At 45.0% G+C, this 72,089-nt stretch overlaps 1 protein-coding gene across 2 annotated transcripts; it reads right to left on the bottom strand.

The window, feature by feature from the left end:
* Positions 1-13,107: 13,107 nt before the first annotated feature.
* SAMTOR (S-adenosylmethionine sensor upstream of mTORC1) lies at positions 13,108-51,258 on the bottom strand. Of its 2 annotated transcripts, none has more exons than XM_088456349.1 (5): positions 50,810-51,258; positions 26,111-26,252; positions 25,220-25,372; positions 17,922-18,033; positions 13,108-14,455 (listed from the first exon to the last, which is right to left on the bottom strand). In XM_088456349.1, the coding sequence occupies exons 1-5, from the start codon at positions 51,063-51,065 to the stop codon at positions 13,829-13,831; spliced, it is 1,290 nt and encodes a 429-aa protein (XP_088312475.1). In that variant the 5' UTR covers positions 51,066-51,258; the 3' UTR covers positions 13,108-13,828. The 2 variants fall into 2 exon arrangements, with proteins under 2 accessions (XP_088312475.1, XP_088312479.1); XM_088456353.1 differs by having other exon boundaries at positions 50,888-51,160.
* Positions 51,259-72,089: the final 20,831 nt, after the last annotated feature.

Raw genomic sequence — 72,089 nt, 5'->3', positions numbered from 1 at the left:
AAGCCATAGGCCGGAGGAGGAGAAGGAAGAGAGAGAAAAAAAGATCTGGACACATACAAGAATCACATTCTCACCAGAGGGAGACGGAAAACCGGTGACCAGAGCAAAGCCCATCTGCAGCACAGGTGCGACAGGGCGGGAGTCCTGTGGAACCCTATGGACTTCGTAGAAATAGAGATAACAAGGGTAAGTTCTTACCATATCTCATATTTTCTACTTCAGGGTCCATAGGGTATCCACAGGATACCTTGGGGATGTCCCAAAGCAGTATCCTTTAAGGGTGGGGACGCTCCTGTGCAGAAAGGAGAATCCGCCGCCCGAAGGAAGCATCCTGAGAGGCGAAGGTGTCAAACCTGTAATACCTCACGAAGGTATGGACAGAGGGCCACGTAGCAGCCTTGCAGATCTGAACTGCCGAGGCACCACGTCGAGCTGCCCACGAAGGACCCACAGACCTAGTGGAATGAGCCTTCAGAGAAGGAGGGACCGGTAGGCCTTCATGAAGATAAGCTTCAGAAATAGCCATACGGATCCAGGCTGCCAAGGTTTGCTTTGAAGCAGGCCAACCCTTTTACGGAAGCCATAGAGGACAAACAAAGCGTCCGACTTCCTCAACGAAGAAGTGCGGTCAACATAAGTCCTTAAGGCCCGCACAACATCCAAAAAGAGGCCTCACCCACGGAAAGACCCGGTGAGTTAAAGGCCGGAACAACGATTTCCTCGTTAACATGAAACTGGGAAACAACCTTGGGAAGAAACTCGGGCCGAGTGCGGAGCACTGCCCTGTTCCCATGAAAAACCAAGAAAGGGGGTCTACAAGAAAGAGCCCCTAACTCAGAAACACGTCTGGCCGAAGCAATGGCCAGAAGGAAAACAGTCTTAGCTGTTAGCCATTTAAGATCCACTGAGCCCAGTGGTTCAAACGGTGGTCCTTGGAGAGCCCTCAGGACCACAGCCAAATCCCAAGGCGCCACAGGTGGAACAAAGGGCGGCTGAATGCGGAGAACACCTTGCATAAAGGTGCACACATCCGGAATTGTAGCAATCCTACGGTGAAACCAGACAGATAGGGCCGAAACCTGTACCTTCAAAGAAGCAAGGCGAAGCCCATGATCTAGTCCCGCTTGCAGGAAGGCGAGAATCCGAGACAGACGAAACTCCCGCGGTGCATAACCTCTCGGTCGACACCACTGGAAGAACGTATGCCACATGCGATGGTATATCCTCGCGGAAGACGGTTTCCGAGCTCGTAACATGGTACACACCACAGAGCTGGAAAACCCCCGGGACCTCAGCATGGCCGTCTCAACAGCCACGCCGTCAAAGACAGCCGAGTCAGGTCCGGGTGAAGATAAGGACCCTGAGACAGAAGGTCCGGTCGTAGCGGCAACCGCAGAGGACTGTCTACGGACAGACCCTGACCCTGAGAACCAGTGCCGTCTGGGCCACGCGGGAGCTAACAACAGGAGCGTCCCTCCTTCCTGTTTGAATTTCCGGATTACCCGTGGAAGAAGGGAGACCGGAGGGAACATGTATGCCAACCGGAACGTCCACCGGACGGACAGAGCATCCACCAGAGACGCCCCCTTCGTGTCTTGTGCGAGACCCGTACACCGGCAACTTGTTGTTGTGCTGGGACGCCATGAGGTCGATCTCTGGAAGACCCCACCTGTCCACCAGCAGTTGAAAAACGTCCGGGTGCAGGGACCATTCCCCCGGATGAACGTCCTGGCGACTTAGAAAGTCCGCCTCCCAATTTAGCACTCCCGGGATGAAGACCGCTGATATGGCTGGAAGATTGCGCTCCGCCCAAACCAGGATCCGAGAGACCTCTACGAGAGATGCCCGACTGCGAGTTCCTCCTTGCCTGTTTATGTAGGCCACGGTGGTAGCGTTGTCCGACTGGACCTGCACCGGGTGACCCTGGAGAAACAGATGTGCCTGCTGGAGAGCATTGAAGACCGCACAGAGTTCCAAGATATTTTTTGGAAGCTCCGCTTCTGTCGGCGTCCACCTGCCCTGGAACAAGTGTGGACCCGAAGCTGCTCCCCAGCCCCGAAGACTGGCGTCCGTTGTCAACAGGACTCAATTTGGAACCCAGAACGGACGTCCCTTGTTGAGGTGGGTCGTCTGTAACCACCACGCAAGGGACAGGCGAACCTCCGGGGTGATCACAATCATCTGGGACTTCAGAGACTGAGGCAGCCCGTTCCACTGGGACAGGATCAGGTGCTGCAGAGGTCTGGAGTGAAACTGGGCGTATTCCACCATGTCGAACACCGACACCATGGAGCCCAGTAACCTCATCGCCGAGTGTAGGGACACCCGGCGGCTGTGCAGACAACTGCGCACCCTTGACTGTAAAGCAGAGATCTTGTCCTCCGTCACGAAGATCCTTTGCTGTCCCGAGTCCAATAAGGCTCCAAGATGCAGAATCCTCAGAGACGGGATTAGAGTGGACTTCTGCCAGTTGATTAGCCAGCCGTGCCGTTGCAGCAGTGCAATGGTCAGGTCCAAGTGGCGTAACAGGAGCTCTGGAGATCCTGCCACCAATAACAGGTCGTCCAAGTACGGCAACATGCGGACTCCCTGCAGCCGCAGAGAAGCCGCCATGACCGCCATCACCTTGGTGAGAACACGTGGTGCTGTCGCCAGGCCAAAAGGTAACGCCTGAAACTGGAAGTGGTCGCTGCGGATTGCAAACCTGAGGAACTGTTGATGGCGCAAAAGAATAGGGACATGCAGGTAAGCGTCCTGTATGTCCAATGACCCCATGTAGTCCCCAGGTTCCAGCGCCAGAATGATGGACCGTAGGGTCTCCATCCGAAACTTCGGGACCCGCAAAGACTTGTTGAGTGCTTTGAGGTTGAGAATCGGACGATACGACCCATTGGGTTTCTGTACCAAAAATAGATTTGAATAGAAACCCTAGCCCTTCTGGGAAAATGGAACAGGCACTATAACTCCAGCCTGGAGCATAGTGTGCAATACCTTCCGCAGCTCCGAAGCCTTGTTCCGGTCTGATGGTAGACCCGTGGTGAAGAATCGAGCCGGGGGTCTGTGCCGGAAGGAGAGGGCGTATCCGTGGGAAACCACCTCCAGAACCCAAGTGTCTGTCGTAGTGGCCGACCAACACTGGGCGAACTGCAGCAGGCGGCCTCCCACCCTGGGATCCCCCAAAGGGAGGCCCGGACCGTCAGGCCGCAGGCTTGTCACCTGGCTTGGGGGCCGGACGTCTGGTACTCCATGCCTGCTTCCAGGACTTGGCCGATTTCTTAGGACCAGCCTGTCGAGGAAACGACTGTGGTTTGGGCCTTCCCTGGGCCCTAGATGACCGAAAGAACGATGGTCCAGAACCAGAAGGAGCAGCGGCCGACGGGAGACAAGCCGATTTGGCTGCCGCCAGCGCGGCCACAATCTTATCCAGATCCGGACCGAAGAGAACTTCTCCGGTAAACGGCAACGCCTCCAGACCCTTTTTGGAATCTGCGTCCGCCTTCCAGGATCGCAGCCACAAGGTGCGACGAGCAGCCACCGCTGCTGAAGAAATTCTAGACACCAGAGTACTAATGTCTAGGGCCGCCTCGTTGATATAAGTGGCCGAATCACGGAGATTACCAATCAACTCCGCCTGTTCGGCCGGACAGTCGGAATCAAAAGAAGCCTGTAATGAATCCGCCCAGCGCTCCATCGCTCTGGCAACCCAGCAAATGGCCATAGCCGGTCGTGCTGCCCCCCCCCCCGCAAGGGAATAAGCGGACTTCAGGCAGATCTCCACCTTGCGGTCCGTAGCATCCTTAAGGGAGGACATAGATGGCATCGGCAATGTGGCACTACGGACAAGACGGGTCACGTGAGAATCCACCTGTGGAGGGGATTCCCACTTTGCAAAATAATTATCCGCGAACGGATAAGCCACCGCCAGGCGTCTCTGCGGCTGGTATCTTTTGCCAGGTTGTTTCCACGCCTCCTCTAAATGGTCCACCAACTGACCCGAAAGAGGAAAGACTGTGGCATCGCCCTTCACATCTTTGAAAAAGGCATACTTAGATTTAGCCGCTGGGGGAACTTCGTCCTCAATCACCAAGGCTGTGCGGACCGCCCGAATAAGTCCAGGAATATATACTTTGGACTTAGCATCAGCGTCCTTAGTATGGAGAGGTTCCTGATCCTAAGGATCCAGAATCTCCCCATCATCAGACGTCCCCTCGTCATCCTCATAAGGAGCCGACAGAGACGCCACTGGCCGTTTATGCGGCCGCATCACAGACTCCCCTTGCAACACATCCGACAAGTGCTGTACAGAACTCGTCAGGGAGTTAACCCACGCTGGCTCCTGAGAAACCGGGAGCGGGGAAATAGGGAGACTGTGGGGTACCACCAATTGTCGAGGGAATCCCTGCATGGGTGACGACACCACTGACTGCTGGGATAAACCCATCGGTGTAAACGCGGGCTGCGGAGCTAACTGGCCCACTAAGGCTGTAAGCGCCTGAGCAAAACAAGCCCAGGGCGGCTCCTGTACCGGTGCTGTAACCGTAAGAGGACGCACCAGGGACAAACACTGCCGGCAAAGGCCCTCCGCGCTACACTCCCCCTCCGCTAACGGTACTTTACACGTAGTACACTGTAGCCGGAGGGGAAAATCACTTTCGGACATGATGGCACCACGTATGTGACCTCTCTCACCTATTATAACTTAAATAGGCGAGAGACCACCCTGCAGCACCGCACCGCAAGGGCTTAGCAGAAAGAACAGGGACAGTAATAAAGCTGACAGTTTAGAGAAAAGTTACAGGCAGCAGCGCTAGCACAGTCACATACAATGCAAAGAAAATCAATTCCTGCACTAACAGCGCTGATCACTCAACTACGCAGACACAGGGCCTGGTAGGACACAGCACTGCATACACAGACCTGACCACAGCGGAGGAGAGGTATGCGGGGGGACCCAGACCACGATGCTTCCGTCCAGCGCTTCCAGCAGCGTTCACCATGCGTTCTGGAGAAGATGGCCGCCGAGGAGCAGAGAGGAGGCTGGCCTGGGGGAGGAGCGCTGCCACAGGACCAGTCGGCAGCGTGCAGAGAGGGCTGTGTGCAGCGGGGGAGGCGCCGGCTGTGAGACAGGGAAAGCGCGCTCCCCTGGCATGCATTTAACCCCTGGGACGCCGCAGCGCTACCGCTCTGCTGCGGTCCGCTGTCCCAGGGGGTTGTGGAAAGCGCAGGTTGGTCGCCTGGCTCCACGCTGCAGCCAGTCCCCAGGGAGCCCCCTGCCTGGGGACTTAGGACCATGTGACCAGCGGGGACCCACCGCGGGACCCCGCTGCTTACCTTTGTCCCTCTTGGATCCGGCCATGGTCCGGAACATCTGGGGTCACCGCTGTGACCCCAGATGCTCACCAGCATCCCCGGATCAGTACCGGCGTTCTGGTACCGGCGGGGGTGTAGGGAAGACAGCATGGACGTCAGGACTGACTGTCCATGCTGTACATCCAGATGTGCAGCCACAGCTGCACTGAAGAAAGCTTCAGGGGCTCTTCTAGCCCCCACTCCGACAGGTGCACCCGACTCCGGCCGGGCACCAAACTAAACTGAGGTGCCTTGGCTCGGGGGCGGGGTATAGGAGGGGGGACCCTAGTGCATCCTGGGAGGCTGAAAAGCTTAACTCTATGGTGCCCAGCGACTGACGTCACACCTATACCCCAAGGTATCCTGTGGATACCCTATGGACCCTGAAGTAGAAAGAGCTGTTCTTCGTACCAGGGTTGGTTACCTTCCTAAAGTAGTATCCAGTTTTCATGTAAATGAAGAAATTGTGGTTCCATCCTTCAGACCTCTCTGTAGGTGAAGCTTCTCTGGGTGTTGTACACGCCATCCATATCTATGTGGATCGTACCAACTCCTTTAGGAAATTGGACTCTCTTTTTGTGTTGTTTGGCTTTCACAAGCGAGGCTGGCCAACTAACAGACTCCGGCTAGATGGCTTCGTATGACCGACTATTTCTCAGGCTTACACACAAGCTGATCGCCCTGTTCCAGACACAGTGACAGCACATTCTACTCAATCTGTGGGACCATCGTGGGCATTTCGACATGGTGTCTCTACTGAACAATTGTACAAGGCTGCCACGTGATCTTCTGTCCACACTTTTCTGAAGTTTTATGCCTTTGATACTTTTGCCTCTCAAGATGCTTCCTATGGGCTCCGTATTGTCCTTTCTGGTCAGGAGCGTCCCCCCCCTTAAGGGAACTTCTTTGGGACATCCCCAAGGTAATACCTTTGGACCCTATGGAGCCTGAAGTAGAAAATAAAGAGTTATGGTATAACATACCTTTTGTTAACTCTTTTTCTTCGAGGTCCATAGGGTCCACAGGGCACCCACCTGAAGGTACCTGGTTGTTAGGTAATCTTTTTTCTTATGCATTTCAATGATTCCCTCATCCTAGAGAGTGTTCCTGGTGTACATTGTCCTTCCTTATCCTGCCTTGGTTACAAACAAAGTGCCTGTAGCCAGGGTATATATGGAGGAGGACCCAGTGCAGCCTGGGAGCTAAAGTTTGTAACTGTTTGGTGCCTGGATCACTCCAACCACATACCCCAAGGTAATTCCTATGGACTCTATGAACCTCGAAGAAAAATAAAGAGTTAAGAGTTATGGTATAACATACCATGTTATTTTTTTGGAGAGTACCTATATAAACCACAAAATCAAGCTGCTATCATATGGTAATTTAAGGAAACTACAAACCTTATATGATATTGCTTAAATATTTTGGGGGGAGATGTACTAAGCTCTGAAAAATTATAAAGTGTAGAGTGATAAACTGCCAGCCACTCAGCTGCCAATTGTCATGCCACTGGCTGTGTTTGAAAAAAGACAGTTAGCAACCGTTTGGCTGGTCGTTTATCACTCTCCAATTTATCACTTTTCAGAGCTTAGTACATCTGGCCCTTTATCAGATAAATTCCTCATTATACATAGAACGCCGTTATTATTCTCCCTACTATAGCTTAAGGTTGAATATACAAGGACTAATATACAGTAAGTGTTTTTATTTTACCAAAGGTACAATTGCTTACACAGAAAAATATAATACTAAAACTGCTGACTTAAAAATTAGACAAAACATGCAAATGCAATTTTAAAATAAAAGGAATAAAGCTGAATGATCACCTTTGTTCTAGATATTTACCTGCTGCCTGGGACTGTTAGAAAGCGTGTGGAGCATTCAGCAAAATGGGGTTTAATATTTGCATCTCAAAAAATGAACACTGAAATTTTGGCTCCACATCCTTTTAAAGGATCTGATCTTTCTCTCACCTTTTCTGGGCAGCTAACAGCTGATTGGTCAGGTCATCTATTGACATATAATATGCCACAAATCATAAAAGGAAAATAAGTTTCCAGGCTTGTGGGGTACCCACATAAATCTATGATATTTTTTCCCAGCATGGATTTGTCTATATGGGGGTACCAAAAAGCATTAATGTCTTAGAAACCCTAGTTAAGCAAGTCCTTCCCCCCTTATATGTGTTAGGGTGCTCTGATAGAAATATGCAGTTTCAAATTTGTGGTTCCTAGCTGCATTGTAATGTGATTTTTAGGGCAGAAATACATTTTGTTATGAATTTATTTTACAATTCAGATGGTGCTAGGAACATATGGTACCTCAATACTAGGTTTGCAGACATCCTGACTGAACTGAAGCAGGAACTATTCTTATCTGGGTTTAAGGTAGATATGACCCTTTCAGGGCCAGGAGAGCTCTTGGTAATATATAATATTTATTATTTACACACGTAACCATGTTCTCAACAACCAAGAACAAAATCTGAGGATTTGATAAACATCCTGTAGATTTAGAAGGTAAGGAAGGATCCCATATATACTGTACTTCATTGAGATTAGGTTCCATGTGGAAATACCTTGCGCAAATTGAATTGCTGAACTTCAAAATGATTCTAAAATCAAGGTCCTAACAGATTTTACTTCTGCTTTCAGTCAAGTCTGTAGGCTTAACCAGAGCCACCATCAGGAAGGTATAGCCAGTAATCTCACCTGTCAACTGCTTCTTATTCACAGGCAGATATGGGCATGTAAGAAGAAGTTAGCTATCAGAATCATCGGCACGCTGCGGGTCTGTGTCCAATGTTCTCCTGTTATATGGAAGGAGGGACAGAGACAGGCTCCTGTGCGTACAGTAGAATATGTGCACATTCAGTTACATCCTGCATTACTTAACACACATTGCTCAGTAAAGTCGACTTGAACCCATGCCCTAACACACTGCAGTCAAGCATTTTACACATGAAGCTAGATGCATAGGAAGTCTGGTAATTCTAACTATATGAAGCTACTTGACCATTACCAAGCTGCAAATAGCTCTAGAACACCCACTGGCATTTGACTTTGTACCCCATTGAAGAGGACTATATGAATTGAAAATATTTGAGTGGTGAGCAGTCAGACACATAGGGCCAAATGTAATAGGTAGTCAGTTTTAGTAACAGTACAAACTCGCACTTTCTCGCACTTTTAAAAAGTGCGAGTTTGTACCGAAACTCGCAAATTCAATAGCCTGCGAACTTTTCAGCTCGAGGCTACTGCATTTGCGAGTGCAGGCGAGTTTAGGACAATGTAAACTGACACCTTTTAATGCGAGTAGCATTAAAAGGTGCGAGTTTTAGAGAAGCCATCACAGATCAGTGAGATCCGTGATGGCTTCTGTGTGTGTTAAAAAAAAAAAAACGTGCACCCCCTCCCCAAAAGCATAACCAGCCCCGGGCTTTATAAAGCCTGTTCTGGTTCTAAAAATACAGGGTCCAAAATGCGTAGGGGGCCCCTGTATATTAAGAACCAGCACAGGGCTTTGTTGAGCTGGTCCTGGTTCTGGAAAATCAGGGGACAAAACGAGTAGGGGTCCCCTGAAAATTCCTGAACTAGCACCGAACTCTTTCTAGCAGGGGGATAATGCCACAGCCAGGGAAAACCTTTCACCGGTTTCCCCGGCCAAAGCATTATCCCTGACTGCTAGTCAGTCCAGGCCGGGGATCCCTGGGGAGTTGGGTACCCCCCCCAATAAAGGGGTACCCCTCTCCAGGGCACCCCAGGGCATGTCCAAGTCGCGACATTGTATCATTGATGTAAACCACAAGATTAACATCAATTAATCTTGCGGTTACTATGTAGCGGCTCTCACCATAGACGGGCTATGGGGATTTCTCACCATAGACGTCTAAGGGAGACAGAGGCTGGCCGCATTCAGCTAATCAGGGAGCTGCTCCGACGGAGATGCTCCCTGATTGGCTGGCGGCCCCTGCACTGACGGTGCACACGTGTGCCCCGGTCATTTACGCGGAGCAAAGGTATGTGTACACACATATGTTTGCTCAGTCCGCATGGATCGTTTTTTTTTTTGTTTTTTTATTTTAACCCCTGGATTGCCTACTTGGAGAAGAGGACGTGATCTACGCATAGGAGAGGTGAGTATGGATTTTTTTTTTCAGGTACACCCCTATGGATTACTTCGGATAATAGGTGAGTATGTGTGAGTGTGCATGTATGTTTTATTAAAATTATACTTTCACGGTGTAAGTTTGTTTTTTTACGTATTTCTTTAGTTGTGGAACTACAAGTGCCAGCAGGCCCATAATGCCCCGCATGCTGGTATTTGTGGTTCTCCAAATACCAGTATGCAGGGGAGGCTTGCTGGTACTTGTGGTTCTACAAATAAAGACAATATGGTAAATTTAATTTTACACTTTCACTTTACACTATCAACCCGGCACCCACCGCCCTAGGGTGCCGGGGATAGCCCCGGGCTATCAGTCTAGGCCTGGGGTGCCCTGGAGAGGGGTACCCCTTTATTGGGGGGGTACCCAACTGCCCAGGGATCCCCGGCCTGGACTGACTAGCGGTCAGGGATAATGCTTTGGCCGGGGAAACCGGTGAAAGGTTTACCCTGGCTGTGGCATTATCCCCCCGCTAGAAAGAGTTCGGTGCTGGTTCAGGAATTTTCAGGGGACCCCTACTCGTTTTGTCCCCTGATTTTCCAGAACCAGCTCAACAAAGCCCTGTGCTGGTTCTTAATATACAGGGGCCCCCTACGCATTTGGCCCCTGTATTTTTAGAACCAGAACAGGCTTTATAAAGCCCGGGGCTGGTTATGCTTTTGGTGGGGGGGGTGCACGTCATTTTTTTTTAATTTAAACACATTTTACATAAGTACACACAGAAACATGTACATATCTCATGGATATGTGCATGTTTCTGTGTTAATCTGACCTGCTCAGGATGTACTCGCTAGCCTGAAGCAGGTCTATTATTTGGGGACTTTTGGTAATCTTTTTTTTGCGAGTCTGAAATAGACACTCTATTACATTGGGCGAGTTGATTGTTTTCAATGTGAAAACATCTGGATGCGAGTTTGAGAATGGAGAGTTTTAGTAACTCTGAAAAATGCGAGTTTTAGTGAACAGACACCCTATTACATTGGAGAGTAGTGAAAAATTGCGAGTTTAGCACCAAACTTGCCATTTACCAAAACAGACTACCTATTACATTTGGCCCATAGAATTTTAGATCCTACCACTCATGAGGGAAGTGGCCATTAAGGGTCTTCCTGCCATAGCTTCTCTGTCCTGTCCAAAAAAGCCATTTAGAAATACACATATGGTCTAGAATACTGCTCCCTGACCAACAGCTCCTTGCTTTCATGAAGTGCTGTCAGAAGGAAGCATGGACAAATGAATATGTCATTGTAGACCTGCCACTCATGAGTGCAGCCAGAAAGCTATTCTGGTAACCATGGTGGAAAATACACTTCTTAAAAAGAAAAAAAAAACAATAAACCCACACACAATCAACCTACTTTGTCCCTAGCGGTTCTCATGACAAATGTGTTGCCGCATGGTTATTCTCCAGTGTGTGGAATGTATGCCCAAACATTCATCTACAACACCAGAACAGCGAGCTCCCTAAGTGGCTATATAGTGTCTACATCATCATCACATGGTTTTCTCCACTCCTACATCAGCTCCATAAGGACACAGAATAAATTATGCTAAACAACTTGTCTGGAATTGTGCTAATACTATAGGTATATATACTATATACTAATACTTAAATCTTGTTAGTTTTGACAAAATAAATGTTATTTAGATTTATATTTCACATGATCTATTTTTGTGCAGATAAAAATAAAATATTTGCAGTTAGTAGAATGTTAGCCTATTGTCAGTATCAATTTAGAACAAATCTGTAATGTTAAATATATGTTAAATAATAAGCTAGGATTGAATTCAGCAATCAGCAGCTGGACACCCAGTGACTGCATAAAGGTGCATATCCACTACACGAGTGCATAACGACTGTACGATTACAACATCGTAATCGTTCATCATCCTGTGCAGTGGATAATGTTCCCACACTGACCGATATGTCGTTCAGTGCAGACACCCTCCCTCATCCCCGAATATGTACAACCTGACGATCTTGTCAGGTTGGCCTGCATGCTCAGACGATGACAGATGCAGCCAACGACTAGCGGGAGAGCGCATCGCTGGTCGTTGCGGGCATAATTACTGCACGATTAATGAACAATATCGTTCAATTGGTGATTTTAATCGTGTAGTGGATATGCGCCTTAAGACTTCAGCCGAATCCCCAATCCAAGTCTGCTCTCCCTAGTATCATAAAAGAAATATAATTCTGCCATCTTATTCTGCTTTGTACATGAGTCGTGACATCCATTTTTTTCAGATCAGATCAAAATACACACTTAAAAAATTATTTTTCCATTTTGGACAATCACTTAATAAATCCTTCACAGTTATTATAGCAGATGAGGAGCCCTTCCATTACCTAAATTGGGGAGCCAACTCAAAGTGCTGGAAATCTATTTAATCACTATGGACAGCTTGCAGTGGGCTTGTTTTAACTGCAGCATCAAGGGGACCCATTTGCTATGCATGAGGAAGAATTACTTCTAAATAGAGTAATTACTAATGAAGGGTGGCAGGTAGACAGCTGTGGTAGTGAGAGTCAGGGATCCTGTATTGAGTCATGGAATATATCCAGTATGTTAGCTACATATTCAGTTTTTAGGAAAATCCATGAAATCCAGGGTCTATTAGATTTTCAGGAAACTTCATTAAAATCTAATAGACACTTTTGTAAACCCATTTTGAAAATGGACAGTGATTTGTCTGGAAATAAGTTTTTTTCTTTGTGAAATTTATTTAAAAGTGTAAACTAAAAATGTGTTTTCCCCAAAATAAGGCAAACTAATACTGCTACCAAAAATATACCCAGAAATGTAACTGCAAATCACAAATCCCTGCCTCTACTGCATTGTGACAAACATAAAAAATACTGCTGGCAACAAATATGGGTGTTTCCTTCTTATGCTGGGCATACACGGCCAGATAAAATGCCTGTCAGACCGACAGACATTTTATCTGGCCGGCTGCCTGCTGCAGATGTCGCCGGCATACACTGTGAGAGAAATCACAGTGTATAGCCCAGTGTTGGCTAACCTTGACACTCCAGCTGTTGTGGAACTATATATCCCAGCATGCCCTGCCACAGTTTTAGCATGCCCTAATAGCAAAACTGTAGCAGTGCATGCTGGGTTATGTAGTTCCATAACAGCTGGAGTGTCAAGGTTAGCCAACACTGGTATAGCCCGACATCTGCGCTCCGCCCCCGGGAGAGGAGACATTTCCCTGTTCCTTCCGTAGGAAGGAACACAGGAAATGTCTGTCTGTTGGCCGCGCTGGGCATACACTGTCCGATGCGGCCGACAGTTACCGGGTAAATATCGCATCGGACGGGCATGCTGGACAATCCTGCATGCCCGACCGAGCAATATTTAACCCTCGGTCGCCCGCACACACGCTACAATTATCGAGGCGATCCGCCGATATCAGGCGGATCACCCCGATAATTGTAGCGTGTATGGCCAGCATTACTGTTTGAGACAGGATTTTGTTTAATGTTTTATGGTTTTCTTGAAAGTAGCTACAGTATAAAGACTTATGTTTCTTTTGTGGGATGAAACAGATTTGTTTTTAATGTACATTTACCATTACCAACAAAAACAGTGTTATGATTGCTTAATACAGTCTATAGTTTTATTAGGAAGACAAAATTTTAGCAAAGCTTTATACACCTGCATAAACTAATGAAAATTTTTACTTTAAATAATTCTGGATTATTGTACCAAATGATTTCACATTTTGAGACCAGACAATATCAATTCGTATTATTTTAAATGAGTAAAGAAAAAAAAAATTGTGCATTACGTGTTTTTTTCTTTTTCTTTTTGGTGGTCCCTCAAAAGTCCCAATCGGTTAGTGAATTTTACCCACCATCCTATTACCAGCACAAAATGTTTTTTCCAGGTGCAAATATGGCTCAATAGCTTGATTTGCTCTTAACGGTAAATCAGATTTTATCCCACTTATAAGCATTATTACCCCAAAGGGTAGACCAAGTAATTGTTGTAGGAAATCAGAAAGGCGCTATGTTCACTCTGCTCAATAACAATATCCATTGTATTCAGATGTACCACATGTGAGTAGAAAATATATGCATGTAATGAGGTGATGCTCTAGGTGTAGTAAGTACCTTGTGTAAAAAAACAAACTAACAGTTGCTACAAAGCATCACCCAGTTCTGCACAACCCTAAAAATCTCTAAAATACAGGTGTAGGAAAAATAATATACTTTGTAAACTTTTAAACTTTTTTTTTTTTTTAAATTCAAGTCTGTGCCTCGTTTTTGGCAGTACAGCCGTATAGGCATTAGAAAGCTACTGAGTTAATTTAGCTCAAAAGGAGAATGGGATCTTCAAACTCATAGAAAGACATTGAGCTTGTATGGCTTTCTCCAGAATCCGAATCATAAGGAGTGTCTGGCAGCTCTGAAAATGTGTATGCCAACTGTTCATCTTCCAGTTCAGATCTGGCATAACAAGAGCTGGAATACTCCTCTTCTGCCACAAAATTGAAATCTTGAGGGATATAGAGCATATCTGGATAGTTCCTTGTAATCAAATCACTGGTAGTTTTCAATGAGGTTTTTCTAAATGTCATCAGATGCATATGTGAAAATTTGGAATAAGTCATACGCTTAAAGCCAAGAGACTCAATGGCAGTTTTCCAGCTCTTCATCATCATCGCATGCCGATTTTGATTAGAAGAATCTGGGGTAATAATGAGCAGCAAGCCATTCAGTGCAAGGAGTTCATGGGCTTTCTTACAGCATATCCATCGCTGATAACGTGAAGGGAAATAAGACAAGAGGAGAGAAAAAACAACTACATGGAAGAGTTCAGCAGGAAGGTAATCTATGGGGCTCTTCAGCTGCTTCAGGAAAGCCTCCACAGCATCAGGTGCAAGTTGGAGCGGCCTCTGTATTTGCAGGTTAAGAAAGTCACAGTTATAAACAGTCTATAAAAAAAAAAAAACACAGCAATTAGCAAGGGAATTAAAATGAAACAATTTTTTTCTTGTAGTCTAATAGTCCATACACACGGTCAGATTTCTTATCAGATATGAATGCTAACGATTTTAAAAATCGTTCAAATTAACATGTAGGGCATGAATCGACGAATGATGCGTGTTCCCGCATGTCAGATAACGATCTCTGACATTGACTGTGTTTGAAGTCAGATTTTGACGATTTCATTAATTTTAATACTGTCAGAAATCGTTCATCGTTGATGAAATTGTTCAAATCGTTGTAAATATCGTTCATCAAATCTGACCATGTGTATGCAGCATAACATTGCTAACACTGCTATACATTTAAAGGGACATGCAGACACCCAATTATTCTGTAATATAGAGCTATGTTCTAGGGCTTTTTGTAAACCTTAATACAAAAGCAGCTTTTTATTTCATCATTCACTTTCCCTGAGGCTTCCATTACCTCTATTGCATGAAGCATTTCAGTTAGATGTAGCCTTCAGGTCTTGGAAATATAACATAAATGTGGCCCAGTTTATGGAAAAACCTGGATGTGAAAATCACTGTAATCTGGGACATAAAGGGCCCTCTGGGGAAACCAATGATAGGGGCCCACATAAGAGCAGGAGCTGCCACTGAATGTCGTTGCGTCGTATGCCGTTCAACACCAGAGATTATTATTCTAAATTGAGACTTGTCATAAACATCTATAGAGGCACTTTTATATCCTTTGCAGTATTCATTTTTAAAATGTTGGAACGTTTTAACTCTATATAGACTCACTACTTTCACATGTTGTTAAGCCCTTTGCAATATTATATGTTTAATCACTACAACATTCTCCTCAGTTAAGAATTACTTGATGTGACACAGTAAACACCTTTGCGATACCTGGTTGGTCGGGTTAAATGCTCCCAATCAGCCAAGCAGGGTGCGCCCAGTTTGACCTCCTGTACACCAGAAGCTATATATATAGCCTAATGTGTACAGACTTATATGGGATTGGGAGGTGGGGCAGATAAATATTAAACAGCACATAAAATGGGACATCCCAATCCCGATCGTTGCAGGAACGTTTTAAAGGGGTTTATTTGCGAATGCTCCTGCTTACTTACCTATACAATCGGCGGCCCGATCATTCGATATTGGGTGATCTGGCTGACAATTGTATATGTGGGTAGCCATCTCTACTTCCCGGTTTTTAAATTGATACTTTATTGAGATTGCTTATGATATTTTTCATATTCTTTCTAAAATGCAAAGATTATTTTTTTATTGTGCATCTGACTTCTGCCAGTATATATTTATTAACAAGCGAGAATCTGAATTTATACATATGAATTAACTATTAAGATGCAGTCCCTTTCATAATTAGCTGTATTCTATTGTCACTTTCTTTGAACCTTGGCTTCCAAAAAACAGAGAAACAGATTCTTGTATATTATGATTATATACTATATTATGTTTTATGTATTTAATATATTAGTTAATAGGACATATTAGGACTGTTTGGTTACATTATCCTAATTTGCAGCTAAAAAAAAGAAAAGTATAAAGTGTTTATAGCTACAGTGTATATTCTATATAATAGTGATATATTCTATTAGGATTATTTTTATAAACTGGCTATATAAAATGACTGTGAATGTATGTTTCCACCAAAGTGATTAAAGTAATATATATGTCAGTAAATAAAAAATACAATCTAGAGAAAATGACTGACTTTCATGTCCCGCCATAACAACCAACGACATAGCTTTACAAGGTCGAACTAAACATTCCCAGGTGTTCCAAAGGCCACCACCCACAAGAATATCATAAGTCAATTAGATATCAACAAGGCCTTCTTTCTTTTTACTGGTGGTTATATAGCAGAATGAATATACTATATGGGAAGAGATGTGCTGACATAATCTGCGGCATTAAGACTTATTTTCCATCACCACTTATCACGATGATAATTAGTTAGTGGTGCAATTTAAAAAGTACATCAGGGTATCTGAACAATATCAGCTTCTCAGCAAGGCTGAACTTACCACTTGGCCAGTTAGTCTGGTTCCCTATGAGCATGCATGGGTCACATGTACGCCATGAACTAGAAGGCCTGCTTTGGCCTCCAGTTAGATTTTCAATTCATACTAATATTATAAAAACGTTTTGTCTGTCTATTTCAGGTTAGCGCAAAAACAACTGAACCGATTTTCATGAAAACTGCATCATTTTGTAGTGGAAACTCCTAGAAATAACCTGCACTTTGTTTCAATTCGATCCATCAAGATAAAGCTTAGCAATAACAAAAACTAAATGTATTGACATCAATGCAAGATATGGGTATGGCACCATGCGCACGGCCAGTAAGGAGTAGGGGGAAGAGGTGCTTTGGGCCCACGTTCACTGGTATAGGATAGGCTACATAGCAGTCTGTGCACAGGGCACACAGTAACATTGGTGTGAGTGGTGGGTGAAGGTGCTGCTGCCACCAGTCTGTATAGCGCTGCTGGTCATGTGGGCCACTCCCACCACAGGGCCTCTATGCAAAGCAATACAACACCTCAAATTAAATTTTTTTTTGACAGAAGCGTTTTCATCCTGGGCAAAGCCGCGAGCAACAGCTAGTTACAAATAATAATAAAACCCTGTAATTTTATTTTAGAAAGATGCTTTATTAAAATAAGATTGTGATAGCAATGAGGATTGTGGCAATACATATAGCACCACAATCCTTCTGCGGTAACTTTCAAAGGCTATCGCAGCCAATACGATCGCTGGTCACGGGACCTGTTAAATAGGGAGAAGCCCCATCTTATTTAAGGCTTATCAACCTTATATAAAAATAGACCTTAGTCATTTGTGACTAGTCAATGCCATAACGCAATTACTTGAAACTGTATTTAACTAGTTGTTTTTTTTTCTAACAACCCATTGTCTTTTTTAGGATATTTTTTTTGTGAGGGGGTTGTGTTATGGGAGTACTAAAGTTAAGGCATACTTTAGCTTTGCTTTTCACGTGTTTACTGTAGGTGTTCTTAAAAAAAAAAATAATAGGTTAGAACTAGCCATTTATAAATGATTCTAGAATTACTGACAAAAGTTCATGAAAATTGAAAATGTTATAGAAAAACTTGTGTATATAATGTATATTATAAATATATTTTATTGTGCAAAGTGATGCAACCATGTACAGATTACATATTGTATCAATTGCTATAACATGTTGCCTACCATTCTGTATTTAATCTAATTCCTACACATAGGAGCACAAAAGGACAAGTGGCAGATTTTACCTAGGGGTTGCGAGGAAGCTGCCCCATAGCAGCAGCTTCACAACCCCTAGGTAAAATCCACCACTGGTCCTTATATATTGTACGGAATAACATTAATACCTTACAAATATTTATTGGTTAAAGACAAACATGTAAATGAAATCACAATAGTTAAGACAGATTACCTCGACCGCAGGCACAATGTCAATACCAACAGCCAGAAAGTCTTCATATTTCATAAATGGATTATAGCAGCTTCCAACATCAAGCAATCGGATCTTACCGGGATGATGAAATCTGATGGTGGAATAAAAAAAATAAAATAAAATTAAATAAGATAATACATCTCCTGTTACAATGGAGAGGTAAATATTGGTTGATTCTAATTGGGCATAAATGAGCATTCGTAAAATGTAGCCAAGATTAAGTGTAACATTAGCAGGTGGCTTCTGTTAAGCAACACATTTTTCTATTCCCGCAAGTGCAGCTTTCATAGGGCCTGATTTTGATTCACGCAGCTTTGCAATTGCGATCCTTGCAGATATGGTAATGCACGGGAGGCATCACGCCCCCTGTGCATTACTTAACAGAGCTGCGTAGTTTAACGCAACAGCATCGGTTAATCTGCGTACCGTCGTCCAGCTGCGGTGACCCATAGGGTCCCACAGCCGGCAGCCACATGTTGAGAGGAATTAGCCAGGAAATCTCCACCACCCGACGGAGATCCTGGCCTCTTGTCAATCACTGACAGTCTGCTGCCAGTTTGCAAGCGGACTCGCAGAACGGGTCTGGCGCCTGCGCGGATTCCCAAACATTGGGAATTTGCGTTCAGCTGAGCTGAATCAGGCCCATAGAACTCCATTGCTTCCGTGATAAGAGATTGACATAAATGGGGAACAGTGTTCTCCCAAAGAAAAATTTCCAGCCGGGTGGCATCAAGAAGTAGCCGGATGGGGGCTTTCGCTATAATAACATGTTTTAAACCTTGACCTTATAATGATTTGAAATAACATTTTATATATTAATTCTCCTCTTCTTATTAGAGGCCCAGTTGTCTGATTATGAAAAAACTGCATAGTCTGTAGTATCTGGTTCTTTTTATACAGCTCCCAGATACTGTCCCCACTTGCAGGCTTCCAAAGTGCCGGGTGGTAGGCGGTTTCTTGCCGGGTGGTGCACCTGCTAAAAACAGCCTGGGTAGAACACTGGGGGAACGTTCATCTTCTATCACAAGGCATTAATTAAGCTATTATAAAGCTGCATGCATTGTGTAAATAGCCTCCTGCAAGCCTTCTGTGATCCACTGCTGCGTCCATCGGATCATCTGCAAAAACATCGGCCATATGAGCAACCGTCAGGTTACGCAGGATGGTCGGAGTTTTCACTCTGCCGAGACCAGTGAAACTGCATTGGAAATTGCAGACCCCTGGCATGCTTTTAAAATGGGACAGACACGCCCCCATTTTCAAGAGTGTTGGCATCCACTGCCCCTTTCCCACTCCCAAACGGCCACAGCATGTCAATCATACTGTGGAGCTTAGGAGGGGGGGGGCTCAGTTGCATTCAGTGATCATCACATGCGCAGTACAGATCCTGCTCATGCGCCGATCATTAAACATAGGAATTGTGCGTAAACCATCAGGTTTACGTACAACTCTGCTGTCGGCATACAGTAGCAGCAGTGTGTATAGGTCCTGATTCAGTATTCAGCCATGTGGCAGCAGCAAGAGAGGTCCTTAACAGGAGGTACCTTTGAGTGAATGGCCTCTACATGTCCCATATAGGACGAAAGACAATATATTGGATAATTTGTCGTTTTGGGATAAATCGTAACAACACACCGTCCAGTGTGTACGCAATATTGCGCGCTCAGGGGCATCGTCCTTTGTATCGTCAGATCTGTCTACAATACAGGCCAATCTGAAAAAGACCTGACCGCCAACACCATGGTTCTGGATGTGGCGGGGGAACGACATATCGGCGGTCCTACACCAGATCGTGCAATGTTTACGGACAGCCCGATATATCGTCCAGTCACATCTGCCGTCACTGGGTACACGTTATCTAATGTGTACCCAACTTTAGCCATTCAAAATTTAGGGAAGGCACGGAATAACGTGAGAATAGATATTTTCTGAGGAGAAATATAGGAGATGTGACAGACATCGGCCAGAACTTGGGGTGTGGAGTGCAGTCTCCTCTAAGGAACACTGGGCCTAATTCAGACCCGCTCGTGAGCGCTGAGCGCTCGCAAGCGGGTCGATGGTGCCCTAATGCGCTTGCGCACAACGGAGGGAGCTCCGTTGTGCGCATGCACGAGACCCGCATAGCAACAGCCAAGCTGTCGCTATGGGTCTCGCACCAAAGGGGGTGTGCTGTTGATGGTGACTGACAGCACGCCCCCTTGGGTGGGTGTGCCGCGGGCGTTTCTGCCCAGACGGAGGCGTTCTCATGGGAACTCCTTCCGTCTGGAGCCGGCCCCACTGACATCACTCTGATAGAGCCAAAAGCACTCCTGGGCTTGCGGCAGTGAGACCCTACCGCAGGGTCTCGTCGCAAGCCCGATGGTCGCGATAGTCTTGACCATCGCGACCATCTTTTTGGCCGCTCGCATAAGCTGTGGGTGGTCACCCACAGCTATGCGAGCGGCCAGGAGGCCGCTCCATTTTTAGGTAGGAGGGCCCTGATTCAGAGCGAGCGCTCTGGTCAGAGCGTCCGGCTCTCAATCAGGCCCACTGTGTGGACAACATTTGTCCTAGTGGTTTTGGTTATTAACATGGCAAATATTTAAGTCAAGTTATCATTTAGTGATATTGTTGTATTTTATTGCTACTTTATAATATTATAAAGAAAAACTTGTATCTTCCTGATGTCCCATCTAAGCGATCCTGGCACCTAAAAATACCTTGAATTATCAAATGAGCCCTGAACACCCAGGTACTTCACACCAACATATTACTAGTGACTACTATGGCTTAATTTATTAGGCATTACTACTACTGATGGCTTATTAATGGGCCTTAATTTATTTGGTTTATTTCTGGGCAGTATTATTTTTGGTGGCTAGTACTGCAATATATACACACTGCTGGGCATTACTGCTACTTACAAGTAGCAATAGACAACACAAATAAGAAAAAGAATTTTACATTCCAGAGAGTCTGTGAGGACTCCCTGATATTTGGGAGATTCCCGAACATTCTGTGAGAGTAGGCCGTATAATACCATCCTATGCTGCAGTGGGTGAAATATGCAGTTTTGGGTGTCTAATCATCTTGATTGTACAGAGTTTTTTCCTTTTCTTGTGTCCGTATATCCAGTGACTTATACAAATTACAATACATGAATCAAGCATGCAATGGCAAGAGCACAGTCCAAGCAGGAGTTGAAATCAGAGCTGGCATAAATCCACCTGAACCTAGGTGGACTTGGGCAGGCACTCTTACATAAGACATGGGGCCTGATTCAGAGCCGCTCGTAAGCGGCCGCTCGTTCGCTCCGAGCGATGTTTGCCCAACTGCGCATGCGTACGGATCATAATACGCACGCGCGAACCAGTCAGTGCGGCCGAAAATAGTTTGTACGCTAAATAGCGAATGCCTGCTATTTTGAGTGACACAATGAGGCGTATGTGGGTGGTAACAGGGGAAGGTGCTTGAAAACGGGGAGTGGAGATCCGAACGCAGGCGTGCTTAAAGGTCAAAAGGGGCGTTTTAAGGGTGTGCATAATTAATACAGCAGCGTCATTGACCAGGTCACTGGGTTATTTTATAGCCAGAACTGCTCGCAAAATTGTGGTAGCAAACACCAACCACAAGAATAGCGAGCAGTTCATACGCTGGTGGATGTACTCGATTAATCTAATAAATAGCGGACATGACGTAGGATGCGAGCGGCCAGGGGGCGTATTTTTTCAAAAAACGACCACAAGTTTTGTTCGCTCGTTCATAGAGGCGTGAACAGACCACAAAGAGAGAACGGTTCATTTGAATAGCCACCCCTATTTTCTGAACGAGCGAGCGCAAATAGCGTCCGGCTCTGAATCAGGCCCATGGACCTAAAACATCCTTTGTGCTTGATTTAAACAACTACATATAGGTCTGGGAAATGCCACACAATTGTCTTTAGATGTTTGCTCACAGAGCGATTGATGTTTTTGAAATCATAATCATCATCCTTTATTTATATGGTTCTGCAGCACCTTACAAAGTACATGAGCAAAAAACAGCAACTTAAAGTACAAAACAATGCAGGACAAGGACAGGCCGTCAGCAACCAAGTGTTTGGTGCCCTTGTGGGGAGTTAGGAGTAGACAATCGTATGAGTGAGGGAAGGAGAAGCACATGAGGGAAGAGGGCCCTGCTCGTTAGAACTTACATTCTAAAAGGGAAGGGACAGACATATAGGGGTGACACAGATAGGGTAGACAGTGAGGAAGGAGCATGGAGCAGCGGGTTAGGATAAGAGCTGGAAGGCTTTGATAAAGTACTGGGTCTTGAGAGCCCGTTTGAAGACTTGTAGAGAGGTGGAGAGTCTGATAGGGAGAGGGAGAGAGTTCCAGAGGAAGAAGAGGCAGAGAAGGAACGATCAGAGGTAGGACAACAGCCAGGAGAGGGGCAGTATCACGTAGACCAAATGAGTGAAGGATTTACATGAGAGAGGGTGGTCCACAGTGTCAAGGAGAATGAGCAGAGAGTAGTGGCCCTTGGATTTGGCAGCAAGAAGGTCATTACTGACTTTTGTGAGGACAGTTTCTGGGGAGTGGAGAGGATGGAAGCCAGAATAAAATGGGTCAAACAGGTAGTAGGAGGAAAGAAAGGTGGTAAGGTGGTTGTAGACAATACGCTCAAGGAGTTTTGAGGCAAAAGGGAGGAGAGAGTGTGGTAGGATCAAGGGTAGGTTTTTAAGAATGGGGGAGACAAGGGTATGCTTGAATGCAGAAGGGAGAGTGCCTGATGAGTGGAAGAGATTAAGAAGGTGGGCAAGATGGGAACAGGCAGGAGAGAGGTAGCAGAGGATGCGGGAAAGGATAGGGACAAGAGCCATGACTTCCTCTCCTGATACAGGGGAGAAAGATGGCAGAGTTGATAAGATGGATGGGGAGAAATGGTCAGGGAAAGGAGGGGGTGGAGTGCTGGGGGGGGTTGGTGGGACATGATGTCCTGACTTATGGATTCAATTTTAGATATAAGGTAGGTGGAAAAATCAAGGGCAGAGTGTGGAGTTGAAAGTAGCGAAGAGACATCAGGGGATAGAGGACTGGGAGGAGGTGAGGTTCTTGAAAAGACTGTTAAAAGAGGGAAAGGGCAGCACTGTAGGTTGAGAGCATGAAATGGAGGAAGTCAGCCTTAGAGAGTGTGATTTCCTCCACTGTCGCTTGGCGGTTTGTGAACACTTTTGCAGGTATCTGGTGCATTTGGAAGGCCAGGATTGAGTTATGGATCTGTGAGGATGAGTAGTGATCGCTGGAGCAACAGAGGGCCTGATTCAGAGCCGCTCGTTCGCTCCGAGCGATGTTCGCACATCTGTGCATGGGTCGTAATGCGCATGCGCCAACCAGTCATTGCGGTCGGAAATCGTGCGCTCGCAAAACAGCGAGGGCCTGCTAATTTGAGTGACAGAATGAGGCGTTTGTGGGTGGTAACAGGGGAAGGTGCTTGAAAACGGGGAGTGGAGATCCGAACGCAGGCGTGCCAAACAGTCAAAACGGGCGTTTAATGGGTGTGCATAATTAACAAAGCAGCGTCATCGACCACGTCACTTGGTTGTCTTTTAGCCTGAACTGCTCGCAGTGATTGCGGGAAGTAAACCCTACCACAAGCACTGCGAGCAGTTCAGACGCCTTTCGATGTACTCAATTAGTCTAATAAATAGCGGAGATGACGTATGATGCGAGCGGCCAGGGGGAGTCTTTACAAAATAGCGAGCACATGTTTCGTTCGCTCGCTCAGACATAGAGGCGTCAACAGACCGCAAAGAGCGAGCGCTCAATTTAAATAGCCGGCCCCTTTTTCTGAACGACCGTTCGCAAATAGCGTCCGGCTCTGAATCAGGCCCAGAGTTCAGAGCAGAAGTAAGGGAGGCATTGTTAGGAAGCAGCTTGTTCAGGGCAGGAGAGACAGAGAAAATAGGGGAGAGAAGAGAGTCGAGCAGGGAGGATAAGGAAATTGTGTTGATAGCGTCAATGTTACGCTTAGTAATGGTGGTCTCTGGAGGCAGAGGTGGAGAGTGATCGGTTAAAAGAGAAGGTGATTTTCAGAGGGAAAATTGGGAGTTGGGGGTAAATTTACTAAAGTGAGAGTTTTTAGAAGTGAGTTTTAAAAGTGATGTTGCCTATAGCAACCAATCAGATTCTACTTAACATTTAACAAGCACCTAGAAGATAATAGCTAGAATCTGATTGGTTGCTATAGGCAACATCACTTTCAAAACTCCCTTTTAAAAACTCTCACTTTAGTAGATTTACCCCTTGGAGTAATCAGTATTAACACAACGGTGAGTGAAAACCAGATCAAGTGAGTGGCCACTCACATGGGAGGGTGAGGAGGTCCATTGGGAGCGACCAAATGAAGCTGTAAAGAGTTTAGAGGAAGGGGATTCTGTAGAGACATCGATTGGGATATTGAAGTCACCTAAGATAGAGGAAAAATCTGAAGAGAGAAAGTGAGGGAGCCAGGAAGCAAAGTTGTCAGGAATTTGGAAGGAGAGCCAGGGGGACGGTAAATGACAGCTACTTGCAGGTGTACTGGTTGGAAGAGGCGTATAGCATGAACCTCAAATGTAGAAAATGTAAGGGACAGTTCTGAAGGTATGAGTTGGTAGGAGCAACTGGGGGACAGAAAGACCCCACCACCACCAGCATGGCAAACAAAATTTAAAAAAACAGGTCAATAAACATAAAATACAGATTGGTCCAATACATGGAAAGAAAATGCATGTTTTAGCAAGTACAAGTATACAAATCAGTTTTCTGAATTGTTTTTGCAGATTCTTGAATGGTAAAATTGGAACAGCCATTTTCTACCTTTCTCCTAACACCATAACTCGCAACACAGTACATAGTCTTAAGGACTAAAGCTGCATTGGAAGATGCAGAACCTGGCCTTGGCACGCCTTGAAAATGGGGCCGACATGCCCCTATTTTCAAGAGCATTGGCTTTCACCGCGCCCTCACCTCCACTTACTGCTGCTAAGCACCATTGAAAATGCATTTCATATTCCCAGAATGTGTACCAAGCACTTTAGACAGACCCTCCATGCCCTAATGAAGGAAATACAATGTGTACGGCACCAGGACACCACTGATTAAGACATGTCCCAAGACAAGAGTCCGAAGTGGTCAGTTCCTTAAAATACAGACTGTTCCGAAAAAGTTGGAAAAGTTGTGAGGTATACCTACAATGCTTTGATGAAGAGATAAATGGCAGCTGGACATTGGACTTACTAGTTTAGAGTTACTAGGTAAATACATAAAAATACGTACTCTTGGTTTGGGGTGGTGATATTTGAAATATCAAGCCCAGAAACAAGTACTTGCTCACAACTAGGAGGCTGGTGGTTATTTAGCATTGCCCTTCTTGCATCTTTTTCAATTGCTTTTCTCTTTCCTCCATTGAAAAAATATTCTTGACAAACACTGTGAATAAGAAAGAATAAATGTACTTAGAGACATAACTTTCCTATAGAGAACATATACTTCTATTTTATGAACACACATAAATCTACATATGCTAAACATGCTAAAATGTGCAGTCTATAAGGATTCAGTATCATTTACAGACAGCAGCATCCCGGCAGCAGTGAAAATCCCGATCGTCGAAAGGTAAGTATTGACTAACCTATTCTACACCCTAACCCTATCCCTCCCTTAGGTGTGCCTAACCCTAATCCCTCCCCTGTGCCTAAACCTAACCCCCTCCTCCCCGCCGCCTAAACCCTAAACCTCGTCCAGGGGGAGGGGGGTGCCTAACCTTAACCCTCCCTCCTCCTAGACTAAACCGAACCTCCCGGGTGTTGCCTAACCCCAAGTCCCCCCCGGGAACCCTAAACCCCCACCCCAGCGGCTGTCCGCACCCGGCTTACCTTCGATCGATAAGCCGTGAGGCGTAGGGAAAGTGACAGGCGTCATTTAACCCTTGCCGGGATTAGACAGTCGGGAAGCAGACGGTCGGGATTCCGTCCATCGGCTTCCAGTCTATAATATATGTTAAATAGTTATTCAATTCAGAACAATAATACGAGGTACTATCTTGGAGTATTGAAATGTTTATTTTGCTCAAACAAGCAAAATAAGTCCCCGCAGGGAACAAGAAGTTTGAAATATCATAATTCAGTTGTAAACTTAGCAATAAGGTAAGTGCAATGTGTTAGTTACCCGAGGCACCATTCAATTCGACCTTCTCCTTCGCACTTTTTTGCCCAGTGATTATCTGCTAAGTTTTTCATTGCAGCAGCATATTCACAAAGTTTTTCTTCATCTTTACAATGTTCTTTCCAAATTTTATCAAAATCGCCAGCTAAAAAAACAAAAACAAAAGAAAGTGGTATAAATACAGTGAACTATAAAACCTAAATATTTTCTGTTGATACATATTAAATCACCAAGATATGTCTACAGTTCAGAAGGCCACTACAGAATTATTTCATGAATTTCACTAGACGGCATCTGAACAAATAAATGTCCAAAAGGTTATTTTATGCCCAGCTAGTTTTTAAAAAAATTGCACAACTCCAGTGGTTGCTTCCTCTAATAGAACAAATTATGGAGAGAGCAAGAAGCACTAAACACTTAAAAAATAGTACATACTTTCCCAGGGAAACTATCAGAGTTGGCCAAATATGCAGCAAAAAATAAAGAGACATGCAGAGAGAGACATGGGTATGGCAAGATGAATCCATCTTTGCACTTTCATACAACCAAGTCATAGGGCTCTATTTACTACAATCCGCATTGGGAATGCAGATTGTAGTGTGATATTACCGACTGAATTTGCCTTGCAAATTCAGCCAATATCACAGGGATTTACTAAAAATCCCTTGCAGGGACATAGCTTGCAATAAAGCTCTGTCCCTGCAAATCCCCTCCGCACACTTATAATATTTTTGCAAAAAATACTGTGACAAGTGCTCGCGCATGTGCCGGCCGTTGCTAAGCTCCGCCCCCCACGACCCCTCCTCCCCCTTAATTACACTTACTTGCAGTGATCGGTGCTCTGGTGATATCCTCCGTGGCTCCGGTCAGCTGACATCCCATCCTGCACTGGGACTCGGGCAGGTGACGACCGGGCCCCAGTGCAGGATGGGAGATCAGCTGCCCGGAGGGAGAATATCACCTGGAGCCCCGATCACCGGTCCCTGGACTTAGGCAAGTTTTTTTTTGTTTAGACCACACAGCTGATCACTGGGGCCAGCTCCGGGCTCTGCTCTGTCCGTTAGAGCAGGAGTCCGGTAACTGGGGGAGACCCTGGATAACGCCACCTACAGATGGCGTTATTATCACAGGGCTTTCCCCAGTATTTTTTCACAATTTATTTTTAGTAACTTTGGCCAGATCACATTTCCCATTACAATTATGGGAAATGCGATCTGCTTACTAAAAATAAGTGATAATTAGGGGTTGGAGTAGAATTTTACGAATTCTACTCCAATAGCCCTTTAGTAACTTTTGGTGATACTAAATAATGTGAAAAGGGTGTAAAAACACCCTTTTTCACTTTATTTTAGTAAAAATAATGTTAATAAATAGAGCCCATTGGCACAGGAAAAGGTTGTTAAATAATTCCTTTGATAATAGCAAATGCATTTTTTTTAATCTAAATAAAAAAGCCTTTTATAATATAACAGCTATAATATTCCTTTTCTTGCTTATATAAAAAGTAGCAAATATATTTTTTAAATATGACACAAAAATAATAAGTTCTGCACAATCAATGAAGAAAGTACCCATCAGCTTCAGATGTGAACGCACAGCTAATGAACAGTGGATAGCTTGTATTGGTGAAAGCCATCATTGGTATGCATCTGCATCAGCCCTCAAACAATACGGCCAAAACAGGTATAGGTATGTATGTATATGTATATATATATATATATATATATATATATATATATATATAATTAGACATTCCTCCACCCCACCACTCAATCCGTGTCTCTTAGCTTAAGGTGGAAAGAGTCATATCAGCATAAGGACATAGGCGTACACCGTTTTTTTTTGGTGGGTATGTGCAGTACATATTTACATTTGTGGCTGAATACTTTACAATATATGTAATGAAATTGAGCATATAAATCATACACTAATAAAATGATGTAGGACCTAGCTTTGGAAACCTGCACCCACATGTCAGAACTGTATAAAATCAGCTAAGACTTAACTGAGCTTAAAGTAACATGGTATTCATATAAAAGGTAAAGTATAACAATATAGACTTCTTTGCACTTTAATATATTAATTCAGATTTCTGCACAGCCCAAACAAGGCAAAAATGATGGTGCACTTCAAAAGTATATACATATATTAGCATCTCTTGTGCATTATAGCTATGTATAAAAAAAAAAAGAAATTGTCTAAATAGCAAATTCTGTTTCCATTAATTCAGATTTTATTAGGAAAACATATATTATTGCATACTGTAAATAATTAAGGCTATAGATATCACCTTGGAGATCAATCTTGTATATAAAATTCATTGGTCTGTTTGTGTGTCTGTCCGGTTATGCATTTGGACACCCCTGCACAGATTGCAATGAAACCAACGTGAGGTGGTCCAGGGTCCTGGTCAGACCTCCCATTGGTGTACGCTGGGCAGAACTTTGACCCAGGGAGCCTGTTCTGAGCCTTCCACTAGATGAAAACTTCAGAGGGTTGACAACTGGTCTGGGATGCCTAATGGAATGGTTGGGGTCCTGGTCAGACCTCATGGCGGAGTGCACCAGGCAGACTTTCCTCATGGGTGTGTGGAAGAGCTGCTAAGTTGTTAATTATTTTTAAAATGTTGACAGATTTAAACCCGGGTACTTCAGCTAGTGATCTATTGAACTAGTATGCTATACTAGTCAGTATTTTGATTGAAAAGGCTCATCAATAAACTGCATAAAAATATATTTAAAAAAAGAAATGGTATAAACCTGGAGGAAAAAGCATTATGGCATACCTCCCAACGGTACAGACTATGGCAGGACAGTCACAAGGTCTATCCTGCAAACAGGATGTCCATGTCAAATTTGGAGGTGTGTGGGTGTTAGGAGTGCATTTGAGGTTAGGAGGTATTTCCTTGCAATAAGCACTGGTGGCAGATGGCATTTGTTTAGTAAAATGCTGACCAGGGTTATGGACACACCCATTGGTTTGTGCTAAGTGACCACATTAAGGGCCTGATTCAGAGCCGGACGCAATTAGCGCTCGCTCGTCCAGAAAATAGGGGTGGCTATTCAAATCAACCGTTCGCTCTTTGCGGTCTGTTCACGCCTCTAGGTCTGAACGAGCGAACAAAACTTGTGGTCGTTTTTTTAAAAAATACACCCCCTGGCCGCTCGCATCCTACGTCATGTCCGCTATTTATTAGATTAATCGAGTACATCGACCAGGGTATGAACTGCTCGCTATTCTTGGGGTTGGTTTTTGCTACCACAATTTTGCGAGCAGTTCTGGCTATAAAATAACCCAGTGACGTGGTCAATGACGCTGCTGTTTTAATTATGCGCACCCTTAAAACGCCCGTTTTGACCTTTAAGCACGACTGCGTTCGGATCTCCACTCCCCGTTTTCAAGCACCTTCCCCAGTTACCACCCACATACGCCTCCTCCTGTCACTCAAATTATCAGGCATTCGCTATTTTGCGAGCACATGAATTTCGACCGCACTGACTGGTTCGAGCATGCGTATAACGATCCGTACGCATGCGCAGTTGGGCAAACATCGCTCGGAGTGAACGAGCGGCCGCTTACGAGCGGCTCTGAATCAGGTCCTAAGTGTGGGGAAGGGAGATGTATCACCTCTAAAGCCAGCCATACACAGTGTGACATGCACCGTGCGACGCAACGGGGGATCCGACATCCGACATATTGGGCGGTCCCCACATATGGTGCGATTGGGTGGCTGACCGCCCGATATGCCGGCTCCCTCCTCCCCCACCTGTATAGCGCTGCATGGGATCGCACATCGCATCCCCAGATCAACTGAACCTGCAGTAAGATCTGGGGGTGCGATGTACGAAACTCACGGGTGCACACGCTGTCAGATATTATGCCCATACATGGTGCGATATAGCAGCCAAATCTTACCAATCCGTCGGATCGTCTGATTTATCGCACTGTGTATGGGCCGCTTTAGAGAGATTAAGTGGATTAGTTGCCATTAGCAACCAATCAGCGTTTGTCATTTTATAGACTGTACTCAATAAATTATAACTAGAAGCGGATTGGTAGGGACAACTTCTCCACTTTATCTCTCTCTAAAGTCTGATACATCTCCCCTTGACACAGCAACACCCCTAGTGAGCCAGACACATAAAACAGTAAATAGTATAAAAGCTGGTGTTGATTTCACAATTTATGTTATCATAGGCCCATCCACTTTTGTATTATTATGCATCAATTTATATTGTCCAGACTGCTGTCAGTATTTGTACATACTGGTGAAATCACAAAGTGGGACCTGGCCAATGAGGTTACCACATGCTTGAAGGAAAAAAAACCCAAAAAACCTAAAGCAATACAATTCAGAATAATAGGTGTCTATGCCTTAACATGTTTGATAATGTATTTACTACTCAGTGCAAGCCATTGTTCTCATTTTTCTGCAAAAGGAGGTTTAAGAGCAGACTGTTTGCAGTGTCTTTCAGCGTGATTACTGACAAGGTCAGCTCTTGGTAGGAAAACCTCACAACAACCACAATTTTAGTAGCTCTTTTAAATAAACAAACTTGTAAAAGTCACATAACTGGCAACTATGTTTTACTGTGATATTTTTTTTCCCTATAAGAGTATTTGTTAGTTGTTGTGCAAGAACTGGTAACATCCCTCTCCACAATTGACATTTTGGTTATTAAGATAAAGCAAACGTGAAAAGCCATGAAATGTACACATCTCATACTTGCCTACTTTTGAAAAAAAGCATTTCAGGGAGAATGTGAAAGTAACACCTATGAGCGCGGCGGTAAAGCGGACGTGTACTGCTACATCTGAGGGGCATGTCATAAAATTGACTTGCATCAAATGTAAATGAGCCCCAAAGCAGTTAGTAAGATCTACTTGGTGATGAAAACACACTGATACTTTTCAAAAAATGCATGTAGCCATAGGGATCATTGTGCCTTATAACCAGTGCAGGGAAATTACACTAATTATCCCATTTGAATGTATAGATCTGCTTTTTTTTTCTTTCTTTTTAATGTAACAGCTTCATAATGGGGGTAAGGTGCAATCAGGGAGATTTATAGACTCTTCAGAGAGATTACTTCCATGTCAGGGAGACTCCCTGACAATGAGGGACAGTTGGCAAGTATGAGATCTCTCTCTCTGATATACTGTATATTTATATAAATAATAAAGTTCCCAGCTTTGGGGTCTGTGTGTTCGTTCGGGCAAACCTCTTCAACCACTGGATGGATTTTTATGGGGTTTTCACTATTCTATACAAAATTGGTCGAGGAAGGTTTGGATGTATGAACCATTCATCTGTGACAAAAGGAAGCTGAGCAGTGACTATTTTAGTTACAAAAAAAACAAAAACCCAATCTTACAAAAAAGTGGGTAACTTGTACAGTAGCTGCCCATAGTGTTGAATCAGCAAAGTGTTAGCCAACCAGAGCTAGCAATGTGCCCTGTTGCTTAGCAGCAGCCTAGAGAGGGGGGAGGCAGGGACTGGAGCAGGATCACGTCTGAAGCAGACAAGAGGGCCTGATTCAGATTTGGTGCATACACACGGTCAGAATTCTGGTCGATCAGATAACGATCATTGGCTGATCGTCCTGCATGTGCTGGATGTTAGATATTGAACATTCAGCACATGCACCAACCCCCGTCGACTATAACAATTGCGGGTCCCTATAGTAACCAGGCCTACCTGGTCGATATCGACCATCAGTGTCTATGCATCGACCATCGTTTGATCGTTTTGAGGGGCCAGAAACTGGTCGATTTGAACAACAATGATATGATCCATATCGTTATCGTTCAAATAGACCAGAGAAATCGCACCATAAGAAAGAGCAATTAACTGTGTATCTGGTAAAACCAAGCTGCACTGCAGGTGGGAAGAATTAAAATGTGTAGAGAAAATTAGATTTGGGAGGGACGTGTCCAAACTGAAATCTTAATTCCAGTTTAAAAATAAAGCTGTCCAGCATTTCTAGGCAATATGAAGAGCAGCTAGTATTTACCCCACATGCAAAAAAAGTATTTATTTGCACCCCTTGCATTTCAACATGGTTTGTCCAGCGATAGAGTTACTTGCTCTATCTTACTCTATTCCAAAATCTGAATCAGGCCCAGAGAGTGAGAGACAGCCTCCCACAGACCCATGAAGATGGCCTGATGCAGTCACAGGAGCCAGGAAGGAGCCAGGGGAGGCATAGCTATCAGAAATTTAATAAAAACAACCAACCATTGGAACACTATTGAATGATTTCCATTTGATGGTGGCAAACATTGGACCACCACCATCATATGGTAAAAACACTACCATCGGAACACAAATGGTTACTAACCATCGGATTCCGATGTCCATCCCTACGCTGAACCTGCAGGCGGACTCCGGCCAACACTCTTCCACCGTGAAATGCTCCCTCTCCAGCGTGATGTTCCCGCTCAGCCACACACCCTTGGTGAACAGGATGCACCTCCCATGGAAGTCAGCGGTGTTCTCGGACAGGGGCACCACATCGAGGAATCTCAACAGGAAGCCCAGAAAATACAGAGAAACAGGAGTGAGAAGCAGGGGCTTGTGGTAAGATGCAAGGGACTGTGGTGAAATATAGGATGCTGTGATGAAATGCAGGTGGCAGTAGTGAGAAGCAGGAGGCTGTGGTGAGATGCAGGGGGTTGTGGTGACATGGTGTAGGTTGTTATGAGATGCAGGGGGCTGTGGCAAGATGAAATTGCTCCCGTGTGAAGCCATAGTTGGTCGCTAGTTACTCATATATAAGCACGGAATCGGTATGATTTACTGCCGGACCCCTGGCCGGCGGTTCAAATCCAGACAGCAGCAGGCCGAACAGGCTTAAAATCCAGATCGTCCCAGGTAAGTACTTACCAACCAAATTCTACCCCCTAACCCTCCCTTAGGGGTGCCTAACCCCCCCTTCCCAGCTGCCTAAACCTAAGGCCCCTGGGGGGGGGTGCCAAACCCTAGCCTTCCCTCCCCCTAGCCTAACCCTAACCTCCCGGGGGGGTGCCTAACCCTAAGTGTCCCCCCGGGAGCCCTAAACTTAATCCTTCCCCCCGCGGCTGTCCGGCATCACTTCGATCGGGATGCCGGGCGCCGGTCTCGGTAAACTGACAGGTGTCGACATTTAGACGCCTGTCATTTAACCCTCGCCGGGATTAAGAAGTCGGGAAGCCTGCTGTCGGGATTAGGTCCGCCGACTTCCCGACTGCATACCATAAGCACTACATAAAATTACAATACTTTATAATACACTGGGTAATGTCCCTTTAGCTGCATAAATATGGCTGATTGTAGGTACCACTGTGTGTAGTGGGACAAGGTATTTTTGTATTAAAAATTAGTAACTGTTCAGTGCACGAGGGAGTCCTATGTTAGCATGTTTTTAAAACTTTTTGGTTAGGAGGACTGTTTGTACTTGCCATAAAATCTATTCCTCACGGTCCAGACTGGGTTTAGAGAGGAGGCTCAGAAGCAGGCACTAAATAGATAAGAACAGTTTCACGCCAAAATCCCAGATCTGAGCCTGGTTAATAAACACCAGTGTTTAATCTGGTCATACCTCTTTCACACAGAACGTTGAATCGTTGGGCTATTCCTGGGCTGTTGCCTTTCACACTGCACCCATGTCAGCCCTGCAAAACTAAAAGGGGCCTATCCATTAGCAGATAAATTGAACGATTGAACGATATATTGTTCGATCGTTCAATTTATCTGCTAATGGATAGGCCCTGAACGATGACAGATGCGCACTCCTGCGGCCGATAAATTTAATCTTTCATCTCTCCAACATGTTGGTCAATGCGGTAAACGACGAAAGATATTAGCAGCAGCTACAGAGCACTGCAGAGAAAAAAAATCCACTCCCTGAATGATGTCATGCGATATCGTTCATCATGTGCAAAAATCTGTCATATACATGACAGATATCGTTCAGCACAGCCACTGGAATTTTCAAGGGATATCTTTTGTCTTTCATCGCTCAGAAAAACATCTGCTAATGGATAGGCCCCTTAATAGTTACAGGCTCACAAAGAGGAGTCATGAAAAGTGGGCGCTTTCAATCTGCCGATGAGCAGCTTGTAAACACAACCTGGGTAGAATAACCCATATCCTACCTTTTACACCACTGCATATCTGGATCGGTCCCGGGCATAACCCTGGCAGTGACCAGAGTCGCAGACCTGGCACACAGAAATCAGTTTGACCCTTTCACACAGACACGTGACCAGAGTTTAATGCCAATTTCCCAGGTCAAATGCTTGGTGTGAAAGGGGCATTAATGAAACAAACTCAGAACTCCCTCCACCGACGGAGCTTCAGTTTAAATGGAGAACACAATGTGCATAACAAAACAACCCGGGGAGGAAACGCTGTGTCCCCTAGATGGCCTAGGAGGAATACATTTTTACAGTAAGGCCAAAATTCTCTTTCCTCTGCATCTGAGAGATGCTTCGGACTGACACTTACCAAAGCAAGCCTAAGGAAAGGGGGGGGGTCCAAGTAGTGCAAGCTGTTAGACTCCGGGACAGACTTGTCCACAGAGACATATTGCTATCTGATAATAGCAGGAACCCACCTAGCAATTTTCTGCTTTGAGACAAACCTTCCCCACTTGTAGGCATCAAACAGGACCAATAGACTGTCCATTCAAAGTAAATCTGCAATGCCCTGACAACAACATCTTTAGAGAGTTGAAAGCATTACAAAAACGACACTGCTGAAAAGCTGGTAGAACATTCTCTTGATCTAATGGAAACTAGAAACCACTTTTGGTTGAAAAAAAATGGCCTAGTACTCAAGACCAATCTGTCAGGATGAAAGGAGAAGGAAAAGACAATCCGCCAATTCAGAGATGTGTCTAACCGAAGCAATAGCTAGTAAGAAAGAAAACTTCCATGTAAGCAAGTGTAAATCCAGATACTAAGGAGGATCAAATGTGACCTTTTGAAGAGCCTCCAAGTCCAGATTTAAGGATAAATAGGTGGCACATAAAGGAGTCTGAATAAGTATCATACCCTGCATGAAGGTCTGCACCTTTGGGTTCAAAGCCACCCCACTTCTGAACCAGGATAGGCAAAGCAGAGACCTGATCGTTTTGGGATGAGAGTTGAAGACCCTGGTCCAAACCAACCTGTAACATGGAAAACGGGCGATGCACTTGAAACAAACACAGGAACACCTCTGTGCTCACACCACCCAATATAGGTCTTCCAAACCAGGATGACACTGTTGATAAAACAGGACAATACATGGTCAAGAATAATTAAGACACATAAGAATATACTGTATACCAATAACATACTAGGATTGCCCCAGAATGCAACACTATTGTTTTATTATATGTCCTTAAAGAGGATGGGATACCTCTACCAGTGGAGCAGCTAGGGACATTCCCATATAGGACTAAGAGCACTGTAATTTTTATCCTTGATATAAACCAGATGATAAACCTTAGCAGTAGCCAGTTTGTGAGCTCTCAGGATAGTCTGGACCACTGCATCATAAGACCCCTTGGACTTTAGAATCTAAACTTCAAGTACCATGCCCATTAAAGTTACCAAGACAAGTGCAGAAAGGACCCTTGACTTAGGAGAACTTCTCTTTGTAACATATGTCACCAAAATGGCCATTAAGTCTCTGTACCACGCCAATCTGGGTCATTCCTGAGCTATGAGGATAACAAAGGTCTCCTCCATCTACATGTACCAGAGCCTCCGTGGCAACATGGAGATCGTATGGATCAGATAACCATGTGGGAAAAACACACCAGGTGATTAGGGCATCCACAAAGGTCATCTTAGGGACCCAGCACCTCACCCTGTATTGAGGACGTGCTTGTTCAACATGGCCGGTGTTTTCATGCTGCTGGTGCCAGAGTCGGAAGATGCAGGCAGTGGCCTCGAAAATGGGGCCGACACACCCACACACAAGCTGCTCATCGGCAGATTGAAAGCGCCCACTTTTCATGACTCATCTTTGTGAGCCTGTAACTATTATTTTTTGCAGGACTGACATGGGTGCAGTGTGGAAGGCAACAGCCCAGGAAGAGCCCAATGGGTCAACGTGCTGTGTGAAAGAGGTATGACCAGATTTAACACTGGCTGAAACAGTGGGCCAGATTCAGATACGGACGCTCTGACCAGAGTGCTCGCTCTGAATCAGGGCCCTCCTACCTAAAAATGGAGCGGCCTCCTGGCCGCTCGTATAGCTGCGGGTGACCACCCACAGCTTATGCGAGCGGCCAAAAAGATGGTCGCGATGGTCATGACCATCGCGACCATTGGGCTTGCGACGAGACCCTGCGGTAGGGTCTCGCTGCCGCAAACCCAGGAGTGCTTTTGGCTCTGACATCACTAGTGATGTCAGTGGGGCCGGACCCAGACGGGAGGCGTTCCCATGGGAACGCCTACGTCTGGGCAGCAACGCCCCCGGCACGCCCACCAAAGGGGGCGTGCTGTCACTCACCATCGACAGCTCCCTCCGTCGTGCGCATGCGCATTAGGGCACCATCGACCCACTTGCGAGTGCTCAGCGCTCGCGAGCGGGTCTGAATTAGGCCCAGTGTTCATTAACCAGGCTTAGACCTGGGATTTTGGCGTGAAAGTGGTATTACTTAACTATTTAGTGCCTGCTTCTGAGCCTCCTCTCTAAACCCACAGTCTGAACAGTGAGGAATATATTTTATGGCAAGTACAAAAATTCCTCCTAACCGAAAAGTTTTAAAAACATGCTAACATAGGACTCCCTCGTGCACTGAACAGTTACTAATTTTTTATACAAAAATACCACCGTTTGAGAACCTTGCCCATTGCCGTCCCATCCACACCCACAAGTCAATCATGGTGCGGCTTGGGGACACTGTGCCTGATTCAGAGTTGGGAATAGAGAGAGATATCTCTCTGAACTGATAATATTGGTGAAACCATGCTGCACTGCAGGTGGGGCAGATTTAAAATGTGCAGAGAGATTTAGATTTGGGAGGGAGGTGTCCAAACTGACATCTAAATTGTAGAGTAATAATAAAGCTGTGCAGTATTTGTGGGCTACATGTAAAAGCAGCCAGTATTTACCCTACATGCAAAAAAAAAAAAATTATGTATTTACACCCCTTGCATTTCAACATTGTTTGTGCAGGTACACAGTTAAGTGCTATCTCTCTCTCTATTCCCACCTCTGAATCAGGCCCACAGTGTGCAATCGCAGGGAACATTATCTGCACATGGGCAGTAAATCTGTGCATGTACAGATCTCATAACATTGGAGAAGTATAGCATCGGGTTTGCTTACTTCTCTGAATAAGGCCCTTAATGCAAAAAGGAAAAAACAATAGTGGTCTGGAATAATATAAAAGGAGAGAAAGCATAAGAGGAGGGTGTGGGAGGGGAGGATTGAGAACAGTTTGCAGCTTGCTTATTGTTTTGGAGTATAAAAAGAAAACTTGAATAGAGGAACATACAAGATATTTGAGAAACTGCTGCAGGTTATAACCAGATTGGAGAATCTGCAAGAAGGATCCTGGTGTCATACCATAATGTGGATTAAAGCAGTTTCTGGTTTGTTATGAGTTCAGTGGAAGAGTGTCTACAAAAGTCTCAGATATTGAAAAGAAATTTTAAGTTTTTTGTTCCTTATGTAAAGATGTGTCTAACCAGTGCATCTCAAACACATAAAATAACTTTTCTTTAAACAGTTGCAAGTAATGGAGCATACACACGGTCAGATTTGTCAGATGAACGATTGAACAATTTATGACTGCATTAAAATTAATGGAATCGTCCAAGTCTGACTGCAAACACATCAGATGTCAGATATCGTTATCTGACAAACGGGAACGCGCATCGTTCATCGTCCAGGCATGTCAGATATGTCAAATTTTCCTTCAGATATGAACGACTGAACGATTTATAAATCGTTATCGTTCAGATCTGAAGGAAAAATCTGACCGTGTATATGCACCATAAGGAGAATAGTTAATACACTGTTGGTGTATACACTTTTTTTGCCACAGCTGAGTATCAGAAGCAACTTCCTAACAACCAGAGGAAATCCTTGTTTCCGTGGGAAAATTGTCCAGAATTGTTGAGATCAGGGCACATAACTGGATAATAAATCTGAAACCACAAAATGGTTTTATTTTATTCAAAATCTTTTAATAAAAGAACAGTCCAGACAAACAGTGGTACAAGAATGTTTCTGGTTTAGAACATTTAGGACATGAGGAGGAGGAAAAAAAGACCAATCATTTGACAATGGGTAGGGTATAAGTAACCTTCATAGAAGACTCTATAGAACATTTGTCTATAAAGTAGAATCAGAATGAGTGTGAATGGAATATATGAGAAAGTGTAAAATTGTGGAGGAGCAGAGACTGGCAAAAGGTTCTTGCTATAATTCCAATGACACATGGGAGGATTCAGTAGTGCACTACTGATCATAGATTCATGATGGTCGGGAATCTGAGTATGGGTCTGTGATGTCACATGCAGTCCGGCAGCAGGCTGTCAACGATTGACAGTATGCTGCCAATTCTGGGCGGGAAGTGGGCAGCGACGGCCTCAGTTTCCCAAAATGAAGGCGTGTCACCGGCCGTTTGGTAGGTGTGTGGGGGCAGTAGTGAACAGATGATTTCCTGGTCTCTTTCACTCATCTGCGGCAGCTGGCTTGCATGACCGCGTGGTCACTTAGCTGGCCGATGGGATCGCAGATGATCCAATGCTGCATCCTTGGACGCAGCTGGGATGAGTAATGCATGCAAGAGGCAAGACGTCTCCTGCTGCATTACCATATTACTGCTATTGCAGCTGCTACTATGTTAGCAGATGCGATAGCAAATCTGTCGTCTGCTGTATCACCTCCGTAGTCTATTATATGGGGTTAGCCACATAAAACCAGACCACCTCAAGCATGGCTTTGCGGCAAAATGTAGGGTACCATTCATTCAGTCAAAAAAAACACTAAAGAAATTACTGTAATACTTTAACTCTCATAATATTACATAATGACATTACTGTTACTGTCTGTGTAGGGGTGAGGCATATCATGAAGTATACAGTGGGCAATGGTAGCATTACAAGGTGATTGGTATTATTACCAGTTATTTATATAATGCACACATGTTCTGCAGTGCTTTACAGAGAATATTAATATTGGTAGCATAAGCATATAGAGGCCATATGGTAGTACAGTGAAACATACATTAATCTGCAAGAATCTTTAACCACCTGGCTAAATTTTTTTTTCCCCAAAATCCCTTGGAAATTGTACATCCCACTCCTAGGTTTTAACAGATCCTCGAGGTGCAACAGAAGCCCACTGACATTTTCTCACCCACTAGTGGTAATAGATCTAGCGTTCCCGCTAGGCTGTTTTTAGCGGGGCGCCATAAAACATGCCGGGTGCCGTCCCCACCCGCGGGGGGGAAAAATAGTGGTGCAGCGATCACTGCCGGTGAAGAGATGCATCTATTCACAGAGAGAGGAGAGCTTGGAGGCAGCCCAGCATGTTCATAAGTGCAGGCCGCGCCCCCAAGGCTTAGGAAAAGGGGGCATGTGTTAAGGATATGCCCCCTCTTCTCGTGGCCATGCCCCCTTTTCAAGCACGCGTGCTAGAGTGCCCTTTTTAGGTCCGGTGCCCTAGAGTGAATACGAAGATCCCCAGTGGCAGAAAGTGTCTGCAAGTACCCACCCCCCCAATGCGTCACATTAATATGTATATAATCCCCTCGCAATGCAAGACACTTGGCCCAAATTCAAAGACAGCCTCTCCAGGTGCCTTACCTAGATGAATAACTCAAGCCAGATAGATGGCACTTACAAAAAAAATACAACGAACAAACGGCACTGGCTTATTTTCTGCAAGATTAAAAATGTGTGTAACTTGAATTTACATTGGGCCACAATGGTCTTTATTATAGAGTATGTATAAGCTCTTATTGCCACTTTTGATGTATATTAGGGACACTGTTGTCCTTTATTTTCTAGGGCATAATACAGTTGTTTATCCCCCAATATATATATATAAATAATATAGACCACTTTTGACACTTATTTCAGCTAGATCTGCTATCTGAATCATGTTTGCTCTATTCAGTCATTTAAGATCTGCTTGTGGTTTGTTGTTGTGTACATTGCTGCTAGGTTACCTATCTCTTTCATGTCTACTGGCTGCTTAGATCACATGGTCTGGTCTCCTTCGTGACGCTGATGCTGGCGCTTCCTGTGACATAGGGGTATATAGTTGAGTAGGTGATTATGTTTGTTTATGCCCTGAGGAAAATGTTTACATAAACAGAGAAACGTTGGTAAACGCTGGTCTCCTGTTTTGTTTTGCAATGAGTGCCGACCTGCAGTAAGCAGGAGTTTTTCAAAATTCGACTCCTAAGGGGTTGAAAAGGGCTAAAATGTTTCTTCCCCTTGTGCAATGTCCTGACTGACTGATCGTGGCTGCAGCACAGTACAATATTCAAACACCAACTGTCACCCCGACTGCTGCCAAACATCACTGGCAGTTGGTGTGTCTCCCCTATTTGAAAAGTGAGAAAATGGAATTTGTTACTACAGCAGTGAGAGGAAAATGTGTTACTACACAGGTGAGGGAGGTGAATGTGTTACAACATGGGCGAGGGAGGGGGAATGTGTTACTACAGAGGTGAGCGGGGGTAATGTGTTACTACAAAGGAGAGGGAGGGGATTAAGTTACTACAGGTGTAAGTGAGGGATTGTATTTCTACACAGGTGAGGGAGGGGAATGTGCTACAACACGGGCGAGGGAGGAAAATGTGTTACTACAGCAGTGATGCATTACATAGAGGTGATGGGATTAATGTGTTACTGAAGTGGTGAGATGGAAATGGAAACCATAAAATAACTAAGGTCTACCCGGGTAAAACCGGATACATATACACATACATACATACACAGTGAATAACAGCTGCTCTCAATCAACTTTGTGTAGGCTTCTTTATATTCACTGAACCCTCCGTTATTCACTGTAGATATGCGAGTTATTCTGTTACCATGGAGGGCACCAGGGAAAGTGGTATTATTTTTTGCGGAGTGCTGGCCTTATCTTTCTCGGTGTAACACACACACACACACACCAATGCTTCCGATAGCAAATGCCAGGATGCTCATTTGAGAATGCAGAAAATCACAGGAGAATGGCACTCTGCTGGTCTGATATAGATAAAATAAATGCACTCAAGCAGCCAATTTTTCAACGTTTTGGGCTTTATTCGCACTTTCAAGAATATCCAAAACCCAAAAAAATATATACATACACACAATTCTAGGTCCGGCATGGGGCTGGGTGCCAGACCATAAAAAATGCACTACAGCGCGTGCAACAGAAAGAGGTATGGCCATGAGTAGAGGGAGTATATCCTTAAAATAAGCCATGCTGGGCTGCCCCCAAACTATCCACTCACTGCAAAAAACATTCAGTGCGCATGGCATCTATTCACTAGCGGTGAGTGCTACACTGCAACTTCCACCCCGCGGGACACTAAGGCCCGCGGGTGGGGACGGTACCCAACAGGCTGTTTCAGCAGGGTGCCGCTACAAGGCCAGGGTGCACTTTGCAGTTATGAATTTGAGCAGGGCGCGACGTCCTGCTAAAACATCCTAGCGAGAAATATTACACACACACACACAATTACTGTGTGGGGACTACCCACTCCCCAATGGTGAGTGTGGTTCAAGAAGGAATGATTATCTCTATAACTCCAAAGAATGATCTAGAGAGTATGATATTTTCTACAAAGTATGACCAATAATGTGAAGCACAAAGCTGTTTTGCAACAGTTTAGAAAAAGAGAAGTCGTTTTGTGTTTAGCCGGCAATCAAAACTGGAGACACGCAACACCTCTCATTTTGAAACTAAGTGGAAGGAAAACAAAAAGATGACTGGCCCATCTATCCTGCCCTTAATGGCTAATCATGAAGAAACATGTACATTTCTTTTAAAACATTTTACATTCTTTACAGTTTATGGGCATGTTAATAAATCTCAATGGCAGCATAGGTATGAATGTTTGATAAAAAGGCTACAGCAATACCTCAGGTACACTATGACCTGGTCATATGACAATTACATTGAAAGACAAAATAATATATCCTGCTGACCTGCTCTCATTAGTTATGGTCAAGATCCTTCCTCCCCCTCACAACAATATTCAGTCTGTAACCAGCCAGTATAACACAGTAACTAATCTAGTCACACTAATGCTGTTATTTGCTTCACTTTCAATTCAACCATGGATCTCACACACACGCGTGTACTATTAGTTCCGCAGATATCCATTTGACACCTTGATCACTGATGATCCAATAGTTATCTGTTATTATAACTGTGCACACAGCGTAATACAGAAACTCAGAAAATTAACCAAAGAAATCTGCGTGGCCAGGCTAACATATCTGAAGATGCCTACACACTAGGCAATGCGCTCATGATGCGAGATCGTGTCCGATTTCCCTTGAACTCTCCCCAGCAGGTCCCCGCCACTCCAGGACACGATATGGTGCTAAAAAGTGTCCAATCTGACTTGAGATCTATCGTGCACAAAATCTATTGCACCACATAGTGTCTGAGATTGGCAGATCTTACCTGCAGCAGGCAAGATCTGAAGATGCGATTTACAACCAGCGGGTACGCGCATCGTGATCGTGAGTGGACACTCACGATTTGGACATATTTTTCACTATTTGTAATTCAAATGCGTCGGCACCTTGAGTGTTATATAGTGCATACACACGATCAGATTTTTCTTCAGATCTGAACGATAACGATTTAAAAAATCGTTCAATCGTTCATATCTGAAGGAAAATCTGACATGTATGAACGATAAACGATGAGCGTTCCTGATGGTCAGATAACGATATCTGACATCTGATGTGTTTGCCGTCAGATTTGGATGATTCCATTCATTTTAATGCAGTAAAAAATCGTTCATAGTTCAAATCGTTGGTCAAATCGTTCATTTGACAAATCTGACAGTGTGTATGCTCCATTAGATGATCTGTGACCAACCTGATGTATCATGATTTGTTTTACTTGCTAAATTTTGTTATGTCCAACTTTATCTTGAGGCAGATAAAGAAGGTTACAGAATAATTCTCTAGCGTGTGAAAAATTTCTGCAGTGCAACATGTTTCGTTTTCTTGCAGAGCCAGCTCGTTTCTTAAGTGTGTGATAATCACATCATTTTCAAACTTTGACCTATTTTTTTGGAGAAACCTCATGACTAAAGGACAGATGAAGGAAAAGAGGCTGTAAACCACAGTTTTACATGCTGTTGCAATTTCTCTGTTGTCTGAATGAATAAAAAGATTGGGCTATAAAATATATTCCACTAAGGCACAGGTTCTCAAACTCGATCCTCAGGACCCCAAACAGTGCATGTTTTCCAGGTCTCCTCACAGAATCACAAGTGAGATAATTAGCTCCACCTATGGATCTTTTAAGATGTGTCAATGAGTAATGAATATACCGGTGTACAAGCTAAGTGACCTAGAAAACGTGACCTGTTTGGGGCCCTGAGGACAGACGACCTCATTCAGAGTCGGTCGTAAGCGGCCTCTCGGTTGTATGTATCCAATGTTTCCAAACCACGCATACACACGCTTAGTTGTGCGCACGAGACCTTGCGATCCAAAATGCTGTCGATCGTACGGCTTACGAGCAGGAAGTGGCTTCCAAGAGTTGATTGACATGAAAGGCCGTTTGTGGGTGTTGACGGGGGTGGTGGTCTGAAAATGCAGGCGTTCCTCACCGTTTTCAGGGTGTTTTAGGGGCGTACATAAATTACCTGCTACGACCGACATAGAAGGCCGGAAGTAGTAAAACGTCACTCTGCGAGCAGGTTTGAGGCCTGGCTGATCGTACAGCTTGAGGTTGGGTACGTGCTCTCGCAAGCCCCAGAGTACAATAGATACTATCGAATGTTACTGATGTTAGGATTGATGTTTCTATTTTGAGCCACACAATGCAAGCAGCTAATAATAGTTTGTTGTAGCTAATAACACTGCTAATTGGCTTGTAATTGATTCAGTTGCGTTTGCATTAGCGAATAATAATAATTGTCAACAAGCTAGTAACAAGAAGATTGATAGAGCATGGAAACATGACATGTGGGCATCAACACAACACAAGCGGCCGCAACCATCAGAAGAAATTAACATACAGCGACTGACAACGATTGACTCGATCGCTAGCTGCTATCACTCGCTAGCTAGAGGAGGTGCATTGTTCACGTATGGGCGTCACTTTGGTTGCGATCGACCAGGCGATTGCTCCTTTTTCATTTTTTCGGTCGTTAGGTGTACGACCGAGCGGCCGCTTACGACAGACTCTGAATGAGGTCCAGATTTTGAGAACCTATGCACTACGTAGTCAGATTACCAGAGAGATACTTAAATAACAGAGATTTTCTGGTCTGCAAGCTAAATTGCACATTGCAGACTGACAATACAGATTTAGAGGGGCATTCATTTAGCTACGCTTTTTCATGAAAAACGGCTTATCATGCAACTAAATACTTATTGTGCAATCCTATTAGGTACAGTTCTCATGGATGTGAATTCTGCATAGCATTTTTCGCAAATTAATAATCACCACCTGCTGCAAGGTAATACGTTGGAGAAAATCCCTATTTTAAGGAAAAAGTGTTGGGACTTGGACTTGGTTCAAAACCACTGGGACATCCTCCTTGATAACCAACTAGGCAAAAAGAAATTTTTTTAATTAGCTTAATTTGGCAAATAATGATATGTAATTTTTGGGGTGATAAAGTACAAACTGCAGGAAAATGGGCTAATTGATGTGGGAGAGGTATATGGGAGTGCTATACAAATACAGGTGTTTTTAAGATTGCAGGTGGGTGTTGAGGCATATTTTGAAAGATGCTTAAAATGATACATATATACTTATAGGCATTTTATGCACCCCCATTTTTTTTATTTTGTCAAAAAGCAGATTTCCCCATCTTCACCTACACTTCTCACGAGTAAAAACAGAAAGAATTATCACTCAAATGCCGCAGCGCGACTTTTGCAGTTGAACTCCGCGAAAAACTGGAGAGCACATAGACGCAATAAAGCAAAATTATCGCACGAAGGGTGCAATCCCAATGCGCAACAAGCTATCGCTTTAATCACGGCTAATTGCATCGTCGGGAGTATACTCACAATATGTCTGTAAACGATGTTGTTCAAAGATCTATCTGATCATCCCTTCAGCACAGCCGATGATATATCTAGCAGACGTATTGTTTCATCTGGATGTCTGTATGGCCGACCCTTCAACAGCCCAATATGTCTGCAGCAGAAGCACTTGAATATGATGTCACCATTGGGAGGTCATATTCAAAATCTCTGCTGGCAGATATATCACCCAAGCGATTGGATAGTGTATATGCACTTACAAATCGGTAGATAGGTTGGAGGGCCGGCCTGGTGTGTACCCAGTTTAAGGGCTTAAACCTGACTACGAGTGCATGAAGGCAAATATGGATGGAAGAGTGGGAATGTGCTGCCCTTTCTTTCATATTTGACTTAAAACATGGACCCCACAGCAAGAATTGTAATTGTTAACTTCCTATACAACAGGGAGACACTCAAAGAAAATATATTGCAGGATATATATCTACACACACAAAGATTAAGTAGTTTTTCTGTTCTACTAAATGACTTCAAAACTACTAACTGAATTCACACAAAAGATATATGTGTTAATGTCCCTTGGTCCACATTTCTGATTTTGTTGTGAAGCTTTGCAATGACATGGACTCAAAATTGTGTATAAACAAAATAAGAGTATTTTAGTGAGCCTTATGTCATATAACAAGGGAAGGAGGGTGTGTGGGGGTGTGACAAAAACTGGAACATTTATTTTTCTTGAAGGATTGAAAAAGCTATAACAGAACAAATCTTAGAGCCTGAAGCAAGCTGAAGACTGGTCTCAGAATTGGCCATACACATGAATAACCAAAGGGGCTTATTTATAAAAAAAAAAAAAGTTTGTAAAGCCATGATTAAGTGATTTTGTTTACAAACCTTTCACTGAATACTGTGTTCCCCATAGCACTTCATCAGAGTGGTGATATGGGGCTATTTAACAAGATTTCCCCTAGATGGTCTCTATTAGGTAACACCATCTGAAAATTGGCTGCTTTTTAACACTGACACGCTAAAACTGTACTCGGTTATACTTCACTTTCAAATCAACTGTAGATTATAGTTCTGCCGACATCCACTTTGATCACTGAAGAGCCAATAGTTATCTGTTATAGCTGTGACACGTGGTGTACTAGATTACTCGGAAAACTGGCCAAACAAATCTGCGTGGCCGGCTAATAAAGGAGTCTGAGGAGATCTGTGACCAACCTGATCATGAGGTGTCACCATTAAGCACCTTATCTGAAGCACTGTCCTGGCTGAACCTTTTTTTATAAATAGGGCAGATTTTTATTTTTAAATGTTTCAATTTTTGGCAAATCGAAATTAAAACTTTTAGCGAAACTTGATGAATAGGATTCCAAATCTGAGCCCTTCAAATATAAGTGAATGCTGCCGTGCCGCAGAGTTCTAATATTTTAGCAAAATTACTTGACCTACAGCATGCATTAAAAGTCTGGTCACAGTACTATAGACTGCATTGCTGAAAGCACATGAAAAGCAAATATATCCTTAAAATTAGTATGTTTATGCATTTGTATCCACTGTACCAGCACATATGTGCATAAACATTTTACAAGTTCTTGCTAGTTTTTTTTTTAGTTATGGTGCGTACACACGGTACGATCAGTCAGCGATAACGATATCGCTGACTGATCGTCCTGCACCTTCCCGATGCGTTGGATGATCGTTATTGTTCATCCAGCACACCACCAACCCGCTGACGGACCAGCGACCCGCGATGTAACCTGGTCGATATCGACCAGGTTGACCTGCATGTAAAGGCGATGGTCGATATAGTTATCGTTCATATCGTGCATTTTTATCGTACCGTGTGTACACACCATTAGAGACACATAAAAACATGATAGAATCTTGACACAAAACAGAGATAGACCAATATAAATCAACTAGACTTGAAGCAGTTTTTAATGTATCTTTCCTTTTCGATATTCGGTAATATTACTATGAAGCATGGTGAAAAAAAAAAATAGAATTAAACAGTCCATAAGTCTTCAAATCTAAATTATAGAGCACATTTTTGGAAATCTGGTCAATTACATTTTTAGTAAAAAAATTAAGTGACGTTGGAGGTTTACCTCAATACCATTTCAGCAACGTGGTACTTATTATAATTATGGACTTTCCAACAACTTTTAATCCACCTTTGATGTAGTTTTACATCACACCCTGAACTAAACTAAAGGTAAGAGCTTAAAGTTTTCTCAACAAGTTGCTACAGGTAGCAATTCCTATATTTATACTGATCTTAAGATTTTAAAATATCATGTTCCTTCTGGATTGTGGAATGAGAAAATATTGTGGATGAAATTAAAAAGGCATGCTTAAATGTATAGCTATGTCCAGCACATGTAAATGGGTAACAGTTATGGCAGGCGTACTATATACATTTATCAGCAGATCAATATGATTATTGCATAATGTATTGCCACTAATGTCTTCCTATATGCGTGACTGATCTGATCATTGGTCGGCTGCTGTACCGCCATGGCTGACCGCCAGACATTTCCCCTGTTACTTCACAGGGGAGGAACGAGGAAATGATATAGTTTGCTGTGAAATACCTGGTTTCAGATGGTCAGTAGAAGCGTCTGTCGGTCTGACAGACATTTTATCTGATAATGTATGCCCAGCTTTAGGGACCATTATCAGCCTGTGGTGCTGTATTTAACAGAAGAAAATTGGACATCAAGATAATATTCATTTTATTTATATAGCTCTCTTTCTCCAATAGGACTCAAAGCGCTTAAGATATTTGCAATTTTAAACAGTACAGAAACTATGAACATACTAATGAGGTTTAGATTTGCATGAAAAGCAGAAGAGACCATGGAGATAATACAAAGGTGTGGCAGTCATTTTAGGGTCATAGGGTACCCGATTATTCATCCCACCCATAAATCAGGGGTGGGGAACCTTTTTTCTGCTGAGGGCCATTTTGATATATATATATATATATATAAAAATAATATTATTTGTGGGCCCGGTGCAGGCCACACCCCCTCCATGTGATGTCACACGAGGCAGGGCCACAATCGCCAGTGATTACAGCAATGCCCGAAGCATCCTGAGGATGTTCCGGGGAGCTGTAAGGGCAGCGGTGTGACCGTCTGAAGCATCCTAAGGACGCTCCACGTGACACTGCTGCATGAATTCTGGCTGCAGGATGCCATTCTAGGCACCCTGCTAGCCAGATGAGGCTAGCAGAAAAATGCTCCGAGGGCCAGATCAAATGATTCCGGGGGCCGTATACGGCCCCCGGGCCTGAGGTTCCCCATCCCTGCCATAAATAATCCAGATGAGGCAGCCATTTTAGGTGCACTACATATGATCACACTGGTAAATGTGATACATATCTATCTATTACATATGCACAAAAACAATAATATAAAATGGCCTTAAGTGGGGTGAATATATTGTGGGCAATGGAGGAGGTGCCCCTTCAGTGCTGGCGCCCGGCAGCAGGCGCCTCCATTGTCTCAAATAGTTCTGCCCCTGGTGTGTGACATTGAAGTCCCGGGGAGGAAGGGTGGGAAGGGGTTTGTGATGTATGTGTGTGAGACATAGGAATCCCAGGGTGGGATATAGTAATATAAAATACAGTTTAGGAATATTAATATAAAATACAGTATAGCAATATAAAATACAGATAATCACAGCCACCCCACAGCAGTCCAGCAAATAGGGTGCGTGTAAGTATGCTATTTGTATGCTGTGGGTATGTGTGCGTGCCGCCTGTGTATATAATATGGAACCCCCCCTAAAAATCCTGTGTTTGCCCCTGCACATATGGGAGATGTCAAAATACTAGGAAAGATCCTTGCAAGTTCATTAAACCATGCATTTTCATTCTGCAGATTACCAGGTGAGGCAGCTATGTTGGGCACACTGCATTGGTTACAATGTGCAAATAAACAATACATGGAAATAAGATGTACAAGGATAAAATGAACCTAGAGCTAAGGCGTGCAAGGATAAAATGAACCTAGAGCTAAGGCGTTCAAGGTTAAATGAACAGAGATAAAAGGATACCCCCTGCATCAACACGTCAATGGGTTGTTCATTCTGCCCTTGAAGCAGCCATCTAGGGCATACTAAATAGGTTACAGTGGTTTAGTGCTAAACAATCACTGGCAACATTTCTGTGACCATTTACAGACTTTAAATGATTATGAACCTTTTATCAGGGCCAACTGATCCTCTAGCAGACACAGGGAGGGACTACAGCTTATCTACAGTGTAAGGTAAGAGAAGTGGTGGGAACTGCAGGATGAGATGCAATCAGAATGTTGTCATTCATATGGGATGGGTACGGGGTGCTGGCACTCTGGATCCCGGCGGTCAGAATCCAGACATTGTTAGAATACAAACACTTGTTGCCAGTATTCTAACCCTCCCCCTCACTCTACCCTAACCCTCCCTGATGCCTGACCCTAACCTCCCCCCCCTAGTGCCTAAAACTAACCTCCCCTCCACGCATCCTAACTCTCCTCCTAGTGCCTAACGCCAACCCTCCCCCCAACCCCGATACTTACCTTCGGAATTATGGAAGTCAGGATTCTGACAAGTTTTGGGATTCCGGCACCGATATTCTGAGCGCCGGAATCCCAGCAGTTGGGATATTGACCGCATCCCGTTCATATTGATGATGCCAACATCATTAATGCTGACACCTGCAAAATATCAACACTGACAGAATGCCAACATTCTCATAATGCTAACATTTACATTAGGGTTAGGGGGAGAATTATGTAAAAAATACATTTTCAACAATATCAACATTACAACAGTGGTGCCATGCTAAATGACACCATCATGAACAACACTAGACCCAACAGCACAGTGCGCTCGCTACCTGCTTTCAGATAACACACTTCACTCTTACCCAGCCCTATGATATGTAGTGGCCGCTCAGTATGGGAATTGCAGCACTGATCCAAACTCACAACAGAGCAAGAAAATACTGTAGGTGCCACTGTAGCTATGCCCCTGGTGCAAGGAAGCCCACATTCACATTCCACGCACAGATGGTGCCCTGGTTGGAACTGAACCCAAAGGCCTAATGCAGTGAAGCAGCAGTGCTAATCACTGACACATGACAGATGGATGCAGAAAGACGCTAGCTGCTATATTTTAAGTCAGACTGTGTAACCACATGGATTCATTCAATGGATTGTTCACCTTCTGGTACACACAGCTAAACTCAAAGCACCACAGGCAGAGACCTGAGCAGGCAACAAGCAAACCCTGATCAGCCGCCTTGAATCCTAATAACAAGCTTATAAAAAAGATCAATACTCTCCTGTAGCAACGCAGTGTAACTATGTCACATTATAAAAAGAGGAAGAAGGAAAATCACGGGTGGGGGAATTACACCAGAAAACCTGGAGAGTGGCTGATGCTAGCAACTAACAGGACCCTCTGGGAACCCTGGAGCAGCGGCCTCTGCCTGGGACTTATGCTTTGCCCGGACACTCTGACACTCACTGGAACTGACGCAGATCGGTGCACAGATGCTGGGGGTGACCGGGACTACCCCCCAGCGAGGCCTGCCCCCAGCCGTACCTTCCAGATACTTCCTCCGCAGGCTCCGGTGCACACTCTTCACCACCCCTGACAGCTTCTCCTGCTCCAGCTTCATGTTCCGCACGGAGGGTACCGGCACGGCCGCACTGCCCTGGTGATCCCTCCGGGTACCGGGGATCTTCTCCCTGGCACTGTGCACAGCACTGCCCGGCTCCATCGTTCTACCCCGGCTACAACAACAACCATCCACACCCCCTCACTTCCAACAGCTGCGGCACCGCCCACCAGCGCGTCATCCGTGGGACAGCCGACTACAGGGCGAACGGCCATCGCGCCTGACCAATAGCCGCAGAGCAGAGACTCTTCATACCCGCCCAGGCTGCTAGTGACCAATCAAGCGCCAGGGTGGTGCGCGTGCTGCAGCCGTACACAAAACGGTTACCTGAAACGTTGATGTCATCAGTGGGCGGGATACCAATTCACCAAGCGGCCAATAAGCTCGCAGTGCCCGCCCACTTCTAGCGCGCACAAGTTCCCTTTGTTTCTGTTACCAGGCAGCAGCAGCCGGGTTCTTTCCTCCTCCTGCTACTCTGCTGCTTCGCTCTCCGGGAGTCACGTGCTACTCTCACCGGCTTAGCTGATGACGTCAGGGTCCTCTCCGCGAAGGGAATTTAGACATTACCCTTCTCCTACACAGTATGTGACACCCTGTTCAGTATTGTAGTATATTATATATTAGTAATGTAGTATACATTAGTATTGTAGTATAGCATTAGTGACTTAGTATTTGTAGTATACTATGCACTGTCGGTCCGATCCTAAAGGTGCATATCCATTAGGCGATGGGGTAATGACGGTACGATTACAACATTGTAAGCGTACACTCATTCCTCATAATGTGCAGTGCCTACACTGAACAATATGTCTTTCAGTGCAGGCACCCTCCCTCATCCCCGAACATGCCCAATCTTGCGTTATCGGCAGAGTGACCGGCATGTTCAGGCGATGATTGATGTCGAAAATGACCAGCGGGAGCGCTCATCGTTGGTCGTTTTTCAACATTTTCATGCCCGATTTATGCACGATTAATGAGCGATTGAACGATTATGATGTCGTAATCGTTCAATCGCTCTGTTTATTTGGCAAGTAGATACGCGGCTTAATTGTTTTAGTAAGCGAATATCAATTTTGGCGCCCCTTAGTGGAATAAATGATACATATAAAGGAAAGCACTATGGGGCCTATTAAGGTGTTTTTTCATAAAATTATGCAGAAACTACGGACAGGTTTCAACAATTACACTCTTGACGGTAATGCTTTGGACGGACAAAGACAGAGGGTGGCGTGGCTACCCGCTTGAAGCCGCATGTATCCTCACATTAGTCCTTCGGATACTTGCATTAGCATAAGGCAGTAAGACTGGCTTCCTGGAAATACAGCCTTTGTGTATCTGGGGTATAATTACTCATAATCGACTTTCTAATACACTTCAGCTACCGCAGCCTCGCCAAAGGGACAACCATCGCGAACGATGGTCGCTATTGTTCCAATGGTGATCCCAGGCTGTGAAGACACCTCCTGCTGCATTTGGGATGGACAGAGTTGCCCAGCCGCTTTTTTGCGACTCTGCAATTCCATCCATCTCTGAATCAGGTCCTAAGTCTTTGAAGAGCCTGTGTAGCTGTGTGGCATGTGTCATATTGAAGCAATCATCAAATCAAGTCTGCCCATCCATTACATGATGCTGGGATGACGACACGATTATGACGCAGTCATCTCCCGTGGGGTGAAGTGCATACACTGAACGTTCAGACGTTCAGTGTATGCAGAATCAATCATCCTCGAACATGGCAACCTGACGGCGGTCGTCAGGTTGACTGTCATGTTCGGGCGATGAGTGATGTTAAAAATTACCAGCGAGCGCGTGCATTGCTGGTCGTTTTTAACCTTTTACTGCACGATTTGCGGGCGATTACTAAGCGATGGAGCGATAACGACCGTCGTTATCGCTCCATCGCTAGGTTTAATCGCCTAGTGGATGGGCAGCATTAGTCAATCCAAACTACAAATATATCAATGCAAAATGTTGTACTTGTAGTATTATCATCATTATTATTGTTATCCTTTATTTATATGGCGCCACAAGGTAAATAACCTTACAATAAATAAACAGAAACAGTATGAGCAAAATGAAAAAAGTGACTTAGAGTACAAAACATTGCAGAACATGGACAAGGTTTATAAACATTGCTGAATCAGGTGTCTTAATATCCAAATCACAAATAGAGGAAACTGCGCTACTGCTGTTAAAAGATATATTAATTGTGCTTAGTTGATCCAATAAATAGGCCTCTCTGAATCACAAATACACATTTATTAAAACAGACAAAATATGAAACATTGTAAAATGTATCTAAATGTGAACAATATATCCAGCACACTGCTACACTTGAAAAGTTCTCTTAATGGATCTAACCATTTTTCTAACAGTTGACAGTTCGGAGCTGATTGGCTGGAGCATCATTTATCATACACAGTGAAATGTATCACTCATTTTGTTCACCTATTAGTTCTATGTACTATGTAAGGCGCTGCGGAACACTTGTGGCGCCATATAAATAAAGTATAATAATAATAACAATAATTTTGGTGATAAAACCAGTTAGTAAATGAGGCCCAAAATATTTTCTACATCTTCACAATTAATCAGAAAGATAAACAGGCCTACGTTGTTTAAGTCACATGGATTCTACAGGTTTGAGTAGTTTGTATCAAAGCCCTTTGACTGTAGACAGAAATGTAACATGAGTCATATTCGTATGTAACATACGAATAAAATCATGTCAAAATTGATTTTACGTATAGTTTGGTTAACATTCAGTTTTTTGTTTGTGTGTCAATCAGTCAATCATAAGTTTAGAGTCTTATAAGTGTATGGTATAACAATCATATTGTTAAAATAATAAGGAAAGCAGGTTTAAATAAATATATAAGTCCCCTCAGTTCCTATGTCCATTCTGCTGTAACATGAGTCATGCATATAAACAATAAAATTTAACTACTTAAGCTGGGTACACACGTAAAGATTTTCTGTCCAACCATCGAACTAGTTGATTGATTGAAATGAAAATCTGGTAACGTATGGGAGTAACTGATGATCAGCAATTTGCTCCTAAATTCCAGAAAACAGATGAAAATGGTTGTTCAGACAAGTTTGTTGAATGTTTGATCTAAACAATTTGTTCAAACAACAGTTTTTGTCCATTTTCAGGTGTTTGGGAGAAAATTGTTTAGTCAGTCAGCTAGCTTGGTGCAAATTTTGGGCCTTAACTGGATGAAAACAATATTGTGAGCTGATCAAAATTGACTGTAAACGAGTGAAAATTAATGTTATTGAGGTTAATAATTCTGTAGGAACAAATCCCAAATTATGTGATTTTAGCTGTTTTTATAATTTTTTGATAAAAAATACAGAATCAAAACATGCAAGGGGCAGTTTGGGCAACACCAATACAGATCCAAAACACGAGGAGATACGGATTCAAAACCAAAACACGGGGGTCGGCGCACATCTCTAATGGAAATATATTTTTTGGAACAGAGTTAGATAAGATAATAGCTACTCTATCAGCTTCAAAATCTGCAGGTCTGCCATCTACGGCTACATTAAAGTCTAGGCAATTTTCTTTTCGGTCCTTTCATCCTCAGGGACGAGCAAAGGAACAGTCTTCTTCCAGGCCCTCTAGTTTTCGCAGGACAACCAGGCGACAAACTAAGAACTAAGGCATATGTTGAAAACGTCTTTATGTGCTATAATCTGTCTCCATGCACTGAAACCCCTGTGTTTTATATCTACTGCCAATTAAGGATTGCCACTACTAGCACTACTTAAGTCTATTTAACACATGTGGTGATATAGCTGGCATATTTGTCTGCCATTTAGGTTCACCTTCTTAAGCTCATACAGACAGCTGAGCGATACTTGAGCTCGGTATATTGAACCTTTGGAATCCACGTGTGTCATACGAATCATATGCCCAAAACATAACTAAAAGGACATATGTATGCAATGTTACGGTTCCTGTTGGAAATGATTGATTAACACTTGCATTAATTATTTTATGTCTGCTGCTATTGAGGTCTGTTTGAATCATTTGCTCTTTGGTTCATTGGCACCATGTTATTTTGTTTAGATTTATGTTAGGGTATCGTGTACAGGATGTTAAATGAGTAGGATTTGACATGTACTACTTCTTTACATCTTATCTACTCTATTAATTGATGACTATCTCATTTAGAGTAACTCTCTCATTGGGGGTCCAATACTATATGTAAGACCCTCAACAGCAGAAGCGAAATATTGAGAAACGTTACAGTTATACTGTTGTTTCTAAGGGCTAAAACTGCTCTTGAATGATCTCTCACTCCTCATTGATGGCCTGAGGCTAAGTGAGGAGAAGTAGAATTAAGAGTAACAGTGTCTTTTCCCTGACCATCCTGATTTTTAATCTGAGCGAGGGTGCAATACGCACAAACTGGTACAACTTCAAATTATGCTATTGAGGCTACACATGAGAATTATTGCTATTCAAATATTTCGCCTCTAATGATTTGTTTTGAATTATGCCTTTGAGGCTACACATGATAATTAATGTGACTTAAATATTTCGCCTTTTTGAACAAGGAGGCACTGATACTTCCTACCTGTCCAACTGCTTGACTCTTACCTCCCAGCAGGGACTACTAAAATTTGGACATCTAACCTAATTGACAACAAATAGAGGTATATAAACCTTGTACCTCCCCTTATACCTTAATTGGATAAATCTATATTTTTAATCCGGCTGGGAATATTTATTATGTAAGCGTTTACGACACACTTAGGTCAGGTATTTATGTTACATGTTGTATGTCTTTATACATTATGTTCTTTATTTCCTCATAAGTTATAATAAAAGTTATGTTTAAAATAATTCCATATTTCAGTAGTGCTCACAAAACAGAGTTTCTTTTTCTCTTCCATTTTTTCTCGTCAAACTAAGAGGTCTGGGCCGGCCAGACGTTCAGCTTCTAAGCCGGGCGACAAACCCTTGGTCTGATGGGGTGGGCCTCCTCTGGGGGATCCCAGGGTGGGGGGCTGATTTCTTCAGTTTGCGGAGTACTGGCATCAAACAACAGATGCTTGGGTCCAAGAAGTGGTCTCTCAGTTCGGGATCCCGGCACCAGTATCCCAACCGTCGGCATCCCGACGGTAAGTATCGGGGTGCAGGGGAAGGGTAGTGTTAGCTAGCTGGGGTTAGGGTTAGGCACTAGGGGGAGGGTTAGAGTCAGGCACTAGGGAGAGAGTGTTAGGATTAGAAGGGGGAGGTTAGGATTAGGCACCAGGGGGGAGTTTAGGTTTAGGCACTGCGGAAGGGTGTTAGGTTTAGGGTGCAGGGAGGGGGAGGTTAGGTTTAGGCACTAGGGGGGGAGGGTTAGGGTTAGGCACTGGGAAGGGTGGGTTAGGGTAGGGGTTAGAAAACTACTCACCATTGAGTCCTGTGGGTATCGGGATTTGGCTGTCGGGATGCCGCTGTCAGTATTCTGACTAGCAGCATCCCGACAGCCGGGATATCATACCCAACCCATCCCACCAGCAATTTGTATGGTTTGCTGTCCTGCAACAACATTACCAGTTTCAGGCACTGCCCGTTGGTCTATCTACGGCTCCTCGGGTCTTTACCAAAATAATGGCGGTTATGACAATTATCTCAGGCATCAGTTGTCAATTGTCAAAATCTTCAGCATCGGCGCCAAGCCACACCATCGGTTTTCAAAGCCAAATCAGTTGTCAAATTCTTCAGCGTTGGCTCCAAGCCGCACCATCGGCTCTCAAACCCAAATCAACTGTCAAACTCTTAAGGATCAGCTCCAAGCCGCACCATCGGCTCTCAAAGCCAACTCAAATATTTACCTCTCCTCAGCACGGGCTCACTTTTGCTCAGGAGCGTCCCCACCCTTAGGGGAAGTGCTTTAGGACATCCCCATGGTATCCCTGTGGATCCCTATTGCACCTGAATAAGAAAATAACTACAACATTGGCTCTCAAAGTCAAATCAATTATCTAACTCTTCAGCATGGGCCTCGGGCCACCTTTTCTACTCTCATAACCGTACTCCATTCCTACTGTTAGTCTCACCATTGAATCCTTTTGCTCCTCCATGTGAATTGCTACTACCTCGAGCTATAAGTCCAGGTGGCCGCCTAAGTACTGGTGAACATATCCCAGTTCTAAGGGAACAACAGGCATTTGTTATTGACAGAAGATCTTGCTAGCCTGGTTCTAGACTTTTCACATGGAGTAAGCATTGTATATCATAACATTAGGGCACAAAAGCCTTCCTCTGCTCGCATCTATTAAAGAGTTTGGCATTCTTTTGGTCAATGGTGTTTCACTATGACCCTAAGGTGTTTAGGGTTTCCTGGGTACTGGCTTTTCTCCAGGCTGGATTGGACCTTGGTCTCCACCTGGCTACTTTGAGAGTGCAGGTTTCTGCACTGTCAGTCTGGTTCCAGAGAGAGATTGCTTCTTTACCAGATGTTAGAATTTTTTTTTCAGGGGGTTCTCCGAGTTCAGCCTCCTTTTGTCCCATCGGTAGCACTGTGGGATTTGTCTTTGGTTCTCAAGGGGCTTCAAGCTCCGCCATTTGAACCTATGGTCTCTGTAGATTTGAAATGGTTGACAGTGAAGGCACTTTTTCTCCTCGCTATTGTTTCTGCATGCAGCACTCTCTTGTCGCTCCCCATTTTTTATTTTTCACCAGGATAGAGCTGTTCTCCGTAGGAAGGATTACCTTCCTAAGGTAGTGTCCCATTTTCATGTGAATGAAGAGATTGTGGTTCCAACTTTTCAGTCTTCAGACCTTTCCATAGGTGAAGCCTCCCTGGACGTAGTTCATGCTCTCCATATCTATGTGGAGTGTACAAACTCTTTTAGAAAATCAGATACTCTTTTTGTGTTATATGGTTTTCACAAACGAGGATGGCCAGCTAACAAACAACCTATGCAGCATGGTTACATATGACTATCTCTCAGGTATATACACAGACTAATCTCACTGTTCCTAACATGGTGACAGCACATTCTACTCAGTCTGTAGGGCCATCTTGGGCATTAAGTCGTGGTGTCTCTGCTGAGTAATTGTGCAAGGCAGCCACGTGGTCTTCTGTTCACACTTTTCTCAGGTTTTATGCCTTTGATACTTTTGTCTCTCAGGATGCTTCCTTTGGGCGATGAGTTCTCCTAATTTCTGCTCAGGAACGTCCCCACCCTTAGGGGAATTGCTTTAGGACATCCCCATGGTATCCGTGTGGATCCCTATTGGAACTTGAAGAAGAAAATAAGAGATATGGTAGACTTACCATTGAAACTCTTTTTCTTCGAGGTCCATAGGGTCCACAGGGCATCTACCCTGATGCACCTGGTTGCATTGGGTAATTTTTCTTTCAGTCATGGATTCGTTCATCTTGTATGAATGTTTCTGGTGTATGATTGTTCTTCCTTCTCCTCTTTCCTTCTCCTGCCTTGAGGCTTGTTTACAAAACTGAAGACCTGTGGCTGGGGGTGGGATATATATGGGGGAGGACCAGAGGCACCCTGGGAGCTGAAAGCTGTAACTGTTTGGTTCCTGCATCACTCCAACCACATTATCCCCATGGTTTCCCTCTGGACCTCAAAGAAAAAGAGTTATCAATGGTAAGTCTACCATAACTCTTATTTTTCTGTGGCCAGAGGTAGGGACAGCCATACTCCCATAAAGGTTTCATAATGGTACACAACTGCTCCCTCAAAGGCCAAATTTTACTCAATTGTAAGCCACACACTCTGCCTGCTTTTGGTTTTGGTATGCATGGTCGACTGGTCCTCATCATCCTCAAAATCTGAGTCTTGACCTGCCTACTGCACCACTTCCTCCTCCACCTTTTGAATCTACCTCCTCAGCCCTGTTCTTAACACTCTTCCTCTCCGTTATAACACAAAACACTAGCAAAATAACAAACTAAATAAAACCTACATTACTACTAAGCACACACACAAATACTAACAATACAAAAATTAAATAAACAAGGGACAAAAAAGTAGGCTAATTGTAAAATGAGACAAGACTACAGATAATCACAAGAAATCTCACAAAATCACTCACCAATCAGTATATGAAACCAATTACTCTCCTCTCCAACCCAAGTGCTAACTCCTGCCAAGTAAGGCTGCCACAGTGCACGTGTTTGGACATTTTTATAATGAATTTGACTGAACTCGAACACGAATGAAATCGATGAGTATTACCATTGGATTAAAGATGACAGTCAAACATGCTGCTTAGTAAATTTGGGTTTTTAATAATAAAATGTTCCATCTATGTCTAGCGAATCAGGTTAGATGGCTAACACGATTCTTAGCAAATTTCCCCATAGTACTCATTTTTACTATTAATTTTTTGCCAATATGGTCTCTGTGAATGTTTTATCTCTAGAAAACATTTATGTGAAGCATGGGCTTTTTTTCTGGGCATCACAATCTAGTGTGGTGCTCTGAAATGCTTTTGTTTGTATGTGATCATAACAAGTGTCTTGCTGCGATTCCTTAACTTGTTTGTAATCAGCTCAGTTTTGATGGAGAACATCATTAAGCCCAGCATGGGCAGCTATAGGAAGGGAAATAAAATGCCCAATTCACTCACATTACGCATTATTTTCTTCAAGAAATTAAAATTGGGGTGGCATTGTTTTGAAGAAAAAAAAAAAACAAGAAAAATACTAATAAATATAACCCCTTTTCATTTCTCCATAACATGGATATACGAAGAAAAGAAAACTATATATATTTTCCTGTGAGCTAGGCATAAGCACAGAAATTTCTTGAGGTTACTGTACAGTATCTTTAAGCTTTAACCACTTACCTGGCGTGATTGCTTGAGATGCAATGTCAGGACTGCGACTATTTCAGTACATAAAGATAGACTACTTTTGCCAAAGTTCCATTGTTGTCATTGGAGGAGCTATCCCGGTTGTTGGCAAGCTTCTCATTCAGGGGATAGAGTGTTAAAGTGATCATCTGTTTCCCAGGTGTCGTCAGGTTGTGGGATTCCTAGATTGCTCATTATTTCAAACCTGATTCCATTTGAGTCACGTTCTGAAACTTCCTATGGATCACAGACCTCTAGTATAAAGCCTGTTACTAACTGTGGGCCTGATTCAGACCTGGTCGCAAGCGCTGAGCGCTCGCAACCGGGTCATTGGTGGCCCAGAGCGCATGTGCATGACGGAGCCGGCTCCGTCGTGCGCATGCGCGAGACCCAGATAGCGACGGGCAATCCGTCACTCCGGGTCTCGTATCAAAGGGGGCATGCTGTCGATGTTGAGTGACAGCACGCCCCCTTTGGTGGGCGGGCCAGGGGGGTGGCTGCCCAAATGAAGGCGTTCCCATGTGAATGCGTACCGTTTGGGGCCGGCCCCACTGACATCACGAGTGATGTCAGTGGGAGAGATTTCGGCTCTGTTAGAACTGAAATTTCTCTGGGGCTTGCGGCAACGAGACCCTACCACAAGGGTCTTGTCGCAAGCCCGATGGTCGCAATGGTCTTGACCATCTTCCTGGCCGCTCGCTATAGCTGTGGGTGGTCACCCACAGCTATGCGAGCGGTCAGGAGGCCGTTCTACAAAAACAAAAAACCGGCCCTGATTCAGAGCGAGCGCTCTGTCAGAGCGACCGGTTCTGAATCAGGCCCTGTGTCTCAGTGTCTGTGCAATGTTACTTTCAGGTCTTTTCTTGGACTCCTGCCAGACCCCCGCTGTGCCTGTGGATTGCTGTGGACTTTGTTATATTCCAGATGAACTTCTGATGTCAGTCACCAGCTGCACTACAGGGCCCAGCATTCCTATTGCCTAAGTATTGCTTATTGCTCCATCACTGCAGTTTCACCATTTTGCTGCACTATTTACTTTGCCTGTTGTCTTTCCGTTCCTGTGGATATTGAACTCATCCTTGTTACAGTTGTCAACTGCACCGTTACAGTGTCATCTCGGCGTCATGGGGCTCAACCCCGCTCCGAACCCTAGCCACACCACAGGGCCCAATCCTGCTACAATCTTCTCCGCATCACGGGGCTCAACCCCGCTCCGAACCCTAGCCACACTACAGGGCCCAACCCTGCTACAATCTTCTCCGCATCATGGGGCTCAACCTCGCTACAATCTCCGCATCACGGGGCTCAACCCCGCTACGATCCTCTCTGCATCACGGGGCTCAACCCCGCGTAGGGCTCAACCCTGGCCTGGAATCTCATTGCCTTACAGGGCTTAACCCTGCTCCGACTTCACTACCCCACAAGGCTCAAGTTTGCTTCATCAATCACTGCACCACAGGGCTCGGCCCTGTCCCGGAACTATATTCAGCAGGGCCCGCTCTGCTCCGGATTTCCATTACTACAGGGTTCTACCCTGGCAAAGGTCCTCAGTGTCATCATGAGGTGTTGGTCTCATTCTGGACTTGGGGTTCCCTACCACGTTAGTTCTTGTATGCTAAAGAATGCATATATATATATATATATTATATTTGGGGATTCTCTTCTATACTTATTATTGCATATGTGAAGCTCTGTGCTGTTTGAGACTTTATTTGAGACCTTGCTGATCATCATTCTTTTGTGAATAAATTCTATTTTACTTTTATCCTGTGCTACTGAGTTTTATGGAAAGGTCATTCCTAAGACCACCCCAGTTTATTGTGCCTAGTAGGCCTGCCTCCCTCTAAGAGTCTCAAGTGTCAGCAGCCATGACATGTAACCACGCCAAGCTGGGCTTTCCGTGATATGGTTGCATCTGATGCAACCATGTCAGAGAGGGCTGCCAGCAACTACTGGATGCTAATTTTCAGCTGTGCTCAGTTCACCTGGCCGTCTCTTCGGTTGTCTCAGTAACCAACCCCCAGCCTCCCCTGCTGCCCGGGTGACAAAAGGGGGTTAATACTAAAAGTATTGCACACCCGCAGTTGCTGGAAGACCGTTTTCCTGCAACTTGGGCTCGGGAAAGCTGTGGCTTCCCTTCTGTTCCCCAGCTACAGGCACTGCCGATGGGTGGCTGCAATAGGCAATCCTGATAGAATTTTCCACCAGCCTGGGCTGACTGCACTGCAGAAGTCACACCTGCCCATGCTCTGGATGTATGTGTATATGTATGTATGTATATACAGGAGGCCTGGTTGAAAAGTAATGAGATTTATTTATTCTGAATTAGATGACTCCACAGATTCTGAACATTTTTATTTTTCAAAATACCATCCTTCACATTCAATAAATTTCTACTTCAGGGTCCATAGGGTATCCACAGGATACCTTGGGGTATAGGTGTGACGTCAGTCATCGGGCACCAAAGATTTAAGCTTTCAGCCTCCCAGGATGCACTAGGTCCCCCTCCTATACCCCGCCCCCGAGCCAAGGCACCTCAGTTTAGTTTGGTGCCCGGCCGGAGTCGGGTGCACCTGTCGGAGTGGGGGCTAGAAAAGCCCCTGAAGCTTTCTTCTATGCAGCTGTGGCTGCACATCTGGATGGACAGTCAGTCCTGACGTCCATGCTGTCTTCCCTACACCCCCGCCGGTACCAGAACGCCGGTACCGATCTGGGGATGCTGGTGAGCATCTGGGGTCACAGCTAGCGGTGACCCCAGATGTTCCGGACCATGGCCGGATTCAAGGGGGACAAAGGTAAGCAGCGGGGTCCCGCGGTGGGCACCCTGGGGACTGGCTGCAGCGTGGAGCCAGGCGTCCAACCTGCGCTTCCACTACCCCCTGGGACAGCGGACTGCCGCAGAGCGGTAGCGCTGCGGCGTCCCAGGGGTTAAATGCATGCCAGGGGAGCGGCAATCCCTGTCTCACAGCCGGCGCCTCCCCCGCTGCACACAGCCCTCTCTGCATGCTGCCGACCGGTCCTGTGGCAGCACTCCTCCCCCAGGCCAGCCTCCTCTCTGTTCCTCGGCGGCATGGTGAACGCTGCTGGAAGCCTGGACGGAAGCATCGTGGTCTGGGTCCCCCCGCATACCTCTCCTCCGATTTGGGTCAGGTCTGTGTATGCTGCGCTGTGTCCTACCAGGCCCTGTGTCTGCGTAGTTGATTGATCAGCGCTGTTAGTGCAGGAATTGATATTTCTTTGCATTGTATGTGACAGTGCTAGCGCTGCTGCCTGTAACTTTTCTTCTAAACTGTCAGCTTTATTACTATCCCTGTTCTTTCTGCTAAGCCCTTGCGGTGCGGTGCTGCAGGGTGGTCTCTCGCCTATTTGATATATAATTGGTGAGAGGGGTCACATATTTGGTGCCATCATGTCTGAAAGTGATTTTCCTCTCCGGCTACAGTGTACTACGTGTAAAGTACCGTTAGCGGAGGGGGAGGGTAGCGCGGAGGGCCTCTGCCGGCAGTGTTTGTCCATGGCGCGGCCTCTTACGGTTACAGCACCGGTACAGGAGCCGCCCTGGGCTTGTTTCGCTCAGGCGCTTACAACCTTAGTGGGCCAGTTAGCTCCGCAACCCGCGTTTACACCGATGGGTTTGTCCCAGCAGTCAGTGGTGTCGTCACCCATGCAGGGTTTCCCACGACAATTGGTGGTACCCCACAGTCTCCCTATTTCCCCGCTCCCGGTTTCTCAGGAGCCGGCGTGGGTTAACTCCCTGACGAGTTCTGTACAGCACTTGTCGGATGTGTTGCAAGGGGAGTCTGTGATCCGGCCACATAAACGGGCGGTGGCGTCTCTGTCGGCTCCTTATGAGGATGACGAGGGGACGTCTGATGATGGGGAGATTCTGGATCCTTACAATCAGGAACCTCTTCATACTAAGGACGCTGACGCTAAGTCCAAGGTATATATTCCTGGACTTATTCGGGCAGTCCGCACAGCCTTGGTGATTGAGGACGAAGTTCCCCCAGCGGCTAAATCTAAGTACGCCTTTTTTAAAGATGTGAAGGGCGATGCCACAGTCTTTCCTCTTTCAGGTCAGTTAGTGGACCATTTAGAGGAGGCGTGGAAACAGCCTGGCAAAAGATACCAGCCGCAGAGGCGCCTGGCGGTGGCTTATCCGTTCGCGGATAATTATTTTGCAAAGTGGGAATCCCCTCCACAGGTGGATTCTCACGTGACCCGTCTTGTCCGTAGTGCCACATTGCCGATGCCATCCATGTCCTCCCTTAAGGATGCTACGGACCGCAAGGTGGAGATCTGCCTGAAGTCCGCTTATTCCCTTGCGGGGGGGGCAGCACGACCGGCTATGGCCATTTGCTGGGTTGCCAGAGCGATGGAGCGCTGGGCGGATTCATTAGAGGCATCTTTTGATTCCAACTGTCCGGCCGAACAGGCGGAGTTGATTGGTAATCTCCGTGATTCGGCCACTTATATCAACGAGGTCGGCCTTAGACATTAGTACTCTGGTGTCTAGAATTTCTTCAGCAGCGGTGGCTGCTCGTCGCACCTTGTGGCTGCGATCCTGGAAGGCAGACGCAGATTCCAAAAGGGGTCTGGAGGCGTTGCCATTTACCGGAGAAGTTCTCTTCGGTCCGGATCTGGATAAGATTGTGGCCACGCTGGCGGCAGCCAAATCGGCTTGTCTCCCGTCGGCTGCTGCTCCTTCTGGTTCTGGACCATCATCCTTTCGGTCATCTAGGGCCCAGGGCAGGCCCAAACCATAGTCTTTTCCTCGACAGGCTGGCCCTAAGAAATCGGCCAAGCCCCGGAAGCAGGCATGGAGTACCAGACGTCCGGCCCCCAAGCGAGATGACAAGCCTGCGGCCTGACGGTCCGGGCCTCCCTTTGGGGGATCCCAAAGTGGGAGGCCGCCGGCTGCAGTTCGCCCAGTGTTGGTCGGTCACTACGACAGACACTTGGGTTCTCAAGGTGGTCTCCCACGGGTACGCCCTCTCCTTCCGGCACAGACCCCCGGCTCGATTCTTCACCACGGGTCTACCATCAGACCGGAACAAGGCTACGGAGCTGCAGAAGGTATTGCACACTATGCTCCAGTCTGGAGTTATAGTGCCTGTTCCATTCTCCCAGAGGGGCCAGGGTTTCTATTCAAATCTTTTTTTGGTACAGAAACCCAATGGGTCGTATCGTCCGATCCTCAACCTCAAAGCTCTCAACAGGTCTTTGCGGGTACCGAAGTTTCGGATGGAGACCCTACGGTCCATCATTCTGGCGCTGGAACCTGGGGACTACATGGTGTCATTGGACATACAGGACGCTTACCTGCATGTCCCTATTCTTTTGCGCCATCAACAGTTCCTCAGGTTTGCAATCCACAGCGACCACTTCCAGTTTCGGGCGTTACCTTTTGGCCTGGCGACAGCACCACGTGTGTTCACCAAGGTGATGGCGGTCATGGCGGCTTCTCTGCGGCTGCAGGGAGTTCGCATGTTACCGTACTTGGACGACCTTTTATTGGTGGCAGGATCTCCAGAGCTCCTTCTACGCCACTTGGGTCTGACCATTGCGCTACTGCAACGGCACGGCTGGATAATCAACTGGCAGAAGTCCACTCTAATCCCGTCTCGGAGGATTCTGCACCTCGGAGCCTTATTGGACTCGGAACAGCAGATGATCTTCGTGACGGACGAAAAGAGCTCTGCTTTACAGTCGAGGGTGCGCAGTTGTCTGCTCAGTCGCCGGGTGTCTCTACACTCGGCGATGAGGTTACTGGGCTCCATGGTGTCGGTGTTCGACATGGTGGAATATGCCCAGTTTCACTCCAGGCCTCTGCAGCACCTGATTCTGTCCAAGTGGAACGGGCTGCCGCAGTCTCTGAAGTCCCAGACAATTGTGCTCATCCCGGAGGTTCGCCTGTCCCTTGCCTGGTGGTTACAGACGACCCATCTCAGCGGGGGACGTCCGTTCTGGGTTCCAAATTGGGTCCTGTTGACAACGGACGCCAGTCTTCGGGGCTGGGGAGCAGTTTCAGGTCCACACTTGTTCCAGGGCAGGTGGACGCCGACAGAAGCGGAGCTTCCAATCAATATCTTGGAACTCCGTGCGGTCTTCAATGCTCTCCAGCAGGCACATCGGGTTCTCCAGGGTCGCCCGGTATAGGTCCAGTCGGACAACACTACCACCGTGGCCTACATAAACAGGCAAGGAGGAACCCGAAGTCGGGCGGCTCTCGTGGAAGTCTCTCGGATCCTGGTATGGGCGGAGCGCAATCTTCCGGCCATATCAGCGGTCTTCATCCCGGGAGTGCTAAATTGGTTGGCGGACTTTCTAAGTCGCCAGGACGTTCATCCGGGGGAATGGTCCCTGCACCCGGACGTTTTTCAACTGCTGGTGGACAGGTGGGGTCTTCCAGAGATCGACCTCATGGCGTCCTGGCACAACAAGTTGCCGGTGTACGGGTCTCGCACAAGAGACGAAGGGGCGTCTCTGGTGGATGCTCTGTCCGTCCGGTGGACGTTCCGGTTCGCATACCTGTTCCCTCCGGTCTCCCTTCCACGGGTAATCCGGAAATTCAAACAGGAAGGAGGGACGCTCCTGTTGATAGCTCCCACGTGGCCCAGACGGCACTGGTTCTCAGACCTTCAGGGTCTGTCCGTGGACAGTCCTCTGCGGTTGCAGCTACGACCGCACCTTCTGTCTCAGGGTCCTTGCCTTCACCCGGACCTGACTCGGCTGTCTTTGACGGCGTGGCTGTTGAGACGGCCATGCTGAGGTCCCGGGGGTTTTCCAGCTCTGTAGTGCGTACCATGTTGCGAGCTCGGAAACCGTCTTCCGCGAGGATATACCATCGTGTGTGGCATACGTTCTTCCAGTGGTGTCGACCGAGAGGTTATGCACCGTGGGAGTTTCGTCTGTCTCGGATTCTCGCCTTCCTACAAGCGGGACTAGATCGTGGGCTTCGCCTTGCTTCTTTGAAGGTACAGGTTTTGGTCCTGTCTGTCTGGTTTCACCGTAGGATTGCTACAATCCCTGATGTGCGCACCTTTATGCAAGGTGTTCTCCGCATTCAGCCGCCCTTTGTTCCACCTGTGGCGCCTTGGGATTTGGCTGTGGTCCTGAGGGCTCTCCAAGGACCGCCGTTTGAACCACTGGGCTCAGTGGATCTTAAATGGTTGACAGCTTCTGGCTATTGCTTCGGCCAGATGTGTTTCTGATTTAGGGGCTCTTTCTTGTAGACCCCCTTTCTTGGTTTTTCATGGGAACAGGGCAGTGCTCCGCACTCGGCCCGAGTTTCTTCCCAAAGTTGTTTCCCAGTTTCATGTTAACGAGGAAATCGTTGTTCCGGCCTTTAACTCACCGGGTCTTTCCGTGGGTGAGGCCTCTTTGGATGTTGTGCGGGCCTTAAGGACTTATGTTGACCGCACTTCTTCGTTTAGGAAGTCGGACGCTTTGTTTGTCCTCTATGGCTTCCGTAAAAAGGGTTGGCCTGCCTCAAAACAAATTTTGGCAGCCTGGATCCGTATGGCTATTTCTAAAGCTTATCTTCATGAAGGCCTACCGGTTCCTCCTTCTCTGAAGGCTCATTCCACTAGGTCTGTGGGTCCTTCGTGGGCAGTTCGACGTGGTGCCTCTGCAGTCCAGATCTGCAAGGCTGCTACGTGGTCCTCTGTCCATACCTTCGTGAGGTATTACAGGTTTGACACCTTCGCCTCTCAGGATGCTTCCTTCGGGCGGCGGATTCTCCTTTCTGCACAGGAGCGTCCCCACCCTTAAAGGATACTGCTTTTGGACATCCCCAAGGTATCTTGTGGATACCCTATGGACCCTGAAGTAGAAAATATGAGATATGGTAAGAACTTACCCTTGTTATCTCTATTTCTACGAAGTCCATAGGGTTCCACAGGACTCCCGCCCTGTCGCACCTGTGCTGCAGATGGGCTTTGCTCTGGTCACCGGTTTTTCCGTCTCCCTCTGGTGAGAATGTGATTCTTGTGTGTGTCCAGATCTTTTTTCTCTCTCTTCCTTCTCCTCCTCCGGCCTATGGCTTGGTAACTAACTGAGGTGCCTTGGCTCGGGGGCGGGGTATAGGAGGGGGACCTAGTGCATCCTAGGAGGCTGAAAGCTTAACTCTTTGGTGCCCGATGACTGACGTCACACCTATACCCCAAGGTATCCTGTGGAACCCTATGGACTTCGTAGAAATAGAGATAACAAGGGTAAGTTCTTACCATATCTCATATTTTTTTGCAGTGTTTCAACAATTATTCAAAGATGCGCAGTAAACTTTTGTGACATGACTTTTAGTGTTGCAGCTGTAGCATTTTTCACGACATCATCTGTTGAGAATTTCTGCGTAGTTGTTTCTTCAGGGTTGGGGATGCCCAGAAATCACGGGGCGCTAAGTCCGGGCTATATGCAGGGTATTCCAGTGCTGTCCCATTAATTTTAGTCAGTGCTGCCAATGCAACAGCAGCAACATGTGGTCGGGCATTGTCTTGTAGCAAAAACCACTGTTTCTTTAGCAAATGTGGTCTTTTCTTCCTCATAACTCCATGCAAATGGGTTTTTAGGATGTTTACATGGTAGTCACCTCACCAATAATTGTCTGTCCACAGAGAACCCAGTGCTGTAGGATCATACCGTGCACATCAAAGAACAGCAAAAGCATGACTTTACATGCCGAAGGAATCACACAGAATTTTTTGAGGCAAATTTGCGTGTTTCCATACACTGGACTGTTGTTTGGATTCCGGATCATAATGCCGAATCCACGATTCGTCACATGCCACAATTGATGTAAGGAAATCGGGTATCCTCTCCGACTTTCTAACTGTGTTGTTGCATGATTCAACTCGTCGTCACATCAGCTCTTCTGTGAGATTTCTGGGTAAGCACCTGGCACACACGCGATGCATTTTCAATAGCTTTGTCACAATATGATGAACCCTTTCGAATGAGATGTCAGATGAAGCCGAAAGTTTGCGTAAAGTTAATCTTCTGTCATTTTGCAACATCTCCGCAGCTTTGGCAATGTTGACATCTGTAATAGCGGAGATGGTCTCCCAGAACATGCTTCATCAGTCACTCACGTATTACCTTCTTTGAAGTGCTTCCACCTCCGAAATACTGTAGCACGGCTCATTGTCTCTCCACCATATGCTTGCCGTAACATTTCATGAGTTTCTTTTCCACTTTTTCCAAGTTTAACACAAATTTTGACGTAATCTCACAGACACGTCTTTCTCATCCGCCATGACAAAATGTATGCAGATCTTCCTACTTGCTGTGACCAAGTAAAGAAGACTACGGCAGTCCAACCGCAGGTTCAGACACATTGATGTATGAGCTTCACAATAACCAGCATAGTGTTGCCACATCTACCTATGGGAAAGAGAAACATAGGCAGTCTCATTACTTTTCGAACAGCCCGTGTGTGTGTGTGTGTGTGTATGTATGTATATACGTGTATTTTATATATATATATATTAATGATACTGACTTTGAACCTCTATACACTCCTGCCTATACCTTCTAATATCCTTTCTATAAACGTCTAAGGATGACACTATTTTGCGTACGCAGTCATATAGTAAATAAAGACTCCAGAGCTTGAACCTGTGGTTCCAAAGCACAAAGTATTCAAGAAAAAGTACAGTCAGTTACACGCTATGATCTAAGTACAATTTAGCGCAAAGAAATTATACAGACCCAAGTTCAGTTATACATACGCATACGCTCTGGAGCAGATCCCGGCATCAGCAAGAAACCTCCATCAATCAGCATTCAGCAAGAAGACTAGCAACCCAGGGTCAGAGCACACATATTTATACCCCCCCAGAAATAGACAACACAATAGAAAGGCTGGTTGCTGATGCCATTGGTTCCCAAGGGGGACGCATCTGTTACAGAGCATTTAACAGGTTGATTCAAATAGACACAGTCCAGCCTCCGACAGCTGGTTGCCTCTGTTTCCTGTCTCATGCAAATCCTAACAGTTGGTCTTATAATGTACATTTCGGTGCTTGAAGTCTCTGCGGTCCATAAGTTGCGAGTGCATGTTGTGATCTTCCCACCGATGATACCGGGAAGCTGTGGAGAGGGTGCAGATCAGTATAATACCAAACACGGCATACTTATCATGTATTAAACCTGAGCTACTAAATAACCTTTATTTCACAGCAATTATAATAAATGAACAAACTTGAATCTTATACTTTAAAGTTTATGGAACCTTGTATGTAAATATGTAATGTGTAAGTATGTGGGCTTTGATAGAAAGACACTAGTTAACTTGGGGCAGATGCGTGCACATGAGGCTAATAAACAGCATTTTTCATGCAGGATCTTATGCATTCGCTAATGTGCGACTAGTTAACAGCTCAATTGTGTGTATTTATGTGTGTATGAGGAATGGTGTAAGATGCAATTGCATGATGCTAACAGTAACATCGCCATATGTACTTAAGTGTGAGTTTAGCTAAAATGGCGCTGGTCGGCCATTCGCAAAATGGCATCTTGCGATCTCATTTACAAGATGGTGTCTTGCGGGCAGTCGCAAGATGGTGTAGTTACGATCTAATTTTAAGCTGATCTTGTCTCAGCCAATTATCCAGCTTCGACAGTCCACCCTTTGATAGCGAACAACATGCTATCACAATCTGATTTAAAAAATTTATATATTTATATGTTATTTAATGTTATTTTGGGATGGCACAAGGTGGTTCCTAATCCATCAATAATGTGTCTCTGATTGGGGACATAAGACTACTATTGTACGCACACCGCGGATCTTGGAAGATCATGGGGGTGATGTGGGGATGCATCAATCCTATAAAGGCAGTCTTGAAGGGAAATTGAGACTACATTATCTGAGGTGTTTAAAAACTAACATTTCAATAATACATTCTATGCACGTCTAAATATAATACATTAGATGATGGTGTTTCCTAGTTCAGGGTTGTGGTGCAGTTCTATATTTACCTCAGTATTCATATTGCCATTACTGACCACCATCATAATTTTGTTCTTTCGTTTTACTCTATTTTTACATTCCACACTTCAACACAATAGGAACACACCGGACACATAGGCCAATTATTATGATGACAATCAGTATAAGGATCAAGAATTTGCCTATGCTGGCGATCACTTCCTGGACCCATTCCCCTAGGCCTGAGAACCATTTCACTGGGTTCAACCATGAGACCCATCCTTCTATTTTCTCCCCTACTTCAGCCACTGAAGCATTATGGTTCTTACGGAACTCCCATTTTAGCTGCAGAATTTCGTCCATCTTCCGGTCTCTCTCATCTTTGAGGTCGCTGGTATCATTGTTGACATAGGTGCAACACTTTACTCCAAATTGGGTGGCCAATGTTACGCAATACCCTCCAGTAACAGCAGTTAAATAATTTAACACTAGTCTGTGTTGCACCAGTTCTTTCTTGTATGCTTGCAATTCTCTCCCTGTATACCTGAATGTGTCATCATACATCTCGGTGATATTATCTATTAATTTAGCAAGTTCCTGAATATATCTAAAATTTAATGTACCCCGAGCGATTCTGGTGGGATCCAGTGCGACTAAAACTTGGAAGCCAGTTGTCTCACTAATTAGCTAAGTGGCTTTATGCACGTCACCAGGTATCATATTTCATTTGCCTCTGTGTTCATACTGCGTGTGAAGATATGGTGATGGTGTGTTTTTATGGATACCGAGCATTTCAACATGTGTGAGGGTCATAACTTCTGGGACTACTCTTCCCAGGTAACACAAACCTTCGGAACTCGGGGAGAGCCACTTATACGCCTTTCTTCAACATATAAAATACACATTATCGGGGAGAACATAAGGAATAGTATGCATCATTATCATTAAACACATTTCCCTTGCAAACAATCCTATCTCAGGGTCTTCCATCTGGTACATGCAAGTCTCTGGTTGTATTATTTTAGCACAATAACCATCTGGTACCATATCAATAATTTCCTTGGTGGAACTCAATGTGTACCGGTACCTAAAATGTTTCCCACTAGATTTAATTGAGCTTAACAGATCATGATTTATGGACTCATTATCAGCTCTCTGTGAGGTCATCGTCTGATTATTCCCCGTCACTTCCCAACTCCCGGGTTTATTGGGGTTGGTTATGTTTAAACACAAAAGTGATCTATCTACTTGGAATTGATAGTTTGAAATGAGGTGGTTTGGATGAGAGGAATTTTCCATCCAATGTTTTCCCTTTTTGTAATTCTAAAATTTCCGTGATATTCAGCGGAAATGGCACCAACCCTAT

Source organism: Taudactylus pleione, unplaced genomic scaffold, assembly GCF_031769625.1.
Source record: "Taudactylus pleione unplaced genomic scaffold, aTauple2 ptg000041l, whole genome shotgun sequence".
NCBI classification, from domain to species: domain Eukaryota; kingdom Metazoa; phylum Chordata; class Amphibia; order Anura; family Myobatrachidae; genus Taudactylus; species Taudactylus pleione.
This window is presented reverse-complemented; position numbering and strand designations above follow the sequence as displayed.

Excerpts from the sequence above, each read along its gene's own strand:
- SAMTOR (XM_088456349.1), bottom strand. The coding sequence starts at position 51,065 with ATGGAGCCGGGCAGTGCTGTGCACAGTGCCAGGGAGAAGATCCCCGGT. Across the intron at positions 26,253-50,809 it reads ACCGATCTGCGTCAGTTCCA|CTGGCGATTTTGATAAAATT; the intron begins GTGAGTGTCAGA and ends TTGTTTTTTTAG. Across the intron at positions 14,456-17,921 it reads ACATTGTGCCTGCGGTCGAG|ACTGTTTATAACTGTGACTT; the intron begins GTAATCTGTCTT and ends TTTTTTTTATAG.